The sequence below is a fragment of the Rhopalosiphum padi genome, chromosome 3 (genome assembly GCF_020882245.1).
Source record: "Rhopalosiphum padi isolate XX-2018 chromosome 3, ASM2088224v1, whole genome shotgun sequence".
NCBI lineage: Eukaryota > Metazoa > Arthropoda > Insecta > Hemiptera > Aphididae > Rhopalosiphum > Rhopalosiphum padi.
In genome coordinates, this window is record NC_083599.1 from 78960678 (window position 1) to 79032766 (window position 72089).

General features: G+C 28.1%; 8 protein-coding genes and 2 pseudogenes across 8 annotated transcripts in view; 5 read left to right on the forward strand and 5 right to left on the reverse strand.

Moving 5' to 3' along the window:
• Positions 1–229: 229 nt before the first annotated feature.
• LOC132925932 (piggyBac transposable element-derived protein 4-like) lies at positions 230–2144 on the reverse strand. The gene is made up of 3 exons (XM_060990288.1): positions 1595–2144; positions 1359–1458; positions 230–1250 (listed from the first exon to the last, which is right to left on the reverse strand). Exons 1-3 carry the CDS (start codon positions 2142–2144, stop codon positions 230–232), a joined length of 1671 nt encoding a protein of 556 aa, XP_060846271.1.
• A 1136-nt stretch (positions 2145–3280) lies between these two features.
• On the forward strand, positions 3281–6895 carry LOC132925933 (uncharacterized). The gene is made up of 5 exons (XM_060990289.1): positions 3281–3432; positions 3520–3673; positions 3863–3995; positions 4157–4329; positions 5192–6895. Exons 1-5 carry the CDS (start codon positions 3281–3283, stop codon positions 6893–6895), a joined length of 2316 nt encoding a protein of 771 aa, XP_060846272.1.
• Positions 6896–8483: 1588 nt separating this feature from the next.
• LOC132925934 (uncharacterized) lies at positions 8484–11929 on the forward strand. Its single transcript, XM_060990290.1, has 11 exons — positions 8484–8936; positions 9022–9150; positions 9458–9514; positions 9867–9995; positions 10073–10225; positions 10298–10414; positions 10542–10631; positions 10863–10937; positions 11193–11431; positions 11507–11669; positions 11748–11929. The coding sequence occupies exons 1-11, from the start codon at positions 8741–8743 to the stop codon at positions 11879–11881; spliced, it is 1482 nt and encodes a 493-aa protein (XP_060846273.1). The 5' UTR covers positions 8484–8740; the 3' UTR covers positions 11882–11929.
• An 887-nt stretch (positions 11930–12816) lies between these two features.
• LOC132925936 (uncharacterized) lies at positions 12817–14184 on the reverse strand. Its single transcript, XM_060990291.1, has one exon. It carries the CDS (start codon positions 14182–14184, stop codon positions 12817–12819), a length of 1368 nt encoding a protein of 455 aa, XP_060846274.1.
• A 409-nt stretch (positions 14185–14593) lies between these two features.
• Positions 14594–16071, reverse strand: LOC132925937 (uncharacterized). Its single transcript, XM_060990292.1, has 3 exons — positions 15575–16071; positions 15228–15423; positions 14594–15064 (listed from the first exon to the last, which is right to left on the reverse strand). The coding sequence occupies exons 1-3, from the start codon at positions 16069–16071 to the stop codon at positions 14594–14596; spliced, it is 1164 nt and encodes a 387-aa protein (XP_060846275.1).
• Positions 16072–16404: 333 nt separating this feature from the next.
• Positions 16405–18336, forward strand: LOC132925938 (uncharacterized). The gene is made up of 6 exons (XM_060990293.1): positions 16405–16420; positions 17153–17209; positions 17562–17690; positions 17767–17919; positions 17992–18108; positions 18236–18336. The coding sequence occupies exons 1-6, from the start codon at positions 16405–16407 to the stop codon at positions 18334–18336; spliced, it is 573 nt and encodes a 190-aa protein (XP_060846276.1).
• Positions 18337–23788: 5452 nt separating this feature from the next.
• Positions 23789–26996, reverse strand: LOC132925939 (uncharacterized). Its single transcript, XM_060990295.1, has 2 exons — positions 26595–26996; positions 23789–24199 (listed from the first exon to the last, which is right to left on the reverse strand). The coding sequence occupies exons 1-2, from the start codon at positions 26994–26996 to the stop codon at positions 23789–23791; spliced, it is 813 nt and encodes a 270-aa protein (XP_060846278.1).
• A 430-nt stretch (positions 26997–27426) lies between these two features.
• On the reverse strand, positions 27427–28208 carry LOC132927777 (zinc finger MYM-type protein 1-like; annotated as a pseudogene).
• A 16677-nt stretch (positions 28209–44885) lies between these two features.
• On the forward strand, positions 44886–48083 carry LOC132928047 (uncharacterized; annotated as a pseudogene).
• Positions 48084–71861: 23778 nt separating this feature from the next.
• Positions 71862–72089, forward strand: part of LOC132925940 (zinc finger MYM-type protein 1-like) — a 2475-nt gene continuing 2247 nt past the window's right edge. The window contains exon 1 of the mRNA XM_060990296.1: positions 71862–71994. Coding sequence (XP_060846279.1) covers positions 71862–71994 — 133 coding nt within the window. The remainder of the gene's footprint in view (positions 71995–72089) is intronic.

A 72089-nucleotide genomic window follows, 5' to 3' on the forward strand; every position in this document is an offset into this window, starting at 1 on the left:
AACAACGCAGATCACCTTTTAACCTTCTATCGGTCGCGCGGTTTTTTTTTTCATATTTGGTCGCGCGGGGTAAAAATTTTCCAAAATGTATGTATTTTGATGAACAACCGTATTTATTTATTTAAAATTATACATTAAGTACATTTTAATATTTAAATCCAAAATTGTGTTTTTTTTTTTCAAATTAAATTAAATTATAATATTAATTTTATATATATTCTTGTTTTATTTACATTTCTTCACAGCAGCTTGGACACATTTCTATGAGATGATCACGGCAAATAAGTCTTGCACAATTTGTGCATACTTTTGTTGTCTTTCGATCCTTATTTCTGTCACAAAAAGAACATCTCCCTGATTGTCGAATTCGTTGAATTTCCTCTGTAGCATTTACATGAAATCCATATTTTACAATTTTATTTTTTATTTCCTTTGGTAATGATATGATAGTGCAGCGATATTCCATATGCTCCTTCATCAATTCTCGAGATAAACATTTCAAAAAATCAAGACGTGTCTTTTTGTTATTTGGGCAGTTTTCTTGATATATTATTTGAGCATTGACACCTCCGATGTTTAGCATAGAATAAAATACTGTCAATGGCCATCGGAAACTTTTCCTAGCTACTGTATAATTTTCCGTCATGCGATCCATGTTATCGACGGCGCCTTTGGTGGCATTATATAAAGTAATTATTTCCGGCTTTCTTGCTTCATTCGTATTTGTATCAATTGCTTTATCAAAATGCATTGTTGAAAGAACTAAAACAATTTTATTTTTTTTCGGCATGTATGAAACCAACGTTTGATTTTTACTAAATGCAAAGTACGAAGATGTTATAATTCGGTGTTTTGTTTGAGTAAACTCGGGGGGGATCTGTCTTTTATTTTTCCGTAAAGTACCTAGTAGTGAAAGTTTATGTGTTTTTTGTAAATCGTTAGCTAACTCAACACTGGTAAACCAGTTGTCAGTAGTTACATTTCTACCAGTTTTTGAAATCGGTTGAATTAACCGTTTGACAACACTAGCGGCACCATTATCAACTTTGAACGGCCCATCAGGTTGTGTACCAGCATAAATTTCAAGATTTCCTGTGTAAAAATTTAAATTGTCGCAGAGGGCAAATATTTTTATTCCATATTTTGCTGGCTTACTCGGTATGTATTGACGAAATGAACATTTTCCACGGAACGCTTGTAATTTTTCGTCGATGCAGGTATATTCAGACATGGAGTAGGCCGTTTTACAACTGCTCACAAACATTTCAAATATTGTCCGTATATGTGTTATTTTATCAATTTTATGTCGTTCACTTCGACCTCGAACGTCATCAAATCTAATGCAACGGAGTATAAACCGGAATCTTCGTTCTGACATTACGCACGAAAATAGTTCTGCCCCTGTTCCATCCTTTTTCCATAAATCTTCCGAACTTCGGTGTCCACATTTTATAGCACCTAAGTATACATACACAAAAAAATTGAAATAAAAATAATATGGCAAATATAATATGATATAATTATAATATTTTATAATAATATATATAATATAAATATATTATAATTATATATTATATATATTTATTATATTTACCTATCATATAAAGAATTCCAATGACAGCTTTTATTTCTGCAATATTTGTGTCAGAAGCATCTCGTTCCCTCGTAAAATTTGGTCGTACCTTTTGGATGTATACGTTCGTATATTTGACTATAATTTCCAACATAGATTTTGGAAAAAAAATATACCACGAATCTACTATAGTTTTCGCTTGTCTCGAAGTTTCTTTTACACCTGATTTCTCGGTAAGAACATTCTGTGCATAGGCTCGTCTTATCTGAAGTGGTTTTTCACGGTTCCATTTAGTACCATCTTTACCATAATACGAATCGACCAACCGCATAGCCAAAGGTAAGTCGTCATCAGATTCATGATAACTTTTTTCATCACAAACATCAATAGTATCGCGTGTAATACCATTATCTTCATCCGAGTATCCCGACTGTTCCGTGTCTGTATCGTGATTCGAAACTTGTGATTGTTCAGCATCTTCATTTTCATCACTAGAAATATCACCCCAGATTTCCTCATCACTAGCATCATCTAACATTTGTTGAATACGTCGCCGTTGGAATTCGTCCATGTTGTATAAAAAAAATAATAATTGGTCGCACGGGGTAAATAATTTCCAAAAACGACACAATCAACGGTTAAAACTAACTGATTCACTAAAATAAGCTTTGGTCGAATCATAAATTCAGATAAACATGTTATCAACAGCTATACAAGATATAACGTAGGCACGTTATCGTGGGAAAGTTTTACTGATGTTTATATTTAGACTGGGAGATTATTTACCCCCGCGCGACCGATAGAAGGTTAATAATTGATAGAAGGAAAAATACACATATCTATTTAGGTATATCAAGTCTACTAACTACAAACAAATTATAATAATACACTTTTGTTTAATTTTTAGAAAAAAGCTAGGTATCAAGTATATTATTTTGTTAGGATACTACATTAAAATAAAGTAACCTACAATTTAATTGGATTCAAATGTTTATGCTTTATAAAATTAAATAGATAATTTATACTTAAACTTTGTGTAATACCTATATTAAAATAGTTAAGTAAAATATATAAAAATAGGTAGGTACCTATTATTATAAAGAGTAATAGTAGGTATAATATATAATATTATATATATATACATATTATTTAAATATTCTTACTTAAGATTTATTAAAACCAGTAAAATATGAAAGATAAATAAACAGTTATGATAACTACACATATTAATCCTAAGTAGTAAGTATAGAACTGTTATGGGTATGAACAAATAGAGCTGAAATATGGAGTAAATTTATAAAAATAAAAATAATAAAGGAAAACAAAATAGTGATTGTCAGGCAAAAATTAAAATGTTATATCTATAATATTTATAGGAAAGTACACTGTTTATTCAAGTAATATTGTAAAATAGATAGTTATTACTTTTTACAATTACTACCTATTGTTGACAATGTAATTAAACATTTAATCTAAAATCTAACTACTAATTGTTAATTGTAATTAATCAGTATAATACTATAATAGTATTAATGTTATCATGGTGCATACTGTGTATTGTTTTATAATATATTTAAATACAATAATTACAATATAAATATTATTATCATAGAACTTTTGAATCTCTTATCATTTTTAACTATTGAAAAAGTTCTATATTATAATTAAAAGTTGTATTATAATTCTAGATTTCTGTAAATTACAAATATGTTTGATTTGATAGAAATTAAACCAGGTACATTTCGTGGCAATTTAGTAAATGAATTTGATATAAATGAATATATTAAATCATTCAGTTTGAAAACAAATACTAGTTGGTGTGTAGTAAGTAGTAAAGTGTCAACTAGATTTGTTTGTCGGTAAGTAACTATTTATTAAATTATAGCAATGTGATAATGATAATGATGTCTACATTAATATTATATAATATTTTTATATGAACGTAGGAAAATATTTAAATGTCATCATAGTTCCTTTCATAAAAAAACACCAAAAGAAAATAATAAAGGAAAATCAAAAAATAGTGATTGCCAGGCAAAAATTGAAATTTTAATTAAACTTTCTACTAAGGATACAAAAAAAAAAGATGTGTATGTTAAGGTAAATATTATTACATATAAATATATAATGCATTGTTAATTTGTAACTTGTGTAATATTTTAAAATAGATACATAATATTTGGTACAATATAATATAATATAATATATATAATATATTATTATACCTAGTTAAATTTCATCCAAAATCCAAACTCATTTATCTTAGATTGTTAAAATACAACATTTTAGGATGGACTACCAGCGGTTATTTCAATTCAAAATGATCATAACCATACAGTTGTTTCTGGAGAGGCATTATCTTATTTAAGACCAACAAAAGATGTAAATATCAAATTTGAAGAGTACTTTAACAGTGGTCTTGGTTAGTTATTGTTTTTTAAAATTATTATTGGTACTATTAATAACTTTAGAATTGTATTTCATATAGTTAATTATTTTAATTTAGGATTTAGAATTTAATTATTACTTTAGGATTCTACCTATTAAAAAATAATAATACCTTGTTAATTACATTATTATTAGGCATAAGTGAATCCATTAGGATTCATGAAGAAAATATTGAACTGAAACATGGAATAAATTCAACTGAACTCGCAAATGCTCATATTAATCCTAAGTATAGAACTGTTAGATATTGGTATGATGAGTGGAAAAAATTAAATCTAGGTCCACATAGTGGAATCGGAGTTAATAAGGTATATTAATTTTCATAGCAATTTTTAGTAAAAGAAATATAATATAAAATTATTTATTTTGAATTGAAAAAAATTCAAACTCTCTTCATTTTATTTTAATATGTTAAATTTTAATTGTGTGATTGTTATTTTTAATTTAAAATTCTAATTCTAATGCAGAATGATTTTTCCTTAGATATTTTATGTTTGGTCATTGATTTTAATCAATTGTTTATAAGTCATAATACTGTGTGTCTGCATTATAATATGTTTAAAACAATAATGATCACATTATAACAATTGATAGAACTGATAGAAGGAGAAATACTTATATTCATTCAAGCAATATTTTTAATCTACTTTACTAAACTGTAAAATGTTATTAATCAAATCAAGTAATTTACTAATTACATCTAATAAAGGGTTGGTCACTATTTGATTAGTTTTTGTTAGTTTGTAAAGTACAGTTATACAAATTATTATAATAGGTTTTTATTTAAAAATAAAATTAACCCATGTCCCAAAATATCAATGGTATAAAAAGTGTTATGTTTAAAAAATATATATACACCTAATTTATATTAATTAATATAATTCAAATATACTTTAAATATAATTAGGTACCTAACTATTATTATGATGAGTAATAGTAGGTATGATATATAATCTTATTTTGGATTTTATTGTTCTTGATTTAGTTTAGGTTTATTAGCTCATTACTTTTGATATTTGTAAATTGTAATACTTATAATAATAACATAGGTATATATTATTAATTCCAAAATTGTTTGTATTATATAAATGAATAGATCAATCGCAAATTAAATATATTATTTCAGTTAAATTAAAGCATTATTAAGTTATCATATGATTTGGTTTACAGAAATTGGAGGAAAAAATGCATGAATATGAAAAAAATAATATTATAGTAAAATTTCAAGAGGATCCCTTTGCGATAACAATAATAACTCCCATTATGCAACGTGCACATAATTTAAATTTTGCTAAAGATATTGCATTTGTCGATAGCACAGCATCATGTGATTCACAAGGTCATTCGGTTACATTTATGCTTACTGCCTGTGGTATAGGTGCAGTACCTTTAGCAGTTATGATCACTAAAGGCCAATCTTTAGATGATTATATTGCCGTGTTTAAATTACTAAAAGAGGCAGTACCATTAGCGTTTTGTTCACAAGGATATCCATTACAATTTATAACAGACGATAGTGAGGCTGAAAGGCAGGCCCTTCAATACGTATGGCCAAATTCTAAGTCACTATTATGTAGATTTCATATATGTCAATCAGTTTGGCGTTGGTTATTTGAAAAAAAACACAATATTGATACTGAAGATAGAAAAATATTATATGGAAAATTTCAAGCCTGTTTACAGGCTCCAACCATAGAAGAAGCCAAAATGGCATTCAAAATTGTGACAGGAATTCTGAGTGGTAATGATACTAATAATATAGTCACTAAATATCCTCAGTGGATAAACTATATGAATAATTATTGGAAAAGAAAGGAACTTTGGTGTATTGCATTTAGAGATGAGTCAATGCATGGACATCATACAAATAATTTTAGTGAGGTAAATGTAAGAATTTTTAAAGATATTGTTCTTTCACGGAATAAAGCCTACAATGCAGTGGCTCTGGTTGACTTTATATGCACAAGCATGGAAGAGTACTACACTAGGCGTCTTAGAAATTTTGTCAATGGTCGGTATGATGCTACTAGATTACTATTTGAAGACCAACTGAGTCGATCAGCTAATATTACAAAAGATCATATTGAGTCAATTGGAGATAATTTATATAAAGTAATAAAAGAACATGGATTGTCAGATTTTTATGAAGTGAATACTACAGTTGGATATTGTTCATGTATTAAAGGAAAATATGGGTCATTCTGTAAGCATCAAGCAGCAGTTTTTAATTTTTATAAAGATAAAATGCCAAATTTACCTGCTATAAGTGCTGAATCTAGGTATTTATTAGCAAAGTTAGCATTTGGTGATGTGGTACAAGAAAAAGAATTTTATTTACCATTAGTACCTGATATTACACACAATTTTAGTGCAACTTCAGAGATTACATTTAATTGTTTGCCATCTACATCTAATACAATAGAATTCCCTGATGATACTAATAATTTCATAAACAATAATACTAACACCAGTTCAGAAATTATTCAAAATAAAGATTTAGCCAAGAAGTATAAAGAAAAGATTTGTAGCTTAATTTCTAATAATTTTTCAAAATATCAATCTACATCATTACCTATTCTTTCTAAATGTATTCAAAGGTTGGAAAATGTTAAAACTGCAACTGGTTGGGATAGTTTTTTGGCAACTGCTGGAAGTTCTATTTCTTTAAGACACAGAAGTCGTGCTTCAATTAGAGTTCAACCTACAACATTAAGTAGAAGAAAACCTGGTATCACTAGAGGAAGTCAAAGATTACCAGTTGGAAGACCAGTAAACAGTATAAAAAAGAAAAAGATAGTAAAAAGAAAAAGAAATCTTCAAGAGAATGTCAACTTAAATATACCTAACGCTAAATCACATGGGACTAATCATTAAAGATATAATTGGTTAAATTTTAATTAACAACTAGTAATTACCTAAGTTTATAGTTACACTTGTCAATAATATGTTTAAAATTCTTATTACTTATATTAAAAATTTTCATAACTGTTTATTTATCTTTCATTTACTGGTTTTACAGTATGCACCATGATAACATTAATACTATTATAGTATTATACTGATTAATTACAATTAACAATTAGTAGTTAGATTTTAGATTAAATGTTTAATTACATTGTCAACAATAGGTAGTAATTGTAAAAAGTAATAACTATCTATTTTACAATATTACTTGAATAAACAGTGTACTTTCCTATAAATATTATAGATATAACATTTTAATTTTTGCCTGACAATCACTATTTTGTTTTCCTTTATTATTTTTATTTTTATAAATTTACTCCATATTTCAGCTCTATTTGTTCATACCCATAACAGTTCTATACTTACTACTTAGGATTAATATGTGTAGTTATCATAACTGTTTATTTATCTTTCATATTTTACTGGTTTTAATAAATCTTAAGTAAGAATATTTAAATAATATGTATATATATATAATATTATATATTATACCTACTATTACTCTTTATAATAATAGGTACCTACCTATTTTTATATATTTTACTTAACTATTTTAATATAGGTATTACACAAAGTTTAAGTATAAATTATCTATTTAATTTTATAAAGCATAAACATTTGAATCCAATTAAATTGTAGGTTACTTTATTTTAATGTAGTATCCTAACAAAATAATATACTTGATACCTAGCTTTTTTCTAAAAATTAAACAAAAGTGTATTATTATAATTTGTTTGTAGTTAGTAGACTTGATATACCTAAATAGATATGTGTATTTTTCCTTCTATCAATTATTAAAAGGTGATCTGCGTTGTTTTAAACAAAATTATTATAATTTATAATGCAGTATTGTGATTTTTAAACTATTGATTAGTATTAGATTTGCATTACTTCCATGTTCACTTATGCCTAATAATAATGTTAATTTAATAATTTATATAACCAAGTTAAAATTTAAATAATTATTAGGTGACTAGGACCTATTTTAAAATATATATAGAGTATGAAATAATTAATTAATAATTATACTTATCAATTCACTGGTTTCTAATATATTTTAATTAAGATGAATGTAAAACAAACATAAAAAATGGCAAATATTATTGGTGGTAATAGGTAAACACTCGTATACCATATGGCATATTTATACTATTTCTAGGATTAAAACCTACATAATTAATATCTACTATTACTCTTTATAATATATAGGTAACTCTTAGTAAGATTAAAAATCTGTGATGCATATTTATGTTTAAAAATAAATAAATGAGTTTAAATTGATTATATTGTTAGGTATTATATATATATATATATATAAAGTCAATCTATTAGAATATGATTAGAGTAGGTATGATAATAATATTATTGACTATTTGGCGGTATTTTAAAATAAACCAATCGTAGAGCATGATTTTAATACAGGTGCTGAGCTCATGTACGGAATGCTTATATGCTAACGGGCTGCGGCCAGGCCAGCCGGTTGCGGCGTCGCGGCGACGATATTTATATTATTCACTTCATTGGAGACTGCAGTCTTTGCACTAAGCAGTTTCTTATTTCACATTTTCACCGTTTATTCCCGTAATCTCGTGTCGCCCGTCAAATTTCGATCGTTATTATTACTTATTATTCGACAGCAGCCGATACTGGCGTCTGCCGTCTGGTGAAACGCGGTCGTCAACGACAGTAGTCTTTTATATGCGTGTTTATATAACGAGAATTTGTTTCCTACTATATTTATAAAAAAAAAACACGATGTGGTCAGTGGTACACTTTAAATTGGATGATACGGTTGAGGTTGTACCCGAAAATTGGTGTATTAAAAAAGGTTGTTGTGCATGGCCGAATACAAAAAAAATAAGTGAATTGAAAAATGCAGTTATTAACAGAATAAAGCCGAAAAAAAACACGTTTAATTTCTTTGAAGCACGGACTTTGGCTTCTAATATTGGTAAGTTCAAAATATTAAAACCGAATTGCTTACTATATTATAAAATGTTTGTTATATAATTTATATTAATTTAATATGATTCTAGATGATTTTCAAGTGGCTCAAAAGAAATGCTCTGTGGCAAAAACTAAATCTGATCTTTCGTCATCTGAAGACACATTAAAACATCGAAAAGTCCGAAAACAAAAAGTTGTGAACAATTCTGATTCTGCAGGTATTTATTTATTATGTTATACGGTATTTTACAATATTGGTGTTTGCTTGAACTTAACTTATCTGACATTTCCTTTGACTTATTGTGTGACAAATTTGAAATTACCCGGTTGTGGTCTCATGGTTAACAACTAAAAAATGTGCAATGTACATGCACTCTATTTGTACAAAAAAAAACATTCTTTAGTTTCTTTCAATTTCAAACTATTGTGTACTATAACTTATAAATATTTTTAATACCTAATTGATAATAAATTAAATAAATAAATCTTAAATTTTATCTTAAAATTATAATATTTTTATTTCAGATGGAGAGTTTTCTGACAATGAGTCATCTGATAGTATGCCATCATTATCTTCAACAGGTAATTCATTTTAACTAATTCTTTGTTAGTTATAATATGTTAAATTACATGTTCATATAAAAATATATAAATAGAATAAATTAGTAAAACATTATTAGACTGTTAAATACTGCTGTTTGGTTTTATAAATAATACTGATTATATTAACTGATTTATAGAAATATGTATTTAGGTACATCTACTGTATTTTACAATTAGAGGATAATAGTTATATTTATTATTAGTCAAGTTCTGTAATATAATTATGTTTACCACTATAGTTAGGAGGTACATACTGCAGAAAAGTGAAAACTATTATATTTTTCATACTATGGTTAATGCAATTTACATAATTTAATATGATTTATTTCAGATGATGAACTTCAAGTTAAAAAGTCTAATGAATTATCATTAAAATCTAGTATGCAACAGCAAAAATTAACAATTTCTAAAGACCCTGGATGGTCTCCTTTAAAATGTTCGGTGATTGAATCTTCAGATGGTAAATATTTCATTGATTAAAAAAAAAAAAATGTAAATATACCTATTTGTACCTATCCATTATTCATATGTTTTTAGCACAAATTACATCAACTCCAGTTCCTCAAAAAACTGACCCATTTATCACAGATATTAAAAGTTTGAAATCTAAATCCAAATACTACCATAATGATATTGGTAATAGTAGTGTTCCTTCAGAGGATGATGTAAATGCACAGACAAATCATTCTAGTAATTATATTATATCTAAACAATATATTTCTTGTGCATAAATTAATAACATTAAATAATTTTTTTAAACAGACAAAACTTCTTTGACCACCAAGATAGCTATTTTATCTCCTCAAAAGTTTGTAGACAATAGTAGTGGTTTAAACAGTACTATCATTGCTAAAGGAGATCACCCACATTCATCATTAGGTAATCTATATAAATTTTTTTTTAATTTAAAACTTTAAAATCTATATCTAAATCTTTAATTCTTTTGTTATTCAATTATTTTATTAAAGTGTTATTATTTATGTATAAATATATATTTTTTTTGTAGCTAAAAGAAGTTTATTTTCTGACTTGGATGAATCTCCAAGCCTCGTTGTAATTGACAGTCCGATAAACATTTCTTCAAGAACATTATCTGGTGTGTTTTGATTATAGTTTATATTTTAATTTATTACATAATTTGTTGTTAATTGTATTTTATTTTATTCAATATTTTAACTTAAGTTACTTAACAAAATTAGGTCTTATATTATACTCTATATAGTTGTGCGAACTGTAAACTGTTTATAATACAAGTTATTATCTTACACTTCATCTCCAAGAAAATTAAGTTTAAAAAATAGTAACTATATTATATTTGTGCTTTTAGCTGACCATTGTGTAATCATCAAATCTACTGAAAGTAAATCGTCTAATTCAAAACAACAAAAAACTTTACATAAAGGTAATTACTATAGTAATATAATAATAAATATACAGTTCAAACTAAAATGTATATAACCTAAAATATTGGGTTAGACCTAAATATTTCATAATTGATTTAATTATAATATATATATTATTAATCATTCTACATTCACTCACCCACCACAAAAATAAAATACTAGGGATACCACTTTAGGAAAGTAACTATTAGGCATAACCAATGAATAAGCATATGAAGAATATTAGTGTCTTAATTGATTTTTTTTTTAAATAGATGAACAGTATGCAAAATTGTTAAATTTTATGGTAACAACGAAATACGAATTAAGGTCAATACAGGAAAAATTGGACATCATTATTCAGCGAGATGAAGAAAAAAACTTAACAAAAACTAATGATTTTAGTATATATGACACTGCTGATATAGATACTAAACTACCAATCAAAACTCAAGAAAAATTGGAAGAATTAGAAAATGAATTGTCTAACAATAAACATTATCGGTGTCTGATGGTTAGCATTTTTTTTTTTATAATTTCATATGTGTGTGAACTATATTATTAAATAAGTTACATTTTATTAACATAGGTGAAACGTTTATCATCTGTGGGTGGAAGGTCGATAAAAATCATGGTTAAACGAATAATGGCTTTAACTTTTTTTCCGGAATTATTATGTGAATTTTCTTATAATGGCCGCGGTAACAAGAAACGAACATTTCAGAAACTCCTAGTTAATAAAGTTATTTTTGGTAAGATAAACTTAAATAACAATATAGTAATTTTGCTTGGTCACTAATTTATTCATTTTTTTAATTTTAATATTTTAGATTCTGTCCTTACTATCAAAAAATTTGCAATGACTGATAACGCAACCAATGAAATTGAACAAATTATAAAGTATGTTCTTATTCAAACGCCGTTCAAAATCAAAGATCGTACTGCAAGAAAAGATTTTGTTTAAAATGTAAAATGCCTATGCAAAACAAATGCATATAATACTTCCATAAAAAAAAAAAAATAATGTATTACTACTCATTAAAATAAAAAAAGAACTTTATCATTATGTTATATAATAGTTAATCATTCAAATAAAATGTAGCATGTAACATTAAGATTCTTATAAAAAAAAAATACAATTTTTGTAAGAAGAATTTGTTAGACTTTAATATTTATTTTTTAATACTATTTAAAATCATAAGATTTGTATCACAATATACAATTTGTTAAATATATTTACTTTGCTTACTTTCACGTTAATTTGTTATAATATGAGAAATATACTATTATAATTCATAATTATTTATCCTTAGTGAAGTCTACTCTGCATGTATACCTATAACCTCTTATAAAAAAAAATTGTTATAATAATTATCATTGATTTATTATATATACAACTAATGGTGAAACCAACATTAAAATTGTATGTATACAAAATGTACAGCTAATATATCTATATAATCTATAGATAATGGATGAATCAAGCTAGAATATAACAAAAATTAAGGTTTAATTAACATCATTTTTAAACAATTATACAATGTTCAGTTAATATCAAATACCAATTAAGAAATGGTTATATTAAAGTCAAATAAATCTTGAATAAATATAGTTTTAACAGGTTAAATAGATATTTATTTTTTGACGTTCAGGTAACATTGTAGATCAAGTGTTTATTCGATCTATTTTTTTGGTCCAAATAACATTTATGCAAGCTTTATTTCATCTTAAAACGATCACTATTCAATCCAAACTAAACATTCATTTAACTATGAACATTTAAATTACGATATTCATTTAAAGTTAATTAAAAGTTGGTATGTTATGTGGGAGGTAATGAAGCTTAATACTATTTTAATAATATTTACATAAAAAAATATATTTCCGAATTTAAATAATCTAGTCATCATTGTCGTCTTCATCTTCACTTGAACTGCTTTCGTCAGGGTAAATGGTCAATATTATTGGTTCTAATATCTCATCTCTTAGTCCCGCCTTGGCAAAGTCCTCCTCCTGAATCTTGACGCAATGTTCTCCACATTTGGCCCAATCTTCCGGAGTTACTGCATCGATCTCTTCATGCACAATTGTCTCGACATCTGCAATTTTGAATGTTGAATTTTTTTCAGCCACTCTGCCTTTAACTTGGGCCCAAATTAGTTCTATTGGATTGTACTGACAGTGGTAAGGGGGAAGCCTTACCACTTCATGACCCATTTGGTATGTAAGTTCATCGAGTTTATATTTTTTTTCGCGTGGCATCGAAAGCTTCACTTTTTCTCGTAACTCGTCAAGTGTTTCTACGGCAGAAAAATCTATATTTTTATCACGTAACCACTGTTGAACATCTGCCTTTCTACTGTTGGACTTCGGATAGTTCTCGATTAACGAAGAGTGATACGACGCGTTGTTCATAACAATAATACTCGGCTGTTCTAAGTTAAGTAACATTTGTGAAAACCAATTTTCAAAAATTGTGGCGTTCATTTGAGAATGATAGTTTTTATTGTTACCAGAATTGCATCTGAAAATAAGTTTTGATTCTTTAATGAATCCGAAGGAAGGAGATCCGGCGTGGCATATGATGAGGCGACTGCCTTTGCCCGTAGGTACTTTTAAACCTTCCGTATTTTCTTCATTTCGTCCACGGGTATGGTTTTGATTAACCCAGGTTTCATCTAAGTAGACTACTGGCCGAGTATCACCGTTCCTACGAAACTCGTTCATTTTTCTTAGAAATTTAACGCGTGCAGCTACAATATCCGACCGTTCCATTAAGAATTTGCGACCGTCGTTACATTTCTTGTACTTAAAATTAAGTTGTTTTAAAATTATTTTCACCGACGATTTCGATCCACGGTAATTTAATTTCTCACGCAATTCTACTAATATTTTAGCGGTCGTTGGAAATTCACCCTTGTCGTAAAAGCTATGAACAACTCTTCTGACTACTTCATTGTCAAAATCATCAAGTTCAGTGACAGATTTCTCGCGACTGTATCTTTTTCGTGGTGATTGAAATTTAAGGTCATTAGAACTTCCAACACATAATGTTTCCTCTTGATTTCCAGTCATTTTACTTTCTTTACATATCCGTTGTACAGTTCTCAGACTCACCGCACAAGCCTCGGCCGTCCTCTCCTGGGACTGTAGAAAATAATCTGCCAATTCAGGCTTGTCTTTGCACTTGGCTAAGGTTTTAAAAAATGTATACACGTTGTATATTGTTTTTTTCGTTTGGGAATGTATATCGGGTCGAATTGACATTTTGAAAAAATAATTCATCACAAATAGTAAAAAAAAAACACCAAAAAAATTATAAAATATTGTACAAATTAGCCGTATAAAAATATCACATTTAACTCAAACGATAGCAATCAACACATATACGAAGGGCAGAGGATCGAAGACTAACACGTTTTGAAAAAACACTGTTCCTGTACACAATTTGGTTTCAATAGAATGACAATACAATAAGGCCAATGGAATGCGGTCGCCAGCGCCAGACGGTCAGTTTGAATAAAAACGCCGCGCTCGATGGTTACCCTCACCCGCAGCTGTTTGTAGTACGCATATTTACATTATACATATTGTATATACGATATACCTTATACGATAATAAAATATTTGTAATGTGAGGGTTCACAATTATATTATTTATTATTGATTATATATTTTAGAACGATTTTTTTCTTGACTTTTCGTTTGCAAAATCATTTATAAGTGTGTCATAATTGATAGTTTTAGCTATATCTTTTTCAATGGATATTGTTGAAAGTCCAGTTAGTCTTATTTGTGACATAGTGCTTCTTAGATAGTTCTTAATTAATTTCAATTTCGAAAATGATCTTTCAGCAGAAGCCGATGTAATAGGTATAGTTAACATTATTCGTAGAGCTACAGTTATGTTTGGAAACGAGCCATTTAATTTTTTTAGTATGGAAAGCGATTGAAGTGCAGTAGTGCTTATTTCCACGAGAGATTTAAATATTGGAAGTTCATGATATAACTCATTACCGTCAATATCTTTGACCTCGCCATCCATGAGATATATATGAAGATCTTTGCAATTTTTAATTAATTCGTCGTCTTCCATTTCTTTAAGCTTCCCAATGCGAAATAGGAATCCAAATTTTTCATTGTAAATCTTAAATTGATTAAAACGTAAATTTAGAGAACTTGATGCTTGATCTATAACAGTTATAAAAAACGTAGTACGAAATATAGTTTCACCATCAACAGCAGAATTGTCTTCGCTTTCATAGTTAAACAAACGCGCCTTTTTTTCGTAATCGGCTTAATTTAAATACCTGTGGAACTTCTGCAGATTTTGCTAAAATATTAGCTTCTAATTTAGCTTTTTCAAAACCATTTTCCCGGTATTCTTCAATAAAATCCATAAGCCCTTTTAATACATTTTCTGATAAAGATATATCCGTTTTTATACCTTGTAAACTCTTACTTACAATATTGGTCTTGAGCAAGATATCGTACCAAATTACTGTACTTAGAATAAATTCATAACAACTTATAGATTTTAATAATGACTGAGACTCACTCTTAAACATTCCATCAGTAGTAGTGTTAAATAATTCTTTTAATGCATCGGTAAGTTGTTTGAATTATAATCGAATGGCCTTTACGCTTTCTAATCTACTTGCTATCCCATCTTGTTTCTGCCCACTTTTTAACTGTTAACATGTTACAGTGTTTCTTAAGTATATCCCAGCGTTGAGTTGAAGATGAAAATATTGAATAAATCCTTTCAATTGTTCCAAAAAATAATAAAGCTATGGTTGAACTATTTGCTGCATCTTTGATTAATAAATTAAGGTTATGTGCTGCACAAGGCGTAAAAAAAGCTCTTGGATTTTGATTTAGTATACGACTTTGAACTCCTTTATATTGACCAATCATATTTCTACCATTGTTGTAAGCTTGTCCTCTACAATTTTGTAAATCAATATCATAATGTTGTAATTGTTCAATTAAAACATTGGCTAAACTAAAACCTGTTGTTGACTCAATGTTGATAAAATCCATAAAAAACTCATTTATTTGCGGATCGCATATTTCGTTTTCAAACTCCATATTAACTATACGAATAACAATTGAAAGCGGTTCTTGCCTACTTATATCTGGCGTAGTATCCATGATTATGGTATAATATTTAGCTGATTTTATAAGATGAATTATTTTAGTTTTTATTGCAACGGCCATCAATTTAATTAAATTTTTCTGTATATCATTACCAAGATAATGCACATGTGTGTCGTGATTTTTAATTTTATTTAAATGTTCTCCCATAACTGGGTCAAATTTTCCAATCATTTCGATAAGGCCCAAGAACTTTCCATTATTTTTTGTAAATATTACATCTGACGCACCTCGAAAAGCATCATTGTGTTTAGCTAAGTAGTGAATAGCTGCTATAATCCTTTTTAAAACATTTCTCCAATGTGTTTTTTCTTTTTCAATAATTTCTAAATGAGATTTATCAATGGTAGACATTTGTTGTATTCTAATTTTTAAATCAAACCACTTTTCTGTGCACCTAAAATGTGTTAAGGATCGTTCATGTTCTATCAGTTTGGTTCCTAAATGACTCCAATCATTTGTGCCATTTCCACTTAAGCTACCATAGACAGAAAGACCAAATAACTTGCAACAAAAATAAAATACGCGATCTTTAGATATCGAATATACCAGCCAATTTCTATCAACTATTTCACCATTAGGTAACTTTTTATAGTAAAAATTGGTTGAAAATCGTCTATTAACTTCTCTTTCACTCGAAGATGAAATAGTTACACGAGAAGGAAAATTAAAATTAATTATTCTCTTAGGACCTAATTTTACTAGATTTGTTCTTAAATTTTGGCTAATAGAAATTGGCCAATTTGCAGGGTCATCGTACATATTGAAATCATTCATAGCAGTGTTTGTTAATATTATTTTTGATTCGTTTGAAGTTGATTTACAGGATAATATTTCTTGAAATTCAACGGAATTTGATTCTTTAAAATTACTTATTATAGTTTGTGGTATTATTAAATAATAATTTTAATATAATAATTAATAAATTACTATTAATTATTAAATTAACTATAAATATTTCAATATAAAATGTATTCAACTAAAAAAAAAAAGTATTTATTTCAAGTATTTTGAATATTTTTAAAATTAAGTATTTGAATACGTATTTTAATTACAAATTATAATATTTTTATTTCAGATGGAGAGTTTTCTGACAATGAGTCATCTGATAGTATGCCATCATTATCTTCAACAGGTAATTCATTTTAACTAATTCTTTGTTAGTTATAATATGTTAAATTACATGTTCATATAAAAATATATAAATAGAATAAATTAGTAAAACATTATTAGACTGTTAAATACTGCTGTTTGGTTTTATAAATAATACTGATTATATTAACTGATTTATAGAAATATGTATTTAGGTACATCTACTGTATTTTACAATTAGAGGATAATAGTTATATTTATTATTAGTCAAGTTCTGTAATATAATTATGTTTACCACTATAGTTAGGAGGTACATACTGCAGAAAAGTGAAAACTATTATATTTTTCATACTATGGTTAATGCAATTTACATAATTTAATATGATTTATTTCAGATGATGAACTTCAAGTTAAAAAGTCTAATGAATTATCATTAAAATCTAGTATGCAACAGCAAAAATTAACAATTTCTAAAGACCCTGGATGGTCTCCTTTAAAATGTTCGGTGATTGAATCTTCAGATGGTAAATATTTCATTGATTAAAAAAAAAAAATGTAAATATACCTATTTGTACCTATCCATTATTCATATGTTTTTAGCACAAATTACATCAACTCCAGTTCCTCAAAAAACTGACCCATTTATCACAGATATTAAAAGTTTGAAATCTAAATCCAAATACTACCATAATGATATTGGTAATAGTAGTGTTCCTTCAGAGGATGATGTAAATGCACAGACAAATCATTCTAGTAATTATATTATATCTAAACAATATATTTCTTGTGCATAAATTAATAACATTAAATAATTTTTTTAAACAGACAAAACTTCTTTGACCACCAAGATAGCTATTTTATCTCCTCAAAAGTTTGTAGACAATAGTAGTGGTTTAAACAGTACTATCATTGCTAAAGGAGATCACCCACATTCATCATTAGGTAATCTATATAAATTTTTTTTTAATTTAAAACTTTAAAATCTATATCTAAATCTTTAATTCTTTTGTTATTCAATTATTTTATTAAAGTGTTATTATTTATGTATAAATATATATTTTTTTTGTAGCTAAAAGAAGTTTATTTTCTGACTTGGATGAATCTCCAAGCCTCGTTGTAATTGACAGTCCGATAAACATTTCTTCAAGAACATTATCTGGTGTGTTTTGATTATAGTTTATATTTTAATTTATTACATAATTTGTTGTTAATTGTATTTTATTTTATTCAATATTTTAACTTAAGTTACTTAACAAAATTAGGTCTTATATTATACTCTATATAGTTGTGCGAACTGTAAACTGTTTATAATACAAGTTATTATCTTACACTTCATCTCCAAGAAAATTAAGTTTAAAAAATAGTAACTATATTATATTTGTGCTTTTAGCTGACCATTGTGTAATCATCAAATCTACTGAAAGTAAATCGTCTAATTCAAAACAACAAAAAACTTTACATAAAGGTAATTACTATAGTAATATAATAATAAATATACAGTTCAAACTAAAATGTATATAACCTAAAATATTGGGTTAGACCTAAATATTTCATAATTGATTTAATTATAATATATATATTATTAATCATTCTACATTCACTCACCCACCACAAAAATAATGGCCTTTACGCTTTCTAATCTACTTGCTATCCCATCTTGTTTCTGCCCACTTTTTAACTGTTAACATGTTACAGTGTTTCTTAAGTATATCCCAGCGTTGAGTTGAAGATGAAAATATTGAATAAATCCTTTCAATTGTTCCAAAAAATAATAAAGCTATGGTTGAACTATTTGCTGCATCTTTGATTAATAAATTAAGGTTATGTGCTGCACAAGGCGTAAAAAAAGCTCTTGGATTTTGATTTAGTATACGACTTTGAACTCCTTTATATTGACCAATCATATTTCTACCATTGTTGTAAGCTTGTCCTCTACAATTTTGTAAATCAATATCATAATGTTGTAATTGTTCAATTAAAACATTGGCTAAACTAAAACCTGTTGTTGACTCAATGTTGATAAAATCCATAAAAAACTCATTTATTTGCGGATCGCATATTTCGTTTTCAAACTCCATATTAACTATACGAATAACAATTGAAAGCGGTTCTTGCCTACTTATATCTGGCGTAGTATCCATGATTATGGTATAATATTTAGCTGATTTTATAAGATGAATTATTTTAGTTTTTATTGCAACGGCCATCAATTTAATTAAATTTTTCTGTATATCATTACCAAGATAATGCACATGTGTGTCGTGATTTTTAATTTTATTTAAATGTTCTCCCATAACTGGGTCAAATTTTCCAATCATTTCGATAAGGCCCAAGAACTTTCCATTATTTTTTGTAAATATTACATCTGACGCACCTCGAAAAGCATCATTGTGTTTAGCTAAGTAGTGAATAGCTGCTATAATCCTTTTTAAAACATTTCTCCAATGTGTTTTTTCTTTTTCAATAATTTCTAAATGAGATTTATCAATGGTAGACATTTGTTGTATTCTAATTTTTAAATCAAACCACTTTTCTGTGCACCTAAAATGTGTTAAGGATCGTTCATGTTCTATCAGTTTGGTTCCTAAATGACTCCAATCATTTGTGCCATTTCCACTTAAGCTACCATAGACAGAAAGACCAAATAACTTGCAACAAAAATAAAATACGCGATCTTTAGATATCGAATATACCAGCCAATTTCTATCAACTATTTCACCATTAGGTAACTTTTTATAGTAAAAATTGGTTGAAAATCGTCTATTAACTTCTCTTTCACTCGAAGATGAAATAGTTACACGAGAAGGAAAATTAAAATTAATTATTCTCTTAGGACCTAATTTTACTAGATTTGTTCTTAAATTTTGGCTAATAGAAATTGGCCAATTTGCAGGGTCATCGTACATATTGAAATCATTCATAGCAGTGTTTGTTAATATTATTTTTGATTCGTTTGAAGTTGATTTACAGGATAATATTTCTTGAAATTCAACGGAATTTGATTCTTTAAAATTACTTATTATAGTTTGTGGTATTATTAAATAATAATTTTAATATAATAATTAATAAATTACTATTAATTATTAAATTAACTATAAATATTTCAATATAAAATGTATTCAACTAAAAAAAAAAGTATTTATTTCAAGTATTTTGAATATTTTTAAAATTAAGTATTTGAATACGTATTTTAATTACAAATTACACTAAGTATTTAAATATGTATTCTTACCATTTACCAAGACTGTTATTAACTATAAATAGATACACTGGAAATATAATACGTATAAACCTGTCTTCGTGAACTGTTTCTGAAATAGGCATTACAACAACTGGAATGGTCACTTCGTCCTTTTGTGTTAATGTCAATTAATAAAAATATCATTGTTATGACTCTATTTTAATAAAATGGATAGTTTAGTATTCGAATCTACAAGACTATAAATAGCACATTATATAATATAATATACGCATTATTTATAAATTATATTACAAATTTACTTGTTTACTAACATATTTCAAAAACAATTTATAATATATTTTTATTATTTTATGTAAGGAACGGATGAAATTTATAAAAGTTTATGGTTTGCCTTTAAAAGTTTGGCCTTTATTATGGATAAGGACAATCCACGACCTACGTTAAACACGGTAAGTAAAAACTAAAAATGTTATAACATTATTTTAGATTTTGAACGGAGTGATCATCCATTTTTTTATTTAACTCACAATTTTTGAAAACTCCACCATCTGAAATTCTACCCTGACATCCGGCATTTACGTATATAAAGTTATAGTTGGAATCGACGAGTGCGAATAATACAATGCTAAAATGTCCTTTGTAATTATAATACTCGGTTCCACTATGAAAAGGAGCTTGTATGACTACATGTTTTCCATCCATTGCGCCTAAGCAATGAGGAAAATTCCAACGATCTTCATACCCCTTTGCAATAGCTAACCAGCCTTCAGGTGTCGTAGGAATCTAAAATGTTTTAAATAATAATATAAATATACAAAATATCGCATCATTATAGAAAATATTAACTACCTACTTAAATTTTATTTTTTAAATTGTTTTTGTTTAAATATTATTTATTATATCAATAGCGTTTGAAGTTCAAATATTAACAAAATTCGTCATAATCAAGAATATTTGCTAATTATTTTGTAGTTTAAAATGTATAAAATTGTTTGTCAATAGGGCGCGGATTTTTATGTAATAAAAAAATAAAAATTTATGTTCTTATATTTGGCAAAATATATATTAAAAAACCTGAAATATTTTTAAAAAAAAATTACAAATTTACAAAAAAATTGGTTTTTTTAATTTACGTTTTTTATTAGATTTAATTCATCTAATCATCTTCATTTTTTTTTTCTGAAAAAATTGGATACAACATACATTTGGAGATTATGATTACATTGAAAATTGTAATCTCCCGCTAATAACTTAATCATTTATCTATTTATCTCTTATTTATAATTACCCCCGTAAATCAATACAAGCTGATAGATCAAAATTTCCAAATTCCGATATAATCATTTTATTAGGTATAAATGAAAATTGTATACCTGGAAATGAAAAAGCGAAATATTTACGAAATATGTAAATATTAGTGAAATATTTAAAAATATGTATTTACGAGTACATCAAAATATATGAAAAAATATAAAATAAAAAAGCCTCATTTTATTCAGGGTGTAATGAAACGTACTTATTTTAAATCAGAATTGATAAATTTGTATTCAATAAAATTTTGTATTTACATAAAAATCCGCACCCTATTCATCTATAATATTATATGTTTTACGTTATCAACAATTTTTAGAAATATTTTAAATATAGCATTTAACATACAACATTTTTCGTATATAAAATATGTAATATCAATATTTATTTATAATTAGGTAAAACATAGCCATGTTATAAGATACCTACCTATTTATTTAACTTTTACTATGTTTATTTATAAAAAAATCACTAAATTGTATGTATTGACATTAAACAAATAATAAACATATAACTTAAATGCATATTTTAGGTGAACTATTTCTAAAATGTTTAATTTACAATATTGTTATTAAAAAGTTGTGTTAAGATTCTTAGAATATAAATTAGTTATATATATAGGTTTATAAAATCAATACTTAAACGTATTTAATTTTACGTACATTTCAGTTCGTCGAAGAACAAGTGGACACTAAAAGTCAGAATAAGGAAACCGAAGATATTTTAGAATCCACTACAAGCCAAGATGATTCGGTCATTTTTAATATTCCATCAACACGTCCAAAAAAAAAAAACCTCATGATGACTATATGCTTGACCAAGCATTTTCAATTTTAACTTCTGCGGCAAAACCAGTTGAAGAAACTGAATGTAGTGCATATGGAAAATATATCGAAAACAAATTAAAAATGTTTTCTCCCCAAACCAGAAATGCGGTTCAACATGAATTTGGTAATATCATATTTAAAGCTAGCCAAGGATTCTATGAATATAACTATCCTAATAATATAAATCAAATCCAGCCTCTTCACATACATCATCACACAATTCCAACACATCGCTTTCTAAAGCCGGGTTTACACGTAACAATAAATCGTTACAATGTAATTGACAATTTATCGTCGTTTTTATTGTACCAATTTATCGAAATAGTGAATATTGTTTACACGCTACGATTTCTTGTCCAATATTCTTTGTCGACCACGGTTCATCACAACTCAGTTGGCCATTAGCTTTCACCATGGAGGAAGTACTGTTGTGGTCGTTATATCTAGTTTGTTTAGCGAAAAAAGCAAAACCAAGGTCACGAAGACCAAGAAGAAAGTGGAGCCGCAAATGGTTGCTGAAGAAAAGGGAATTTTCTCATATAAACTTATTGCGAGAATTACAAAATGAACCCAATGACTAGCGAAATTATTTGAGAATGGATGAAGAGACTTATGTTGAGTTGTTAAAGTTAGTTTCTCCGTTTATCGTAAAAAAAGACACTGTTATGAGAAAAGCCATATCTCCACACGAGAGACTCTCAGCTACCTTACGATTCCTTGCTACCGGAAGAAGCTTTAAGGACACGGAATTTTCAACTGCCATTTCTAAACCAGCTCTCTGCAAAATAATTCCGGAAACCTGTGAGGCTATCTACAAAGTATTAAAAAAATACATACAGGTATGTTCACTAAATTTTTTTTTATTTACTTTTAAACCATAGACAATACAAATATTATAATGTATAATCAAATGTAATAGGTACAATATAAAGTGAATAATTATAGAATATGTTTTACACGTGAAAATGCCCTTTTACTAAATGAATTTTGAAAAGAAACTAGAAACATTGTTTTCCATTGATTGGTTGAGATCTGTGTTAATCGTTTTACTTGAGCTTGGCATGTAGTTTGAGTAAATGAGTGGCTGAATTTCGGGCTGTTGAGATTCTGGTTGCTGAATATTTGGTTGTTTAGAATTGGCTTGTTCTGGTTCGTTTGTATGAGAGATTGGCGGTGTCGTATTAGAGAGATGTTGAGCATTTGGAATTGTCATGTTTGAGAGATGTTGAGAGTTTGGCAGTTGATGCTCAAATATTCGAGGTATATATGTAGGATGATAAAGTTAAGGATTAAATTGTAGCAAGTCATTATTTTCGAATGTATGGTGTGGTTGACTGTTCATTACTTTAAAATCTTTAGTGAGTGCCTCAAGCTCTCCCTCAAAAATCACGTCATTTATGAGTTTTCGAGCGTATACGGCCTGGTTTCCTTTAAGAGAACGTAGCTTGTGGGCTATATACTTTCCGTAGGCTTCAAATTCATCATCGGGACGAATAGCTTTTAGTTGTTGTCCCGCTAGCTGCATCACCTCATTTGTCGGAGTTAGTTTCTTTTTCCGCTTTGGCTGCGGTCCGATAGGTGATGGTGTCACACTTCGTGATGTAGTTGATCTATCATCACCTGATGTTGGCACAACTGATGTGGTGACCTCTCGTTGGTAGGAATGATCTAAATCCGTAGATTTAGAATCTTCCTGAAATATAATAGATCATATATTTTTAGTTGCCTTAAAAAGTATAAGAATATACTATGGTAAACACAACAATTTTTGTTAATTTTGTAGACATTTAAACTTCAAAATTTTAATTTTAAATAATTAAAAAAATTATGCATAGTATTTTTGATATTTTTCAACTGCATAACTAAAGCCTTGTATTAACTTTTCAAGTTTTTTGAACGAATCAAATTTTATTGACATTCATAGAAAAAAAAACTAAAACTACTTAAAACTGAAAATGTCCATAAACAGCTTAAGACAAGTCAAAATACTTTAAAAATTGTATGATGTATAGAAAATGCTAATATAAAATTATAAACATTCAGTAAAAATGTCATGTATCTACGTCCTACGAACATTTGTTTTAGAGTTATACCAAAAACTAAAATCGATTTTGCGTAAAAATTCCTGTTTTCCTTAATTTTTTGTTTTGTTTTTACCGGTGAATATTATGGAAACTACTGGAAGTTTTAATTTTTGACCCCCCCAAAGTACCAACTAGTACTAGATTCACTTTCCTATCAGAAAAGATACTGTTGAAAACACACACACACACACATCGCTCTGCTCAGAATCTAAAGAAACTTTTTTTATTCCAGTTTCTTAAAACAGCAAATGAGTGGATGAAAATCGCTTCAGATTTTGAAGAGAAGTGGCAATTTCCTCATTGTTTGGGTGCGATCGATGGCAAACATGTCCAGATCGTTCCACCAAAGGATAGTGGTTCCCAATACTATAACTACAAAAAGACACATAGTATAGTCTTAATGGCTATTGCAAACGCTCACTGCGAATTTATATATTGTAACGTAGGAACAAACGGTAGAATATCTGACGGAGGTGTGATAAATAACACTATTTTCTACGAACGACTTGTAAATAACCAATTGGATATTCCTGAACCGAACCAGTAAGCTTCGATCTTGACCTGGAATATGTTTTTGTGGGGGATAATGCTTTTGCGATGCGACCTGATCTTATTAAGCCTTACAGTCGAGATTCACTTAATAATGAGAGAAGAATATGTAACTATCGGATATCGAGAGCACGGCGAGTGGTTGAGAACAGTTTTGGAATTTTAACATCAAGATTTCGTATTTTTAACACTGCAATTAATTTACAAGTGGAAACTATTGAATCAGTAGTTCTCGCATGCTGTGCCTTGCACAATTTATTACGCAAAAAATCAGTTTCCTACACATCTCTTGAATGTTTTGATCACGAAAATACTATGGATGGTACTATTCAACTATGTGCAAGGTGTAATCCCGATATATTACACAACCTCGAACGACGTTCAGGAGGTCAAGTTTTACAAAGAGCAAAAATTATTCGAGAAAAGTTTTGTACATATTTCAACGGTGAGGGGTCTGTTCCTTGGCAAGAAAAAAGTGCATTGAACGTTTGAAATTTGAAAATATTAAAAATTTATTTAAATATTAAATATTAAATAAAATATAAAAAAAAAAAATAATTTGAAATACAGTTCTTGAAAAAAGATCATCATATTAACTGCTTGTAAGAATTTAGTTTTATTTAGTTTTATAGCGATTTTTTCACTTAACCTACTAGATCAGCGGTTCTTAACCTGTGGTCCGCGGCCCCCTGGGGGTCCGCGGCAACTTTACCACCTAACATAAGTCAATTTGTGACATGAGTGTATTATTACAATATTTTTCGATTATTATTTTTGTTTCATATAAAATTATAAAATATATCTTATATTGTAAGAGATAGGTAAACCTATCTTATCTTTATTACACCGATTACAATGTGGAATTCGATACAATTAAGTATCTAAACCTAATAATTTTATTATTAATATTTATTTATCAGTTTCTTGTTCATACGAATTTATAATAAAAATAATATAAAATAATATAAAATAATTTTATATTACAATTTTTTTTTTTTTAAATTTAAGTGTTTAATGATGTTCAAGTGTAATAATTATAAATGTGTACATTTTGTTATGTCTACTTCTATAATTTGTAGTATAAAATAGTTATTATAATTTTGGTTATGATAACTTGATATGTTTTGTAAAAAAAAGGTATTTGAAAAAAAATTGGTAGGGGGTCCGCGATCTCTAAAAATCTTTCATCGGGGTCCGTGTTCTACAAAAGGTTAAGAACCGCTGTACTAGATTACAGACAATTCATTTGAACACTATTTATCATTAATTCATTAATACATAGTAAAGTATAATATTATACTATATAATATTTATATATAATTATTAATAATTATTGTTCATTATTATTATTAATTATTATTTAATTATTATTATAAATTATTATTATTATTATTATTATAATTTATTATTAATTATTAAGCTAATTTTACTATAAATAAAAATAATTTGACTTACAATATATTGTTGTGTTTCTTCATCCTCGTCATCCATTGTGTTCCTAGTAGGTCTAGAGTCCTGGTCGTTCAAAAAATGCAGAAGGTCGAAATACCACAAACTAGGTTTATAGATTTCATCCGCTCTAGCCCCAGATTTTGACGAATTATTAACTTTTGATAGTTCTTTCTTATAAACCGTACGCAATGCATTAATTTTTTTAACAACAGTGTTTCTGTCTGCCGAGGGATCAAACTCTTTGTACTTTTTAACCATCTTTTCATAAGCAAGGCTTTTTTTATTTCTGTCTGAGTATTCTTTGCTTTTAACAAGCCACAAGCAGGGAAAACTTTTATATAGCTCAATAAATTCTCTCAAGAAGTCTCGATGTGTTTGCTTGTCACGAGGTATTTGTTCTGCCATGATAATTTCAGTAAAAATAAAAAAAATTATCAACGAAAAAACGAACTATCCTCCGTGAACGGTCAATGCAAACTAAATCAAATTGTAGCGATAAATTGTTGCTACATGTTTACATGTTCCAACTTGTCGTTACGATTTGCAGAAATTGATGCCGCTCGGCTTCAATCATCCGATCCAATTCCAATTCCAATAAATCGCTACAATGTCATATTTATACACAGGGGCGAACGCAGGAAAAAATTTCGGGGGGGGGTTTTGAAGTAGGTACTTATTCATAAATATCATATTATTCATACTGTGTTACACTTTTCTATATTTTATTTTAGTCACTAAATTACATAATAAAAATACATAATACATATTAAATAATATTATAGATAATAACTAATAATTATAATAATAACTAATTATTAAAATTTGTCAATTTAAATTATAAAACGAGATCTATGCGTCTTGGTTTTTTGGACATTATGTCAATGACTTCATCACAAGTTACTTCCACGTCTCTGTATAAGTTTAATAGCATCAATCCATTTAATCGCTCATCACCAGTCCTGTTGCGCAGATATGTTTTTAATCTTCAAAGACAAGAAAAAGACCGTTCACTTGTTGCCACAGAAACGGGTAGAGTTGCACCAATCTGCAAAAATGTGTGTATTGATGGATACAATGCAGAATTACAATTGATGAGAGTCTCAATAAATGTTCTAGGCCGTTTATCCTTTGACATATTTAAACAATGTCTGAAACAACAATGCATTTTAATCATTTTATGTTTTAATATAGATCACAAAAAATATTTTTATGTATAAGAAATTTAATATTTTGTTACCTGTGCCACATGGTCATCTCAGCTATAAAATCATCAGTAGATCCCTTGATGTCATTTGGCCATTCTTTTGCAAAAGTATTTACTGTTTCACTGATTTCTTTTGTATTCAGCTCAGAACACTTAGTTGGAAGAATATTTTGAATTTTGGACAATAGTTCCCGGTGTTCAAGAAATCTTATTTTTAACTCCATTAATAAGTGGTCCAAAAAAGGATGAAAAATGGACCGACGAAAATATTCCTCTGGACCGCCTTCATAATTGTCTCTGTTCTTTTGTATTCCAATATTCCGCGGGGGTGCTAAATTAATATCCATTTTGTCCACCATTTCTTTTGCTGCTGCATACAAACTTTTGAATTTCAACTCCGAATCACAACGCATCTCATTGATTTCATCATACACGTTATTTGCATAATCAATGCATAAGCTAAGATCACAATCTTCCTTTTGTAAAAACAAACACACTGAGATTTTTCATTATGCTGAAAATCGGCTTTACTACTGTTAAAGCCATAATAAATTGAGGGGTTTTTATCGATGCAAGCAGGGCATGAGGTTTGACTCCGATGGTTTTCAAATTATTTTCATCCAGATACTCTAATGATAAGCAGATATGTTCATATACATCGTTGAACAAACTGAGTGAGTTCAAATGCTCAACCCATCTCGTTTCGCAGAATTTAAGAAGACGTGTTTGCTTCGCACTTGGGCAAGACTCTTGAATTTTTTGTTTTAAAACTAGACCTGCCTTATTGGATAGACGAAAGAAATTTACAACCTCTTTAATTGTGCCTATGCAATTTCGGATGGACGATATTTTGCACGCATGTGTAATAGCCAAATTCAAATTATGATTAGCACAGTGGACGTAAATAGCTTCCGGATATAGTTCTCGAACTTTGGCAGCACATCCGTTGAATTTTCCGCTCATTGCACGCGCCCCAACATAGCCTAAACAGTTTTATAAAGAAAATATAACATAAACTATTATATATATAAAGTTAGAATCTAATAAATATTAACACATACCTTGCCCTCTCATATTGGCCAGGTTTATGCCAATGTTCTCCATCGTGGTCAGCAACGTATTTGCAAGCCCCTTTCCGGTAACGACCTCAACAGGGATAAAGCACAAAAAGTCTTCTCGAATTTTGTATTCATCCATTTTATCGACAAATCGAGCGCATATTGAAAACTGTTCAATGCCACTCACATCCGTACTTTCGTCAGCAATGACAGAAAAATATCTAGATTTGTTTACACGTTGCACAATATTCGTCGTTATTTGTTTCCCTGCTGCATCAATTATTTCATTTTGAATACGAAAGCTTAAATACGTTGAATTTACAGCCGCAGTATTTAAATGATTGGCCAAAGCTTGATCGCCGTTGTCTAAGGCATAACGAAGTAACGCTCTGAAATTCCCGTCGTTTTCTACCGGCATTTTCAATGATAAAGAGCCCTGATCTCGATGACCTCTTAATGCTAATCCTTGCCTGCCACACAGCAAAACGGCTCGGACGATCGGAATTAACTTATGTCTGTTTTCGAGTTGTTGTATTTTTCGCCCTTTGTCAATTTCGCTGATCACGTCACTCTTCCGTTTTTCGTAAATCAACTTAAAATTTTGTCCATCCTCCATGGCGTCAAGGTGATATATTTTTTTTTGGTGTTCTCTAAATTTTTCAAGTGCTTTCTTCCAATCTTGAAACGCAGTCTGAACCAATAAATTTGTGTTCTGATGAGCCCCTTTACCAACAGAATTTGATCCAAATGAGACACAATAACGGCAATAAGCTCCGTCTTCTGCAGCAGAATACACCAACCACACAAATGAGCGTAACCAAGAATGTTGAAATTTCAAATTTCGTTTGCCAGAAGTAGGAAACTTGAAGTCTACATCAGGTATCCAATTATGCACAAGAACTTCATATTTTTCAATGTCATTCAATTGCTTACGACAAAAATTTGCAATATCATTCGGAAAAATCTATAAATAAAATATATAACAAATAACAATAATATAATATTATTATTGCAAAAAGTCAAAAACTCACATTACGATCTGCGTCAAATTGCGACATCAATCTTTTTATTGGTGGACTGCCTACGGACGATTCATCTGAATCTACATCAATCGAAACATTCGAAACTGAGGTAGTATTTTTATTGTCTGATTTAAAATACTTTAAAATTGAACTCATTTTTAATTTTTAATATACTTTTAATATTTGCGTTTAATATTACGTCTTTAATATAGCAATACAGGCTATAATACGAAACACGAGTATACAACTACAGTCGACAATCAATACTTTAGTGAATAGCGGTACAGCGAGAATGCGAGATAATATGTCGTGTTCGACGTCCGTTGACGGTGTGGTATATTATTGAATATTATATTGATTATTGAACAATGATACAATTTCTAGAATTATCTAGAATCTAGATAAGACGGGTCATTGCGAATTTCCGGTAGACGGCAATTACACTCGTCGTCTGTCAACATTACGTACATCATCGGATTGGCGGCCTTCGATGTCGATCAGTTATTAATAAGTTATAACATACTGTCATACTCACTTCGAAACTGCATTATCATACATTTTATTGCTGATTTTTCTGTATCCATTAATTTACAAACCACGGGAGAAGGGAAACTTTTTAATAACTAATAAGTTATTTGAATTTTTTTGAGATGTTATTAGTAAAACATTTGTAGGTCAGATAATTTATTTTTTGTACCTACTATTTCGGGGGGTGTTTAAACCCCTAAAACCCCCCCCCTGCGTTCGCCCCTGTTTATACATAACGATGAATCGAAACAATTCGATCGTTACGATAAATTGCTAGAATTTATTGTTACGTGTAAACCCGGCTTAACTACAACCCTATACCTTCTACTTACATTCCTAGTCCTTCGCCTTCTACATATAATCCAAGCCCTTCGCCTCCTACGTACAACACTAACCCTTCCCCCAATCCTACTGCCTATGATCTTAGATCATATAATTCATCTTTTAATTAATATTAAAATTAAACCAAATTTTAAGAAGTTATATTTATAAAGATTATTATTTCTTTTTTTATTATTATAATAAGTGTGTACTGTATGATACATTTATTAATATTTGTTATTATTATTATTATAATATTTTATTATTATGCTATTATTATTATTATTATTATTATTATTTTTATTATTATTAACAAAAAAGAGACTTGTATTATCAGTATTATTTTTATTTTTATTATTAATACTAGTAAAAATTGAAGAGGAAAAAATTATGTTTTATTTTATTGATTTGTTTTTAAATTATGTTAAAAATTGTTAAATATAATTCAAAATATTCATATAACAAGTTTACCTGTATATTTTCTTTTAATGCTTCCACAATTGCTTGGCATACCTCGGGAACAATCTGTCCAATAACTTGTTTTGACATTTTAAAAAGGTACTGCAAACTTTGATAAGATTCACCGGTTGTCAAAAATCGTAAGGTAACAGCTAACCTTTCTTGCACAGGGATGGCTTTTCGGAAATTTGTATCTTGTTTTGAAATTGTTGGACCAATCAAATTTATTAAAAATTCAAAATCAATAGACGACATTCTAACGAAATTTCTATATTGTCCGCTTTTTTCCTGTTGCTGAAGACAATTTAATAAATTTGATCCACTACATATGTCCCTAGACTTCATTACATTTGTTTGCCACCATCTTCTTTCGCTTTTTTTTTTATTTTTTATTTTTTTTATAATAGAATGAACTAAAATAAATGATCGCGCTAGCGACTTGTAAATTAATAGGAGACATTGCATACGATGTGAACTCAAGAACAAACTGTAAATAACTGATGGATAAACCAGCGAACAACTGATACACAGTAGTGTTCGGCTCTAAACGTACATACTGGTCGTTGTAACATCGTAACATCATAAATTTAAGCGAGCACGAACTTTGTTACATTACGGCGTTACGTTACACCTAAATGCTCCGGTGTGTACCCGCCTTTATATTATTTTGTGTTATCGCCGTGGTCTACACGACGCACGGCGACTTTTTATATAATTCGATCTATTTTTATTATATTATTTTGTGTACGTTGTCGGAGTGCGTCGGCCGACGATTCGGACCGACTACGATAACTAATGATAATAGAGATCGATTATAATAATTATGTTTTTTAGTATGTCTTATGTCTATCAGTGGTCTAGTACAGCGGTTCTCAAACTTTTTTGTTCACGGAGCCCTTATATTTCTAAAAAAAATTACGGAACCCCAAAAATCAGAAATGTCTATATGAGACAACAAAAATTCATAAAAAAATGATGTCAATTGTAAATGATTTGCTTTTTATTTTTATTTTCTGTAAAATACGAATATATACAAATTATTCAATTAATATTAATTTAATAAGAAAAAAGAACATAATATTTTAGAAATTTATTTATTTATTAATGTGATCCATGATGTTGGCTTTTTTTATTGACCAGTATTTTTATATTTGGCTTGATAGGCGAGAGTTGAATGCGCATATCTGCTTCAGCATCCAATTTATTACGATATTTGGTTTTCGTTGATGCATATGATGAAAATCCGGTTTCACATAGATATGTTGTTGCGAAAAGAAGAAGTGCTAAGATAGCTTTTTTAGACAAAGATTGATATTCGTTAGTAATACTGCTACTGCACCAAAAATCTGTTAATGATATTTTATCAAATAAAGTTTTTAAAGATCAATCGGTGGTCATTTCAATAAATTCTTCATACTCCGTTATAGACAAATCTTCGGGCTTATCGTTGATTAAAAACGGATTTTTAACCCAATTATATCGTTGGATAAATTCTATATCTTTACTTTCTGGAAAATATTTTTCTAATGACGATAGTATTTCATTTAAATGTTGTTCAATTTCGCCATATATTTCATCAAAATCTTCAATATTACCATCAATCGATTCTAAATATTCCTTTAACAAAGGAAAACTATCAATTTTATATTGAGAAAAACACACAGCCCAAAATTTAATTTTTTTTTTTTAAAGCTCGAATTTCGTCATTTGTCGTGAAAACGGTGGTCATTTTACCTTGTATTGATAAGTTCACTTCATTTAATTTTGTGAAAATATCAGCCAAGTAACTAAATCGAAATAACCAAATTTTATCAGTAGGTCTGAGCTGTAAATTAAATGGGTGATCGGTGAAAAAAATGTACAATTCATTGCGCAATTCGAGTAAGCGTACAAGTGTTTTTCCCCGAGAAAGCCATCTTACTTCGGTATGGTAAAGTAGTGATTTGTGCACACTTCCCATATCTTCACACAAAATGTCTTGTGCTCAATGGTCGAGATTATATAAATATATATATTTATAAATATTTTAAAGTTTTAAACGTTTAAAATAATACATATTAGTACGGTCCAAATAATATTGATTATAAAAATAAAAATGTAACTAAGAAATGTAATAATAATTTAATAATTTAAATTTAATTAATACAGATATCCTCAGGGAGCCACGGAGCCCCTAGATTACTCTCGCGGAGACCTAGGGCTCCGCGGAGCACAGTTTGAGAACCGCTGGTCTAGTAGTCTGTCTGCACCCTTTTGCCGAGTTGGGCCGGGCGTGCAGAATGATTATAAATATACTATTATTGATTTAATTTAATTTAATTGTTTTATTCTTTTAAAACATTCTGGCATAAAATGAAGGTGACCACTCTCCCATCAATATTATAATATAATATTGATATTAATAAGTGTCATAAACACATAAATACACTCCAGATTACATACAAAAATATAATAAGAATTTTTACTTTTTAAATAATTTAACCTCTTCGTGCATGTAGGTATCATATGATACCGCAACTAATTTAAACCGCTTATAAAGCAGCTGTTAAATATTTTTGATCCATTTGTGCATAAAGATATCATATGATACACTTGATAACAACCGTCTCATAATATTCGTTCCTATGTTCATACTATATGAGAATTTTTAGTCACATGTGTGATAACCTCCTGTATTGATAATACGCAAAATATACCGACAAAACTGTTGTTATATCTCATCGTTAAAATATTTTAGCTACATCAAAAAATATTTTTTAGGTTTGTTTTTGTATAAGGTACACGTAAAAGTACATGTAAGAGTCAATTTTGATCGTTAACATCTATTATTGTTAGGTAATATACTCGGTATCATTTGATACAACTGTGCATAATTGGTACCTACAACTATACTAACAAAAACTATTACCTAGGTAATATTACATTTGTTTTTATTTTAGTAATAATAAATGGAGAAGTTGAAAGACGATGAAATTGAGTTATTCTTGGACTTTGAAATACCAAGTGACTCAGAAGTCAGCTTTTGTGATAGTGAAGACGATGATAGTGATGCTGAGAATAATAAAAACATAAATGATGACCAGGAAGATAATATTGAAAAATTAAATTTATTGCCTCAATATATTAACTTCTTAGGGGATATGGACAATGATATAAGGTTTGAAAATAATAATCCATCTAATGAGCCTGATGGCTTTGTAATAATCGACGAAAATGATGTACATGATTTTGATAGTTTTTTTAATAACATAATACTCCAAACACAAACAGATAGTAATGTTAGCAAACAAACTATACCAAAATCTGATGTTGCTACTCAAAACAATTTAGTCTCACCCACACAAACATCTAACCAAATTCTAAATCCTATAGCCACTCAGTCACTAACAAATAAAAAAATAAAAACTCCATCAACCGATTCTAAAAGTAAAACTAAGTTTAAAAAATCTACTTTACTAAAAATTAACAATAATAAACATAATTGTTTACCTGTCAAGAAAAAAAATACAAAACAGACAAAATGGTTTCCTGGTAGGGATAATAATCATACAAACTCCATACCTACTTTTACTGGCAATAAATTAATTAATATAAATGTAAAAGAAACTACTCCTTATTCTGTTTTTATACAATTATTCACTGAATCTCTTTTTGAAAAAATAAGAACTGAAACAATAAAATATGCTGTTCAAAATGGAAAAGAAAATTTCAACTTATCTATAAAAGAATTGAAAGTGTTTTTTGCAATCAACATAGCAATGACATATATAAAATACCCAAATGTAAGAATGTATTGGTCTTCTCAAGAGGGGTTGAGAATGAACCTTATTGCTGATGCTATGACTTGTAACCGGTTTGCCGAAATTAAAAGGTTTATTCATTTTGTAGACAATTATGAAAAACCTCAAGTAGTAACTGATAAATTTTGGAAAATTAGACCTGTTTTAGACATTTTACACAATTCTTTTCATTCAGCTATATCAACTAGTCAAAATATAGCCATTGATGAAATGATGGTTCCTTTTAAGGGTAGGAGTTCATTAAAACAATACTTAAAATCAAAGCCTAAAAAATGGGGATTTAAAATTTGGGTTCAAGCCGGAACCAATGGATATGTACATTGTTTTGAGCTATATCAAGGTGCCTCGAAAGACAAAAAATCACTTTTTGGTCCAATAGGTGATACAGTTTTGAAATTGTGTCATTCAATACATGGTGAAAACCATAAACTTTTTATGGATAACTTGTTTACTACTGTTCCACTATTAAGAAAATTAAAGTCTCTAAACATACATGTCCTTGGTACTTTAAGATTGAATAGAGTAACTGGAATTGAAAATTACCTAGTCAAAGATAAATTGTTAGAAAGAGGTAACTGTTCAATAGCCACATCTGATGACAATCTGACTGTTGTACGATGGAAAGATACTAAACTAGTACATACTATATCGACATATGCTGGGGCTAGTCCTGAAGATATAACTTCACGTTATGATAGGAAGGAAAAGAAAAAAATTGAAGTCACTCGTCCATTTGCTATACAGGAGTACAATAAATTCATGGGGGGTGTGGACCTCATGGATAGAATGATTGCTCATTACCCTCATGGATTCAAGAACAAAAAATGGTACTTGAGGATTTTTTTTCATTTTTTGAATATTAGTATAATTAACTCATGGATAATATACAAAGAAAATTGTCAAAATATACCACTTCTTCAGTTTAAAGCATCAATTGTTTGGACCATGCTCCAAATAGGAAAATGTGATACACCAAAAAGAGGCAGGCCTTCCTTACAATCTGATCCACCAAAAAAAAAAAAAAAAAAATGTTTCCATTGTAGTTTCAGAAATAAGATATGATGGTAAGGAACATTATCCTGGTAAAACGACAAAAGCTCAAGCTTCTAAGTGTCATAATTTATATTGCAAATCAAGAACTAGATATATTTGTAAAAAATGTGATACTCCAGTTTGTCCAGAGTGCATGGAAGACTTCCATAGAAAATAAAGAATGACCTATAATATTTTTTTTTTTACTTTGTTTTGATATTTGTTGGGTAACATTTAGTATTGTTATGTTTATTTTGTGCAATTTAGTTATTGTTTACTATTTTTATTATTATATTATCTTCATAAGAAATATTACAAGTTATTATTTTAATTTTATACAGAGTATGAAAGAAGTTTTTCATTTATTTTTATTTTGTTAGTAACATATTTTTTATTTTATGCATATATTAATTGTATTACTATTATTCTTAATCTATTTATAATCACAAGCTGTGAAAGATTTAATTTTTATTTTATACAGGGTATGTTCAAAAGCTGTGAAAATATTGTTTTTATTTCATACAAATTGTTATTATTTTATGTTTGGATTACATTAAATATACAAACATCTTTATAGTTATTCAAGTTGTAGATATCCTAGATATTCTAGGGGGAATGTCCCCCTCCTACCCAATATATTTAACTTAAGTATATAGTTAATGTGTACTTAATAATTTTAATTTGTCAAAATTTAAAATGTATTAATTATAAAAATGCATTTAAAAAAAAAGTTGTTCCAAATATGCACAGAGGTATCATATGATAACGGGGTTGTAATCTATCTTCACGACATAAGGGTTGGTCCTAGATTTTTTTAACTATTTTTCTCATTATTTATGGCCCAAATTCTATATAGGAGATTTTTTTTTTGAAAATCTAAAAAGTCGTGCATGAAGAGGTTAAAATGCAATACATTTATTTACTGTTGTATAAACTAAATAAATGAAATCATAATATTAATAATGAAAAAGTTATTTACCTATAGTGACTGCCAATATGAATATTAAAAATATTAATATATTATGATATTATTCGCGTGTCTCTACACTTGTAATGCGTGTGCGCAAATGACAGATAAATCATAAATTTATAAATGAAACAATAATATCAGTAGACACAAGTAAGTAATGAGATCAAAATAATATTATCAACATGACAACATTCAACATAATCTATTTATACTCTTCAATTATTCAAAGCATGTGCAGCCGACACCACGAAAATACCCATAATTATATTTTATCAACAATAATAGCTATAACTATAAATACAATAATAATAGAGGGGCTATATTTTAGCCGAAAATATTAAAGCCGACAGTATTTTAGCCGACAATATTATAGCCGACAAATATTACAGCCGAACGTATTTTAGCCGACAACTAAAATTTGGCTTGAAATTTGACAGTTGGTAACATTGTTTATAAATAATGGTTGGTAAAACCTTCGATCATTTGAAATTTTACGTTGATTATTGATTCGTATATTATATTGAATATTGTTGTAAAATAAATAACAATAACAATAACAATAACAATTAATAATATAATTTATGTATGATATAAAACAAAATCGATGTATAGACAATTTTTTATTTTTATTTAATTATTATAATTATAATAACCTAATAATTAGTATACAAATAATAATAAGTATAAAATAATCTATATAAAATCAACCAAACGAAATTCCTAATACATAATATTACATAATATCAACAGTAGGTATAACAATTAAAACAATAACTCTTTTTATAATCAGATGGCAATATTATTAAAATAAAATGTAAAAATAATTTATAAATAATTCTATACTAATGTATTGACATTTGACAAAAACCTCGATATGCAATTATATATTTATATGCAACATTTTATTCCAGGCCTAAATCTGCTGGTATTAAAATGTAGGGACGCAAGCCGCAAGGGGACTATGTCTAGACTCTTAGTCTGTCTATGCTTGTTAAAATGCAACTCCCTTTATAACTGAATCTTAAAAAAATAAGCTAGTAGGTACGAATCATTGAAATAGAGTATTTATTATAGTATAAATTATTTAGTTTGATAAACAAATCGATAAAAGAAAGTATAGGCAATTTAAGTTTTTGATTATATTTGTATCATTGATATTAAAGAAAGCAACTTATTTTTCTAGCAAATCGAAAAAAAAATGCTGGTTTCTCAAACTAAATTCAACAACCTTTTCCTTGATTGTTTATTGTACGAATGTGACAAACGCTAAAATAAAAAAATGGGTACACCGACAGTAGGTACCCTTTTCCATTTTGAGCAACTTTAAACCTTGGTAATAGACAATTTTTTATGTTTATGCTCGTTCATCAATAAACTGATAATAATGAAATAATAAAAAATAAAAAATGGGGGAAATAACATAATTTAACATTGAATTCAAATTTAACACATCCATTACAATGACATAAGGTACACTCGACCTCTTGGGTCTTAGACTGCCATAGAAGAACGTGTACCCCGAATTTTAAATAGTTCGACATTAATATTATGTATACCACCAACTATTAATACGTATCATATTTAAAGGGGTAAGTTTCTGCATGAGTAGTGGGTAAAAATGTACATATTTAATTCCAACAAATGATATATGCAATAAAAAATTATTATTGTAACTTTCTACACAGGAAAAATGACAATGACATATGTTAATTTCCACACATTAGCATCCGTTTAACTACATTTTATGGGAACTCCAGACGCTTATGTAATGCTATACAATTTATAATAATACATATTATAAAATATCATTTTTACATCCTATTATTTTTCAAGACCCATCCTCTACAAAAAAAATAAATTTTGAAAATTCACCGCTGTTTATATAAAATATTATAATATTATCTAATATCTATAGGTACTTTATTAAAAAAATAATACTTATAAATACCTATACTATAGACTATACACAGGGGCGGATAGGGCCACCGGGACACCGGGATTTTCCCGGTGGGCCGTTGCTTATATTGAAGAAAATGGGCCAATGAAAAATATTACTATTAACACTATCATTTATTATACATGTACATTGTACATACAGACATACATACAAATAAAAGTAAATAAATACTATAGTACTGATATTTTTATTTATACATATTATCTAGCTAACCACCGTCAAATGGTGTTTATCTTGGAATTCGGTTTTCTGGTATTATTGTTGTGCGTAATGACTCGCAACTGCAGCTGTCATCAACTAATACAATATTATCGATATTATCGTATAAATAAGGATTATTATTATTATTGAACACAGCACGTTACGGTAAAATGTTTCCAACTAGGCAATTGAGTATAGACACTATAGATTCTACGAATCTATGTCATTCAGTTATTGGCTTTCTGTTGTCACTGACCAGTGTGTCTATCAGTGTACCAATCTATTTTGATTCTGCCGATTCTGGAGTGTAGACAAGTAGGTACATTTTTTAGACTAATAAGCTGGCGAAAAATGAACTTACTTCTATTAGTCCAATTTTAATTTTTAAAGACAGTTTGAACTCGTCAGCTTATTTTCTATGTTTTGTAGGAAAACTCTTTTCATTTTTTTTGTCTTATTAGCACTTTAAAGTGCATGTGAATGTTGAGAAATTAAGTAAAGTGATTGGGAATCGTATTTCCAGTGGCGGCGCGTCAAGGTAGACAATGTTCATTGTCTACCCAAAAATATAAAATAATTTAATTTTAAAAATTAGTTGTTTATTACATAATATATCATATATGCTAATATACTACATAACTCAACATAGTATTTTATTTCTTCATAATTTTATAAATAAAATATTATTTCCACTGATTCGTCTTTACAGTGTCTGTGTGAGTAACGAGTGTGAAAAATATGTATAATTTTATTTATATCTTATCTAGACTGTAATCGCTGTTTCGTCGTCGCCGTCGAATCGGTCGAGACATATTGATTCGTGTCTTACTATTAATGACGGGCGTATAACATGGTAAACGGGGAACGTAGTGGTTTATTACCAAAATTATATGTATGAAGAGATGTCTCAACGTAATATTTTAATAAATTAATTGCATTCCGACTGTGGTTTATGGAAAATGACATGTATAATGTTTATTATTTTCCTTCAATCCACAAAAAGCTTATTACTCAGCAAATAATAAACGTATATGGTTATCTTATTCTACAGAATTAAAAAAATTATTTTGCACGATTTGTATTGTTTATGGGAAAAAAGGAGAGCAAAATACTTTTGTTGAAGGTTCTTCTGATTGGCAACATATTTATTTGAGAATCGGAGAGCACGAAAACTCCGCTCACCATAGAAATTGTGTCAATAGTCATTTTATGACAAAAGAAGATAAAGATATTAAGAAAATGATTATTCACGGTTGCACAGATGTCAGAGGGCAACAAATAGAGAGACGTAGAAATATTGTTGAAAGAATTGTTGATGTTGTAAAACTCATTGGAAAATGTGGTTTGGCATATAGAGGAAAAAGAAACGAGGCTGCATACACATTAAATAATCCAAACATCGATCATGGTAACTTTTTAGAGATAATTTTATTTTTAAGTAAGTATGACTCCCTTTTAAAATCATACCTTCATGAAATAATCGTTAAGAGTGAAAAGATCAAAGACAAAGGCAGTAAACAAGGTGGTGGATTAATAACATTTTTATCCAAAAATACTTTTAACAACATCTTAGAAGTATGTTCCGATCTTATAACTGAAACAATTGTGTCAGAAATAAAAAAAGCAAGAATATATTCTATACAAATAGACACGACACAGGATGTCAGTGTGTCAGACCAGTGTTCTATAATCATAAGATACGTAAGTGATAAAGTTTATGAACGTATTATAGGGTTTAAAAAATGTACAACAACAACTGGTCAAGCATTTGCTGATTTAGTTGTTCAAACATTGCAATCAAAAGGTATTTCACTAAATAACTGTATTGGGAATTCAACCGATGGGGCCAGCAATATGCAGGGACAATACTCAGGGTTCGCTAAAAAGATGGAAGATTTAGCTCCTAATCAAGTACACGTATGGTGTGTGGGACACATTCTAAATTTAGTATTGCAAGATGTGACTAGTAGCGGAATTCATGCTGCAAACTTATTTGAACTACTCAATAGTACAGCTAGTTTCATCCGACGATCACATGTACGTATGGATCGTTGGAATGATATAGTTACTAAAATGAAACTCAATTTAATTGGAGAAACGAGATGGTGGGCGAAAGAAGTAGCACTCAAAAAAATTTTTGGACTATTTGACACTAACAATTTTAATGGAATATTGTTTAAAAACTTAATCCAAGTAATGAAAACAATTAAAGATTCGGTACAAAATGACTCAGAATCTAGAGCTAAAGCGTCAGGATTTATAGAAAACTTCATCAAATATGAGACAATTTTAACAGCAATGGTGTTCCTTAAAATATTTAGTATTACAGGACCTTTATCTAAATATCTCCAGGGTAAGAACTGTGACATATTACAAGCATTTAATATGATTAAAAAATCTGAAGTTCAATTACAACAAGTAAAATTTTCTGAAATTCATGAAAAAACCAATATATTTATAGAACATATGAATAACGAACTTGATGAAATTGATATTGTTCTTGAAAGTGAATTTCCAAATAAAAGACGTCGAGTTCCCAAAAAAATGTTTAACTATGAGGCTGATGATTCTTTCAAAAACATTTCAGCAATTGATGAGTATAGAATAGGAACTTTTCAAACTATTATGGACACAATTAACAATAAAATAAAAGAAAGGTATGGAAGTTTATCTCGAGAAATTTGTGCAGATATTTCTTGTTTAGATCCAAAAAACTTTGAAGATATAAAAAATGAGGGACTTCCAGAAAATGCAATGAAAAAAATTAGTGAAAAATTGAATTTTATAAATCCAAATGTAACACAAGCTTCACTAAAAGAGGAGTTGATTGATTTTATAAACAAATTTGACTCTTTAAAGCAAAATATAAGTATTAGTTATGTAAACGAGAATGAAGATATAGATGACTTAGATGACTTTAATCTAGACGAAAAAGAATATCCAATAAGTGAAAATGCCTGTAACAAGTGTTCAAATTGTATTCATTGCTGTTATATTATTTTGTTGAGATATTCTTTGTATTGTTCAGCTTATTCTTCATTATTCTTAGCTTATAAGTATATACTAACTTTGTCTATATCACAAGTTTCTTGCGAACGATCATTTTCTAAGCTCAAATACATCAAAAACAGGTTGCGTATTACACTATCGTCTTCACACCTGGAACAACTTATGATTATATGCACAGAAAACGATATATTAAACCAACTCGAAAATAACACAATTATTGATAAATTTGCATCTCAAAATAAACTACTCAAGACATTATTAATCTTATAATATATTATGTTTATCTTATAATAACAAAATAAATATTAATATTATTCTACATACTTGTATATTTATATTATTCATTAAAAGTTTATAAAATATTATACATGCCTACTTGTGTTTATTGATAAATGTATATATGTTTAAAGAGTTGGTTACTTTTTATTTCACCAGCACAACCAGAATAATATGAGTGAATTAGTCAAGTTACCTTGTACAGCTATACATTTATAATTAGTGCAGTAAGTTCTACTATAAAATAATCTAGTATAATAGAGTATAAAAGTGGTACTTATGGTAAAAAAATATGATATTACCATTTTAATACAGTGATGAAGTAAAATAACAAAAAACGTAATTGTAACTTTTAATAGAGTAACATTAAATTCAAGTTATTCATACCAAAAACTGGGGGGGGATGCTGAGTTGGTTCCCTCGAAGTTAAGTAAATTATTTTGTTAGATCTTGGATATGATCATGTGGGCCGCTAAATTCCATTTTTCCCGGGCCGGTCAGACCATGCCTATCCGCCCCTGACTATACATTCCAATAACCACAGATCAACGTATTTATGAGTTAACATGATACACCAGTTTTAACCGTATAAAACTTACATAGGAACTTAAATTCGCCCACTGTACCTAGTGTACCTAAATGAATTCCAAATCAACCAATACATTGCTGGATTACCACCAGCACAGGGACGATGGTGTTATTGAGACACAGCATTGCGAATTAAAGAAATCGTTGAAGACTATGGGAATCGCGACCTCCGATTATTTGCAGGGAATTGCTCATAATTTTCAATTCCAATCTTGCTAAATGGCCAAGTTTAGAGGGCACTCGTCGTTTTAAAAAATGTCCTTTTTAGGGCATAAAAAGGCTCTTTTCAGAGCCAAAAAATATTTATTATTAAAAAAAACTAGGCAACAACGAGTTAGGTATTTTATTTTTAATTATTTAATAACATAATTAATTTTCCATAATTTTCAGTCTCATATTAGTTAATTTTTATTCTTATATTAGTCCCATAGAAATACATTCGTTTTGTAAAAAAACATACCATCGGCGTATTTACTATCGGCGTTAATACCGTCGGCGTAAAGACATGATACCACCTCATTAATATCTAGGTTAACATATTATAATAATACGATGGCACGAAAATAAGCTAAACCTTCAAGTTGTAAAAACTAATGGTAATTATTTTTAAACCGAAATTTTAGATACATTCCACAGTAAATTCAAGAATATGAATTAACAATTTTTAAAAGAGCTGAAAATCGTTTAGAATTTAGTATTAAAAACTTTATATTAGGCATACATATTAATTATATGATTTTTATTAGCTTTTGTCTCTTAGTAGTTAGTATGTAAATATTAAAATTTTCAAAAACAATTCTTTCTAAATTATTGACGTGTCACTGTGTCAGTGACACGGTTTAATATAATATATAGGTAGATATTCTATATTGGTATTGAATTTGTAATAATTTAAATGTATTAATCCCCATTAACTAATGTATTTGTTAATAGCCAATGGGTCCCCAAAATTATGAGTGTTAAATTAGTATTTTAGCAGTAGAAAATCTGCCTAATTATTACAGAAATAGCATTCGTAAAGCATATTAGCATAATGTTTATAATGGCTAATCAAAGAAATATTAATATTTATTATCAACAATAGGTACATTACATATTTACACTAATCAGTAATGATTAATGAGGTTTACCTATAGGCTATACTCATAGTATATGGCTATATGCCTATATTTATAACTTTGTTGAACTTGCATTTAATTAAAAGATAGGTCAAAGGTACCTATTGGCTATTTGATTATAAGCACATAAGTAAAATTAAATAATTTGAAATAAACTAATTAATAATTTGTTGTTGTATGGATAAGTCCAGATAATAAAATTCATTATTAGGTCCGGGAATATAATATAAGACTGAGTGAGCTTCTTCCGACCTTCAAAATTAGCCATTTTCCTCACTTCTATAAAATGTTTTTAATTTCTATACATTTTTTACGACTATATATTATTTTATATCAGCTAAAAATATGTTAATAGAACAATGTATTTATCAAAATAAGTAGGTACCTAGAGGTAGGCATGATGTAGGTAATGCATGTAAGATATAACTATTATGTATATTTAATATTTATGTATAAATGTGAAAATCAGAACCACTTATTCGATAGTCATCCGGGTTTTTTAATTGAAATAATATAATATATCGAGTTCAAAGATTTTGTTAACTACAACTTTTCGACTTCATTTTGATACCAATATGGTCCATTATTTAACATGCAACAACTAGTAAAACGTTTTAGGACAACTTTAATTGAAAGGGCAAAAACAGAGACTACAGCTCTTAAAATTATATATGATGAGGAATCCGTAAGGTAAGGGTAACTTATAATGCACTTAAAAATTGTTAAATATAAACAATATTTTTATAAAATGCAAATTTGATAGAAATCAGGAAGCCGCTTTAAATTATAGTTGGCCTACAGCAGAATCTTCAATGCGGCAGTCACGACGTAGTGTTTGTCCAGCATTACCATCCACATTACGGGAGTTGGGTGAATATTTAGATTTAAATGCTAACAAGTAAGATTATATACCCAATTAATAAAATTTAAAACTATTGATTGTTGTAATTGGAATATCTTATTTATAGGTATCAATGTAATAATTCTACATTCTACCAAGAATGGATAGTTGATAATGATGGGAAGTATAGTGTAATGTTTGCGTGCCAAGAAATTATTAGTTCTGTAGTTCATCAGGGTGCCACAGAACTACACGCTGATGCTACTTTCAAAGTAGTTCCGTCAATGCCCCATTGTAGACAATTATTTATGTTGCATTTGATCCTGCAAAATCACGTAAAATATAACTATTAACCAATCATTTCAATTAATTATACAAATATAACTATATACATGCATTTGTTTAGTCTATACCTGTATGCTTCGTTTTAATGGAAGTGAAGACAGAAGCTTCATACAGGAAAGTGTTGGAAAGATTCCGCACAAAATTTCCCGAAGACCATTGTCAATTATGATTGACTTCGAAACTGCACTCCACAATGTCTTTACTGATATATATCCTGAAGCAATGATATATTCTTGTTGGTTCCATTTTGTACAGGTTTGAAATTATTTTTGTATAATTTATTATACTTAAGCCTTTACATTTTAAATATTATTAAAGTAATTTATTTTAGAGTTTGCAGAAAAATATTAAAAAGATGGGCTACTCAAATTATGTACAGCAAGAGAGAGAGGCTAAAATGTGCTTGAGGATGTGCGCAGTATTAGCTCTATTGCCTCATCATCAAATTGAGCAGGGATTCCAAGAAATCAAAATTCATGCCCAAAATAATGGTGTTTTGATGCCAAGATTTTTCACATACTTTACCAGGTAAATTTTTAATAAGTTTATTATTGTTGATGGAAAAAAAAATTCTCAAAACAATAATTTCTACAGTTTTTGGCTCACCCGAAAAGGTCCAGATTGCTTTTCAGTGTATAATCAACCACGGCGCACCAATAACAACATTGAAAGTTTTCATTCCAGTCTTAAACAGACTTTTCAAGTGACGCACCCAAATTTGTGGAGAATGTTGGGTAAGTTTTTTTTTTACTAATTTTTCAAATGAAAAAAATAGTGTTTAATGTGGATATGAATAGTATCTTCTTCTGTTAAAAGCTGAAAATAAATAAAATAATTTTAATAATAAACAATAATTAGCTTTTGTTAATAATAATTAATTCTTAGAATTATTTGTATTTCAATAAAGTGACAAATAATAATATGTAATTAGGTATTAGATATTTTAGTTATAAATCTGAAGAAAGAACTACCAAAATCATAGAATTAGATTTATTTTTTACTCTTTTAAATTTCTTTGTATACATACTATTTCTGTCTTTTTTTATTTTAAATTGAGATAGTGTAATATATAAATCTTTAATGCATATTGATATTTAGCATACGTATGTTATTTTTTATTTAAACTAAGATTTTTTTAATACACGTATGAAGAATTTGTAATTAATCAAATTTACAATATAACACTTAATTTATAACTAATTAAATTAACATTGATAAAAAATAATTATTTTTCATTATATCAATAGTAGGTAGTCACTTATTGTATAGAATTTGTATTAAAATAAATGTTGCTTTAATTAATAATTTAGTTATTATATTTTTGCGCATAATATTTAGAAGGATTACCTATAGAGCATATAAATCCAACACCTTATAAATAGTAATTGATAGTTATAAGCCAATGCCTAAAATTCTAAATAATGTATGTAAATTAGATTTATGAATATTATGAAATTAAAATTAATGTCTCATGGAAATAAATAATTGAAATTAAACGTTTATTATACCTACCTAGAACATCTGAAAAACTTATCAATTAGCAGCAGGAATGGTTACAACACGCAACACCAAAGTTAAATTCATTTTAAATAGCCTGCGTATTAAACACTCAACAGCTCTACTTAGCACAGGAGCAATAACCATTAAAGAGTTTTTGATACAGTGTTCACACTGTGTGGATGGTTACCTCACAAGAGAGTTGAATTGGCAAGATGGAAGTGAAGGTACCTTATAATATAATAAATAATATAATGTAAATATAATATAGAGCAAAATCAATTATCCAAGTAGCTATATTTAAATATTATATAGTATGTAAACTTTACATGATCTATTAATATAGATAATATAGATATATAATGGTCCTAACAAAATTATACACAATTATTGCTTTAAAAAATAATTATTTAGGTTTCAAATTTAAATTATTATTCTAGTTGACATAAAAACTTAAAAAAAAAACTAAAACTTAGGCACCTATTTTATCCATAAATAACTAATATTAATAATATTATATACATTATAATAACTTAAAGTAACTTACCTGCATATAAATAGTTTTGATCTTTAACTTATCAATAGATTCTGAAGAAGAGGCTGACATTAATGTGATCAAAGCACCTGATATGTTATTGAATAACGGGTTTGTTGATAATCCAGAAAGTAAGTTATAATGTAATATTTCTAATTTTCCATTTATACTACATACCTAAAATTTAAAAATTTAAACTTAACTTCTGTAATTAATAATGACCTAGGTATTTATCTTACCATAATTTATATATATAACATATTACTTGATATTCCAGTAATTAATCCTGAACAAGAAAATCCAGCAGAGATTGAAAATCAAGCTGTCAATAATATACAGGGTAATTAACTTCCTAGTTCCTACATATTATTATTATTTTCAAATTTAATTTAATATAACGTCTCATCATTACATGGTTATTAGATCCAGAAGAATATAACGAGGCAGACTTTTTTGTACCTGAAGATTTGGCCTTAGAAATTTGGCAGGAGCAATATGGTGATGATGAAGAACAAGAAATACCATATGCTCCTGTTCCTCAAAATATTGCAACCATGTTTCCTCAAAGAAATGAAGAGAATTTATGTGTTGTATGTAGAGATGGTGTAAGAACACACGCACTAATACCATGTGGGCATAGAGTTCTGTGTGCCGATTGTGTGCCAAGGTTAGAAAGAGAGAATTGTCCACTATGCAATTCAAACTTTACAGGTGCCATAAGAATATGGTAAAATTTAAATAAGTCCTATAATTTTATAAAGTTTATTTAAATATAATTTATTTAAGAAAATAAATTGTTATAAATTATTTATTGGTTTTGTTTAATTAGATACATAAATAATAGTTAATTTATTGTTATTAACTGTTTCTTACCTCAACTTAAATGTCTTCAAGTAAATTTAACTTTTCTTCATCAAAAAAAAAAAAATGTTTTGACCAATAACCAAAACACCAAAACGGACTAAATAAATCATACTAATTACGGTTATAATATAATTAAGTAAAGTAAATAGTAATATTGGTAATTACCAATTTGTTATTATATAATAATATTATTATTAATCTAATAATATCTTCTTGAATAATAAAAACGATTGTTTACCTAACCTGTTAAAGGGGTTTGCTTTAATTTTTGGATGTTGGCAATGCCTATTTTCACTGTTTATTTTATTATCGACTGTTATCAGCACGATTAAAGATATATCTTTAATCGCGGTTAAAACTTATCATTTATCAATATATATTTTTTCCTGTTTTCGAGTGTTTTGACCACCATTAAACAAATAAACAATTTTATTCAACTTTTGACACTTTAGATTTTTTACTGTATACACCTAGTAATTAGTATACCTTCAATCGTGCTTTTGAGTAAATAGTTAATAGTAAATACCTAGAACCTAGATGGCTTGGTAAAAGGTGATATTAAATAAGTAAAATGTAAATAAATAATAATAAAATATTTATATAATATAAAAAATATTATAGTATAATTTTTTGTACGAAATACCTATATGAATATATGATTAACTGAGCTACTAAGTATTACATGTCCATGAAAGTCATGCATTGAGACTTATTGATTGTGGGTAGTAAAACTTTTTTTGCTATCGACAATACATGCAACTTTGTCTACTGTTTTATGATTATAAATATGTATTATTTCTTTGTACATAACTTGGTATTTCGTATTTCAAGCAAAGGACAAAAGTAAAAAAAATAATAATATAAAATAACAAGTTACAAGAGTTAATTTTTACAGTAATAATACCGCGGAATTTACTAAAATTTAAAATATAAAAATACAAATATAATATTTGTTAAATGGTAATATCTAATAAGCTTTTACAATAACGACTAAATGTCTTAATGGTTTTTATTATAAGTATTGTAATTTTTAAACATGATGATCCCATTTTTGTAAATTATAATATATTATTAATTATTTATTATTATTACAGTGCAGTAAAATGTTCATTTGAGTATCTGACCAGGCTGATTGAATAATGCATACCATAAAATTCATTACTATTTACAATATTTACATATTTATACTTTATCACTTTATAATACACCTATTTGGCTATTTATAATTTATATATATTTTTAAATAGCACCATACGCCACCAATGAACTCAATGAAAAAACAGTGACCAAATATTACCTACTATGTATACCTACACAAAAGAGTACATTATAAATTATAATATAAATTTATATTATATTATAGATTGTTAGAAATAATGATTAAATAAGATGGATTTGTATTATAATTTAGGATATTATATTTTCTGATATAATACAAATAATGCAATGCATGTTTCATATTTTTAATTAAGGATAATGGTAAGTACTAAGTTGTATAACTATTTAAGCTATTAATTTTAAAATTGTTGTACTGAGTACAAGGTGTACCTATATTATTAATTTAATACTTCTTTATAGATTTTGGTATTAATTAATCATTCATAATGTAATATGTAATACATATGTATGTATTAATATCAGACTAATATATATGTTAAATATTCAAAATTATATTTATGTTACCTATACATGCAAAACTCAAATCAAAATTAGTAATACCCTACCTACTTTTGTACCTTTATTGGAGTATAGTCAAATAAGTTTACTCTGTCCTTCAAAACATGTGATTTAAGGTTTTCTTATAAATTAATAAACAGGTTAACAAAAGTACTTAGGTATTAATTATATTTTGTGGTAAATATTTCCATGGTTTTATGTCATGCTTTGAGTAAGTAGCTACACTTATTTTTATTTAAATTATTGAAAATAATAATTTTGGGTGGCATTTTTTATTCAATTGCAGTTCCATTTAAAATTCAAATTAAAAGATGTTAAGGACATCCATTTGCATATAAATGCTCACGTTGACAAGAAACAAAAATTAAATTGCTGTTTCTTATCACCTTATATTTGTTTTTTTTTTATTTAACATCAATAAAAATTAACATAATACCTACATTATTTAATATTTATACAATTGTTATGAATATCTCTATTTTAATCAAGCCTGTGATAGAGATAGAGAATAATACAATAATGATTATTTTAAATCAAATGAATAAGAAAAACTACAGATAGGTACATTCAAATAAAATACAAGCACAAATATTATTGATTAAAAATTGAAAACAATATTTTTCTGGGAAGAACATCTTCTAAGACCGTGGTTTTCTGTGTGGTCATTGTAACTGTTATATTCATCAGGTATTGATTAACCAATGGTATTAATTGCACCACTACGGCATTTTTATTTTCAATAAGGTTGAAGTGTTGAACATTATATGTAATTTTATGCAATAAAATATTAATAATATTATATACCTACTAATTAATATGTATATAAAATTATATTGTGTATTTGTGTACTATCACTAGGTATGTAATAAATTTAAAAACTTGATTATGATAACTAGGGCGCGGATTTTAATGCCCTAAAAAAAACCTAAAAATGCCTTAGAAAAAATGCAATCATGACCTAAAAAATTCAATTAATGATGTAAAAAAATGTACTAAAAATGTGAAAAATGACATAAAAAAATGCACAAAATATTTTTAATTTTATTAAAATTTAATTAATGACATAAAAAAATGTACTAAAAATATTAACTTAAAATATGAAAAATAATTATAAAAAATGCTCTAAAATTGTTTTACTTTATTTGATCAATGCTTACAGCTGTTTCTTGTATTTTAATGGTCACGTTAAACTGAAAATTATTTTTAAACCAGTAAATTAAAAATAGTATTAGGTATAAACAGTCAAAATTTAAAAAAAAAAATCTGTTTTTTATAATATTTAAGTATTTTACATTGAGGTAGTATGTAATGGTTGCACTGCACAACAATATACTGTTTAATGTGTTCAAATGTCAATGCTCTCCGATTATCAGCTAATATTTGTTTATAAATTGAAAAACTTCTTTCGACATCTACAGAGGTGATTGGTGCAAATTTCATGTAGGTCATATCATCACACGTGAAGTCTTCAGGAACGGTATCCTCATCTCGTGAAACAGTTTTTCCCTCCAAAATGTTCTTAATGTTTTTAATAGCTTTAAATCCGTTATTCTTTTTCAATACAGCTTCAAGTTTTTTTTTGTATTTCTTTACCTTGACCACTGTTGTTTCGATTAATAAAAACTTCAACTTCATCAACTATACTTATTGCGTCAATTAAAGAAAGTCCAGATTTTTCAAGACGTGTAATGCAAGTGGGTAAACTACCGTAGTTGGTTTTTACGAATGCCAAACTTGCCTCCAGTTCTTGCTTAGCCAATAGCTCTTGTGACTTTTTAATAGCTGTAGAGTCGTTTTTGTTGAGTTCGTTTACAACTGTAAATCACATGGAAATGTTCACAATAGTAATTTGCTGCTGACAGCCAAGTACCCCAGCGAGTTAAAATAGGTTCTGGCGGCATCGAAATTTCAGGTGCGATACTCTTAAATAGAAGTACACGAGACGGAGTTTTAAGAAAAATTTTTTTAACATTTGATATGAGAGCATCAATTTCGGGAAAATTATTTCGAATTTCCTCAGCAATTCTATGCAATCCGTGAGCTATGCAAGTGACGTGGATCATTTTCGAATATAATGCACTGATACTTTTTGCAGCCTTAACCATGTATGGCGCTGCATCACTTAAAAATAATAAAACACTATCATGTTTAATACCAGTAGGCCACAAAATACTCATAGAATTGTCAAATAGTTTTGATATTGTACTAAAGTTTGCTTTTTCCAAAACTGCAGAGTCTAATAAAAATGTTTTACCAGGTCAATTATTTTCCAATGTTCCAACAATAACGTTAGCGACATATCGGCCTTCGACGTCTGTCGTTTCATCTATGCTCACCCAAATCTTTTTGTTTTCTACGTATGCTCTAATAGAAGCAAGAGTTTCATCATAGCAAGTACTTACGTAGTTTTTTCGGATAGTAGACTCTTCAGGAATTTGCCGATTCATATATTTTTCAAAAAAATTCCGAAAATGTGATTGTTTTAGTTTAGCTAGTGGAATATTTGATGACAACATGGCAAAACATAAATCTTTATTGAACGAATTAGTTAACGTGTCTGTAACAAACGCTTGAGTTTTATATTTTGTATTTTTCGTTTTATTCATTTCCAAAGCTTTAACATGTTGATCTCTTGATAAATGTTGGGTAATCGTAAATTTTTTTTCTGACGCAACTTTTTCACTACATATTTTGCAAAACAAAATTTTTCCGTCAGTTGAAAAATATCCTCACCAAATTCGTTTATATACGCACGTAAACGAAGTGATGATGATGGCTTAACTTTAGGCATAATGTTAAAAAGATGAAAAAGACTTAATTGTATCTACCAAAATAAATAAAACTGCTATTTACAAACGTCAAACGCACGGAGTACCCGAGTACAACACACGACAGTAGTCAGTAACTCGGTAAAACACGACTGTTTTCGTTTGAATACTAGAAATAGCAATAATAGAAATAGCTGATTAGAACGATATATATAAAACTATATTTCGTTGAAAAACGGAAATTCTGTCCACTGACGGGACTATTAATAGTGTGGCTAGTCCCACTATGTACACTATACACACGTAGTCCGTTTTATTATTATCGTCATCGACTATTGTCATTTACCATAATTCAAATATGACACAGACGATAAAGTGTAATTTTCAATAATTTAGTAAAAAAAAAATATTGAATACTTGAAATTTTTTTATTTCTCTCCAAAAATGCTACATTTTTCAAAAATATGAAAATAATAACCTTAAAAGTAGAGAAAATGACCAAAAATGCATTAAAGAAGTTAAAACGACAAAAAATGCAAAAAAATGCAAAATAAAAATTGAATTACATGAATCTACACCACTTGAAACGCATTTTTGAAAAACTGAGCATCGCGTAAGGATTTAGGAAAAAAAATGCATTTTGCATTGAAATCCGCGCCCTAATGATAACACTTATCGGTGTAAATTCTGCTTTAATACGTTTCGGATAAAATACTGTCGGAGCAAATATTTGTCGGCTAAAATATTGTCGGTTGAAATGTTTGTCGGCTAAAATACTGTCGGTTGTAATATTTGTCGGCTAAAATACTGTCGGTTGTAATACTTGTCGGCTAAAATACGGTTCTGCTAATATACTTGTCCAATCAATTATTTTTCGGCTGAAATATTTTTCGGTTAGAATACGGATCGGCTGATATATTTTCGGCTATTATACGCGCTCCCTAATAATAATATTATTACAAGTATATTAATAAGTTATTATGTCAATCACCAGTACAGTATTAATAAAAATATAGCACACAAGTACTGTTCTCTAAGATATCACCAAACTATTATTTCAACTGTAGTTTAAAATATAATATTTTCATTAATAATGTAATATTTTCTAAATTATAATATTTATTCAGTAATGATTTGTTTTCTGCGGGGCCCCAAATTTGTGCGGGGCCTGTGTAGGTGCACCGGTTGCACTGCCCTTGCGCCGGCCCTGTATTAAATTATACAACATTTAATGGTACATGTGAAAATTTAAAACCTGAAACTAATGATAATGGTATAAATGATATTTTAGATCATGATTATTTATATACAAATAACCACTTAAATTTCAATCAATTTGTTAATAAGTGTTATTTATATTTCTGGTTTTGTAGTAAAAAAGTTACTTGTACAAATAAAGTGTGAAATGTGTGCCACTGTATTGGTAGGATCTAAACAGTGTCATTTAAACTCATTTATATCTCTCAAAGATCGAGGAGAAAAATTATATTACCCTTCTGATGATGTTATTATTATATGTTTAAAAACAGAAAATATAATGAAACAATATCCAAATCATAATAAGCTTCAAATTATTAACAAAACTTTATCTTTTTTTACAACTAATACCCCTTTTAAAACTTTATTAAATCATCAGAATGACAACGAGCCTTTATCTAGTCATCTTATTCTTTTAATTAAATCAGTAATTTCTGTTTATTGTGATATAAAAATAAAATATAATTGTAAAAAAATAAGTGAAAATTTATCTTTAAGGCACTGGTACAATAAAATGATTTTGTTTAAAAGGCAATAATATTGTTGTTATTATTATTATTATTATTATTTAATATTATTATTCTTCAGTATTATGAATTACTTATTAATTATTATTACTATATTATAATTATTTGTACTATAGGTACCTATCATATTCATTATACATATGTATATATTATTTTAATTATTTGTATATAAATACTATATAATAATATATATAATAATATTTATAACTTAATAAACATTTTTGTGTATTAATATTGAATACTAAATATTATTTAAAATTCTCACCTTTCCAATTAGTTCTGTTGTGTTATTGACTAGTATTTTACACTTATAAACACTAAAACTAATACACAGGTAATATTATTTTTTTATACTATATACTTTGTGAATAATATCAAACATCAATATCATAATATACTTTTACGTCTGAATACAGTATAAACTATATAGACATATAAGTAATTAATTGATAATTATATAAATTTAATAATATTAATTAATATGTTGTAACAGAAAGGTAGTCACTAATTAAAATACAATAAATATTGTACTATACTTCACATACAATAAAATATTTTTTACAGTTTGGCTACACTGTTTTGTTTCCATTTCCGCTTCATATTATTTCAATTACGGCGCCTCTACATACTCTATGGTTCTTAGATTGTTGTCGACCAAAAAAAATTCTGCACCTTGCATATGAGTTGGCAGCATATTAACTAATTGTTCACTAACAATTATTTCGTCTTCAAGATCTTTGTTATCTAAATCTACAGGCAGATTTTCCAAAATAAAACCTGATTTTTTAAAACATTTAACCCTTTCATGCCCACTAATTCAAATAATTTGAATTTCAAAAATTTTTTTTTTAATTTTCTTGAAAACTGATTTTCCCAGCTATGACTCCATATGGCATCATTGGGGGTATAAGGATTTAATTTTTTACATTTTCAAAAACCATTAGAAATGACCACTTAATTGTTTAATACTTTATTTTATTATGTAGATGAACAACATATTAATTGTTCATTATAAAGGAACATGAGTTAAGTAAAACATAGTGTTGTATATGGCATGTGCCAACAAATAATAATGGGAACAATATTGCTTATTTTAGTTAAATGTTTAATTGCGTAATATTAGGCTAATGAAGCAAATGAGCTGAGGCAGCACCTTGTAAAATAATATTTAAGGACGTAAGTACCACAGTAGGGGGACAGTGCGGGTTTCGAGTGAGAGACGCATATATCTTGTGAGCGATTCATAGAGACCCGTATTTTTGTGTGTTTGTTTTATGTAAAATAAAGTATTTCGTGATAGTGTTAATTGTTTATAGATCTTTTTGTGTACCTTCGAGAGATAGGTATACTACAGTGGCGCCCAACGTCATTCGTAATCCACTACCCGAATTACTTTTGAACATTTGTGTTTTTGTTTGTTTTTGTGTTGATTAAATACAAGTCATTTTTGTGTGTTTTACTTTTACACATATCGCGTTTTAAACTTTATCAGATTGAACTCTCACGGCAGGAAGACTACGACCAATTGGATCCACAATTTTTGTGTTTTACACACTCGAGGTGAATATTTGTGTTTGGTTATAACTGATATATTCATGATCTATATTTACAAATACTTCATTTATCAATATTTTTTTTAAGATTATTATTAGCGTTAATTAATTATATTTTAATTTTAGTGAGGGTAGTAATTATTTAATTAGTTTTATAGTTTAATATAATTAATCTAGTAGTATAAATTGGCTGTGTGAACACTCTAAATAAATTTTTCTTGCAATATATCTAATAAAACTTTTACTAATTACCTTTTTCGGGATTTCAAAAATGTTATAAATTAAGTATATAATTTTAGTTGTAATTAATTAATTACAGTTAACACATTTTATATGACCAAGTATATATTTAGGATTATTTAAAATAATTTTTTTAAATTTATAGTTTAATGAGTCAACTTAAAGACCCTAGATCGGATCTTTCTATTACGATAAATACTGCAACAGATATCTATACTCTCAAAAAACCATTCCTTATACAATATTGCGTAAATAAAAATCTAAAATCTACTGGAACTACTACCGAATTAAGATCTAGACTACGCAGATATTTAAGAGGAGCTATAACTTTGGAAGACGTGGATGATTCTTTAGACGTTGAAAAACGTAATATAATTCTTAATAATTCGATCACTAATAAAATTGATTTAAACACTTTACTGAAAGACGCTGAGCTATCCGACTCCAGTCCCGATCAAAAAGACAGTAATAAAAACCCATCAACTACTTACTCAACATCATTAGCATTATACGACAACTTAAACAATAGTTTAAATTCATTTTCAAATAGAGTTGAAAAAATCTTAGAAAATTCAAACACATCTGGTAGTAACTCTCAAGATCAAAGCACACAATTATATAAAAATACCTTAATACATTTTGAGGATTCTATTACTTCTCCCGAAAATTCAAAACACATATATCAGGAAATAGTGCTCAACAAAGATAACTCAACAAATAATCAAGCTAATCCTAATTTAAGCATCAACTCTATTCTACCCCCACCAATTGCACCGAGCAAAAGGAGAATGAATGAAAAAACTCTTATGATTAAACCTGATAATTTTACTGGGACTGAGGACGTTAGAAAATTTTTTAAACAATAAAATAAGATTAGCGACATTAATGAATGGAATGAAAACGACAAACTAAAATACTTTTCAATTTTTGTAAAAGGCACAGCCAGTACCTTTTTAGAAAATCTTGAAGACCAAAAAGGAAATTGGTCATGGAAAGAATTAGAAGAAATTTTTTTAAATGAATTTCAACCCATAGGACATGACACTATATTGCAAATCAAACTAGAAAAACGTAGGCAAGGGGAAAATGAATCTACCACAAGTTTCTTAGCTGAAATAGAAAGTTTATGTAGGCAGGTAAATAAGCACATGAGTGAAAAAGATATTTGTGGATATATTTTAAAAGGTTTAAAGGATAACATTTTACAATCAATTTCGATGCAAGACAATAATAGCTTAAAAAACTTAAAAGAAAATTTAAAAAAATTTGAACTGATGCAGTTTAGGATAAAAAATAAAAAAGATGATATGAGTGAATACACAGAAATTCTAAATGAACAAGTATTACAATTAAACCAAAAAACAAAAGATATAGAAATAGAGAACAATGAATTGAGAAGGCAAATAAAGGACAGTTTCTCTAGAGATCGAGAGAATAAAATAAATATAAACAAATTAAGTGACGAAATACAAAAAATAAACCTTTTAAGAAATAGATCGGTACATTTTGATGGCAACAATAAACATAAAAATAATAGTCGTGATTATAATGAAAACAGAGGACGAAGTTACAATAGGAAAAGAGACTTCGACGATGATAAACGCGAGTACCGAAATAACAGTCCATACCCATATAGGAGAAATGATAGCGAAGAGAGGAATTACAATAAAAGAGATAATAGTCCTTACCCCTCTAGGTCGTATAATCGATATTCTAGAGATAATAGCAAAGACAACAATTACAATAGAGACAGATCATACTCAAGAGAAAGAAAGAACAACTATGATAGTTCTAGGGAAAGTAGTAGAGATAGAAGTTATGACAGAGATTTTATAACGTATAAACATAGAGACGATAAAGACAGGGAAACAAGAGGAAATTATAAACAGTGTAGTAAAAACATAGACGAAGAAAAACGATTCACAAGAAACCGGCAATACAGCAGAGAGAACAGTCGAGAAAGAGTACCAGGAAAATATAGAGAAGACCGCTATGCGAAAGAATCCGAGAGAGTTACTTGCTATAGGTGTAACGAGCGAGGACACTACGCGGATAATTGTAAAATGCCAAAAAACGATTAAGGTCCGAGTTAGAAAAAAAATCGGATCAGCTAACTCGGATAAACACTTATGAACTAAATAATATAACTTATAAGGAAATCAAGGGAATAGAGAAAAATAATTATATACATTTTATTAAAAAATGGTACGATCATAAATTAAATAAAACTATTGTTAATCAAAACCTAGATATAAGCGAAACAGAAATTGAAAACATGTATTTAAAAAATAACCCAGTACCAGAGTCAGAATTTCAAAACTTCTTACTCAGCAATAACACGAATGCTACTCGAGCGTGTGACTATTTAGAAGTAACCGGAGATATTTTTTTACTAGACAAAACTTGGGCAATAGGCCACTGCGTCAGCAAATGTTTCACGATGTCCCCAGAAATAGCGTTAAAATTTAAAAACAAATTTAATAATATAAAACAGTTAATTAATCAAAATAAAAATACTAACGAAATAGCTCACCTAAAAACAGACGATCAATGGTTATTATATCTGATTACAAAAGACAATTATAATGACAAACCTAAGTATTCTAATATTTTTAAAACTCTAGAAAACACAAAACAATTTTGCATAGAAAATAAAATAAAAAAATTAGCGTTGCCAAAAATATGTTCAGGCTTAGACAACAAAAAATGGGATATCACTTCTAATATGATCAAATTTATATTTCAAAATACCCCTATAAAAATTAAAATACTATCACTACCCGAAGAAAAAGATGACAACCTTTTACAAAACGATGAAAATATATATCCTATCAATGACAACAAAAATGACGGTTCTGCAATTGAAACAAATAAAATTAAAGACATATATCTAAATAACTCTAATAACTCTATTAACAATGAATCAAAAAATATTAATAAATATGTCTGCACCTATGTAGACAAACATTACAATACAAGAGTATTATCAATAATAGTAGAACATGAAGGTATTGAAAAATATGCAATAATTGACACAGGATCTAATATTTCGTGCATAGATATGTCTTTAGTTAACGATATGGAACTCGCAAAAAAAGAGGAAGATATTGTGATAACAGGAGCAGATAATACCAAATTAGAACAATTAGGCAAAATAAAATTAGTGGTAAAAATAAATGGGAACACGTACTCTATTGATGCGTACGTAATCAAAGGATTGAACTGCAAAATACTACTGGGAAATGATTTCAACATAAAAAATAACTTAATCATCAATTTTAAAGATAGAAATTTAGAATTAAATAACGATGTCTTAATACCTATGGATAAACTATGGTATAATTATAACACACAAAGCAAAAACAATAATATAGGAACAAAATATAATATAACAAGCATAAACTTTGACAAACAAAAATATATAGGAAAAATTGTATCAAATTACAATATAAATATTCCACCGAAAAATAAAATAAATATTAAAAACTTCGACATAAACACAAATATAATAGGCACAAGTTACGTAATAGAACCAATTGATCGATTAACCAAAAATAAACTTCTAACATTAGAATCATCCTTTGTTAATAATGAAGACGGTATAACTCTTTACAATTTTTCAAATCTTCACAGTAACATTCCCACAGGAATGACAATAGCAAATATCGTAAAAACAAATACGCAAAATATAAAAAAAATTACAGAATTTGCAGAAAAAAATATAAAAACAATATATACAACTAAGCAAGAAAAATATAATAACGAAAATATTAATGAAGTCACCGATAAACAAGGAAACGTAATTAAAATTTCTCAAGAATTAAATAACAAACAACGTAAAGAAGCCCTAAAATTAATTAATAACTATAAACACTTATTCACTTCAGACCCACTAGATATAAATTGTGCTAACATAGAACCATACGAAATCAAATTAAAATCAGATAAACCTATATTTCAACCACCATTTAGAGTTTCTCCGATGCAAAGAGAAAAATTAAAAATATTAATTGACCAAATGATAGACGCAGACATTATTGAACCCAGTAGAAGTAGTTACGCTGCACCTGTTTTCTTAATTCCAAAGAAGGAAAAGGGGGAATACCGATTCTTGGTAGACTACAGAAAATTGAACAACGAGACTATAGCTGACAAACACCCAATACCACGATCACAGGACCTTTTTAGAAGTTTAGAAGGAGCCAAATACTACTCTTCTATCGACATGGCCCAAGGTTATTTTCAAATACCAATAAAACAAGAGGACCAAGATAAGACAGGATTTATTACAGATTTTGGACTATTTAATTTTAAAAGGATACCGCAAGGGTTTAAAAACTCAGCTCCAATCTTTCAAAGAATCATTAACAACGTGTTTAGCGACTATTTGTATAAAACCATGATAGCGTATCTTGATGATATATGTTGTTTTGGAAACAGTTTTGAAGAAGCATTAATTAGATTAGAACAAATTTTTATTAGACTAGAAGAAACCGGCTTAAAATTAAAAACAAATAAATGCACCTTTTTAAAATCAGAAATTGAATTACTTGGCCACACAGTCTCTAACGTTGAACTAAAACCTCTCGGAAAGAATACAGAAGCAATTGTAAAATTTCCAATACCAAAAAAAATTAAAGATGTACGAGCTTTTGTTGGACTCACTAGTTACTACAGAAAATACATTAAAGATTTCGCAAAAATTGCAAGTCCTTTAACTAATTTGACAAAAAAAGAAAATAAATTTATGTGGGGAAACGAACAAGAAATATCTTTTGAGACTTTAAAAAAGGCGATAACAACCGCACCGGTTATGGCACATTTCAAAGACGGTTACCCTGTTTTTGTTACCACCGACGCCTCATTAGAAGGACTATCTGGAATACTCGAACAGGAAGATGAAAACGGAAAAAGACACCCGATTAGTTACGCGTCTAGGAAATTGAAAGGGGGTGAAAAAAATTTCACCACTACAGAATTAGAAATGTCGGCTGTAGTATTTGCAACTAATTACTTTAGAGAATACCTTATAGGAAGGAAAATAACAGTCTTCAGTGACCACTCAAGTCTACAATTTTATAAAACAATGAAGAATCCATCTTCTAGGAAAACTAAATTCATTTTTAAATTATTAGAATTTGACCTAGAAATAAAACATCGCCCTGGCTCATGGAACACGGCGGCAGATTGTCTCTCACGTTACCCCGTTCATACAACAAAAATAACAGATATATTATATGAGAACGATAAAGACGAAATTAATGCTAACTCTACAAATTTCGAAATTAGATCCGACAATATAAAACCGGAGACATTAAAAACACTACAGACAGAAGACGAATTTTGCAACGGTATAATTTTATCATTACTGGGAGATAAAAAAAATAAATATTTTAAAAAATCAAGAAAATATTTAATAAAGCAGGAACTACTATATTTTAAAAATTGGTCACCTCACGGAATTAATAACCTATTAGTAATACCAAAAAAAATGACTAACACTATTATTAAATCTTACCATGAATCAGTTTTTAGCGGACACTTCGGGATAACAAAAACCTTAGCTAAATTAAAACAAAAATATTATTGGCCCACAATAATAAAAGACACCACAAATTTTATAAAAACATGCATTTCTTGTCAAATGATTAAAAATCCAATAGGCAAAGGCCACGGTTTACTACAACCAATACCATTACTTTCAGGGAAGCCAATGCAAAGACTAACATTCGATTATTTAGGACCGTTGCCCACCTCTAGGGGGAAAAAATACCTCATTGTTGCTACCTGTAATGCCACAAAAATGGCTTTCGCAAAGGCAGTTACAAATGCAAACGGAGCCGCAACAATAAGTTTTCTAATGGACTTAATAACATCTTACGGGGTACCTAAATATTTTTGTAGCGATAGGGGCACCCATTTCAAAAATAAAGAGGTAGACTATGCCTGTAAAAAATTAGGTATTTCACAAATTTTCTCTAGTGCGTATCATCCACAGACACAAGGTATGACCGAACTTATGAACAAAATCATCTGCAATAGTTTATCACATTATGTAAATGAAAATCAAAAAGACTGGTCATTATATTATAAAATGATCATTTTTGCTTATAATACTAGCCCAAGTTCGAGATTAAAAGTAAGCCCATTTTATTTACTCCACAGTATAGAAGCAAACCAACCTATAGATAATAAATTAACTACAGAAGACGAGTTGTTTGACTTTACTAAAGCACTAAAGCAACTTCAAAAAATTAGAGACACTATTCCCAAAATTGTCGAAAAAGAACAAGCTGTTCAGAAAAAACAATATGACATAAGTCACAAAAATATTAATTTCAAACCGGGACAAAAAGTATTAATAAAATTTGATTTCTACGAAAAAGATAAATCAAAGAAATTAGCTAATAAATATAGGGGCCCTTTTACTATTATTGAAAAAATATCTGACGTAAATTACAAAGTAGATTTAATCTTAAAAGGAAAAAAAACCATAGATATCATACATGTACAAAGAATAAAACCTTTTTATGAAGCAGCAGTATCAAACACAGGGGAAAATAATATACCATAATCAAACTTAACACTAGGCAAGTTAATATAAAAAAAAAGGTTAATTTTTACACAACACTAGCTAACATTTATTTTGGTTTTTTTTTTAACAAACCAAAAACTAAATTGTAGACAATAGTGTTCATAAAATTAAAAGCTTATACTGCATTTTATAAAGTAAGTATTTCATTGAAGTAAACTTTAGTTATAAGTACTGTAAGTAACTAGTTTAAGTTATAAAAAATAATTAATACCTAAAAATAATACATATTATATTATAACAATATTTGCTGATGTACTCGGGTATATGTATAATGTATATGGGTGATAATTTAACGTACAGAGCGATAGGAAATTATTTTATAATTATGTTTAATTCAGTCTTTGGTTCTAGATGTTTTTTAAAATCCTCACAGTAGTTACAGTACTCATCAACGCTAACGCAGAAGAAGATATAGCTGTAATTTTATCTCCCGGAGCCTTTTTTGACGAGGTACCAGAGGCCATTCTATATGACAAAAGCATTCCTCTAATCTATACACAGGAATTGCAAGACGATTACCCAGATGACAATTTGGAAAATATAAAAAATAACTGGGGGGTTGAAAAATACTGTGAAAATAAAAACACAAACTACTGCAACATTGTTAACCAAACAATAGATATATTAAGCACCATAAATAAAAACATAAGAGAAAGCGATACAAACACATTAGATTTAAATAAAGGCCTATTAAACAGTAGATCAAAAAGGGGAATTCAATTTTTCGGGAATTTATATCACTTCTGTTGAGAATAAAAAAGAAAGTATATCCTTTTCAAATTTGACGGAAATTTTAAATCAAAATTGGATCGATGAAATTCCTAACTTTCACGTAACAAAACAAATACGAGACCCCGAAAAATACTTTAATGATATAATGTTAAAAAAAATACCACAACCACTTATTGATGATTTCTTAGGTGACATAATTTATATAACATGGTTAACCATGCTTACCATAATAATAGGGTTCATAGGATATAAAATATACCCAGCTATTATCAAAATAAACATGTTAACCATGCCCCCTCCTATTCCACAAAGATAATTATATGAAGTTAAATAAACAAATAATTAATAGACTGGTTACACATTAACAAAACGAAATTGGTTATATATAAAAATCACAATGTAAGACCAACTACAAAATACGTTCGAACATCATAATATTACAATAAATGAATAAAATATAAACAATACAATCTCCAATACATACTCAAAAAAAATAATCCATTTCGCACAATTAAAATCATTATAAATTAATCCAAGAAGCTACTGATGTTGTTACACTTATAAAATCAATTTCACAAAAATGTAAACAGTGAGATGAAAAAAAAAAAAATAATGTATCATAATAATATAATACCTAACTAATATTATTTTGTTAAAAAAAAAAAAAAAAAAAAAAAAATAATAAAAAAAATGTAAAAACAATTTAACATAAAATCGGTATCAAAACAAAGGTATAAACGACGACGGTCAACCAACACATCACCAAGACTACTAAATATTAATATTAGCAGCCACAAGAGGATTCAATCTACACAATATACAACGAAGGAGATGAATAAAATAGTAAACTCAGCAATAACCTCCACACTTATGTAATTTTTTTTTACTCCGTCTAGCGATCTTTTTAATTTTTCCCCATCACACTGCATCCTTTTATAAAAAAAATAATAATAATAACAATATATATATTATGTATAATATACACCTACTCTATAATTTCGAAAACCGCTCAATAGACAAAACAAAATAATCATTGTGTAAACACCTCAAACAAGAAGATGAAAAACAGAGATACTACAATTAAGCATTTAAATAATAAATATTAAAAATAACTAAATATTTCTGATGACAATCAGCATGAAGCAATCACATAATATATGAATGGACAAAAAAAACGAATTCTGGTCACAACAGTTATAGAAAGTTTTGAAATATTATAAATTTTACCCTATCCCAAAAGTTTTCCTCTCAGAAAATATAATATATGCTATTCCTATTTACCTTTCCACACTCCAAACACTAAAAATACGTAATACAACTAGTTTTTTAAATTTAATATTATAATTGTATACAATTGCATAGTTTTAAATGTAAAATATGAGGACATATTTTTTTTAATAACATTAGGGAGTGTTGTATATGGCATGTGCCAACAAATAATAATGGGAACAATATTGCTTATTTTAGTTAAATGTTTAATTGCGTAATATTAGGCTAATGAAGCAAATGAGCTGAGGCAGCACCTTGTAAAATAATATTTAAGGACGTAAGCACCACAGTAGGGGGACAGTGCGGGTTTCGAGTGAGAGACGCATATATCTTGTGAGCGATTCATAGAGACCCGTATTTTTGTGTGTTTGTTTTATGTAAAATAAAGTATTTCGTGATAGTGTTAATTGTTTATAGATCTTTTTGTGTACCTTCGAGAGATAGGTATACTACAATAGTTAACAAATTAATATAATAATTAAAAACAAAACAAAATACATTTTTTCTATATAACATATTGTATAACCTTATACATCATTTTTAATATAATAATTAAAAACAAAACAAAACATAATTTTTTTTCTATCACATTTATAGTTGGTTGAAAAGGAACACATGTTGGTAAAACTTATTTTTATAGTAACATTTAACATAATAATTAAAACATAAAATAAAACATAACTTTTTTCTGTATCACAATAGTTAATTGTAATAAAACATAATAATAATAAAACTAAGTGAAAAATAAACTATTTTTCATGATAATGTCTAAAACAATTCCGGTTACTGTTGTAACATAAAGCTACTTCACATTTGGCACATTGAGTCCTGGAATATGGATTTGATGGACAGTACTTGCATCTTTTTTTGTTTTGTATATATTCCGGCCAGTGTTCATATTTATCAAACCTTACATCTGGAACTGGTGTATTAGTATATTTTCTTCGAGATGGTGGGGTCTGAAGATTAAGCTTAGCTCTTTTTAATTTGCCTTTTCGTGAGCTAAGTAATCCTTGTGCAATTTCAGTTTTAAAAATTAATACAGAATTATATTTTGGGATATTTAATTGCTTGCAGTGGCGCCTATACATCAACCAACTATTTACAATACACATATCCATTATGTGAAAAACAATTCTCTTATAATATCTTTTACATTTTATGTCTGTACGGTAAATCTCTACAAGCATATCGTGTAAATCTATTCCCCCCATAAATGAGTTATACTCTCTTACCATTGCTGGCCTTGTTACAGGAATTTGTGCCTTTTCTGATGCTGACCAACGTAATACAGGATAGGTTAGGTTCTGTACCAATGTAATTTGATATCAAGTATACACTTTTATTATCATACCACTTACAGCCTATAATACCATGAGATGTATCAATTCTTGTATCATATGTCCCTCTTCCTGCTTTTTTGAGATCTTTGTCATTTTCAAATTGGCATCCTGCTATTCTATTCTATTCTATTAGATAAAATGCCTAAACTTTTTAAATGTAATATTAAATTATAAGATGTAAACCAATTATCAAAACTTAGTTTATAATTTTTATGTTTTGGTAAAATATCAGACAATCGAATTACAATGTCACCACTCAGACCCATTTTAGTAGAAGATTTTATTGCTGATTTTCCCACATAAATCTCAAAGTCATGAATGATACTTGACTTAGAAGCCAATGCAAACATCTTAATTCCCCATTTATGGGGTTTTGATTTGTTGTATTGTTTCATTACACTTCTGCCTTTGAATGGTATTATTATTTCATCTATTGCAGTGAATTCTTCAGGTGCAATCATTTTAAAATTGTTTTGTATAGCATCAATGTATGGTCTTATTTTAAACAATTTGTCATGGTTAGGGTGGTTATTGGGTAAACAGTAAGTATTATCATTGAAATGAATATTAGCACGTAAATTTTCAAATCGATTGCGTGCCATGGCATCAGAAATAGCTGGATATTTTGAGTTATTTGCCCAATACATTCTCATAGTTGGCATTTTCACAATAGACATAACCATATGAATTCCCAAAAATATTTCAATTTCATTGGTATTTGTGTTTATAATAGTACCATTTTTTTGCACTGAATACAAATTGTTTTGGTACACTATGTTTTGAATTATATTTGTATCAAAAATTTGTTTAAAATATTGTGATGGTGTGTAAGGTGAAATTGAAGGATCTGATAAAATAACATTACATGGGTACGGTTGGTTTTCCCAAGAACCTCTTACCCAATTAGGTGGCAAATTAAGATCTGAGTTCTTTTCAGGGTAGTCTTCAAAATTATCTTCTATTACATCAGCATTATCATAAGAATTATTATTTTCCAAATCTTTGGTCAGTGATATATCACCTCTTATAATACAGTTTTCTTTCCTAATAATTGTAGTATATTATTAGTAAAGTAAACTTCTTTGAATAAAAATGTATTTATTGCATACCAAATCATCTAGTGAGCATTGTTATCATCAACAAATTCATTCATACCAGCTATGCATTGTTCTAAATTATATTCTTCTGGTTCTTCATCAAAAACATTAAATTCTTCAATATCAGATAAATTTCCTTGCAACAGTTCTTCAATTTGAATTTCATTTAAATTCATAGTGCGAATAAATGTCCTAAACAACAATATAATTTATTATAGTTAATTCAAGTCACACATAGTCCTAATGATGCCATATGGAATCACGCATTGTCATAGCAATTGTATAAAAACTAATACTTACACAATTTCAATATCTATCTTATTGTAATTAACACTAAATTTTAAAATATAAAAAGTAAGTTTAATAAATAATATGCGTTTTACTTACCAGAAAAATTTAAAACAAAACCAGAGAGTACATGTGTTGAAAAATAATAATTTTTTTTTTGGAAATTTGATAATACTGGTAATCACAAATATGATAACCACAAGGCAGTGTCACCATATGAAAGACAAGAAAATATTCAATGATAAATGATGTCTTATGGAATCATTGGTCAATTAGAAAAAAATAAAAAAAATTATAAACATCGTGATGCCATATGGCATCACCTGGCACGAAAGGGTTAATAACACAACTACCAGTTATTTGTTATACAGATTGTTTAATCCACATCAAAGTGTCTAATACAGTAATGCTTTTTGCAAGTTTATCAGCATCGTTTACTACGTATATCTGTGATAATATTCTTCTAAGTATTATTTGTCGGTAAATAACTTTAAAATTTTGGATTATACCTTAATCTAGAGACTGACAGTGTGACGTCGTATTTGGTGGTAAAAATACTAAATTTATGTTTTGTAGTTTTAAATCAGGATGTGATGTTGCATTATCTAAAAACAAAATAATTTTACGCTTTTATTTTTTCATTTTTTCATCAAACCACATTAACCACTCAGTCATTATACATCCATGTCATCCATGCTTTTTTATTTGCCTCCCAGTGTAGGTCTAAACGTTTTATGTCCACATTCTTAAAGCAATGAAGTTTTTTAGATTTACCTATGATTTTTGCTTTTCAAATTCACCTATTAAATTAACGCATAACATAACCGGTAATCTTTCTTTAGACTTTTTCCCAGAAGTACAAATTTCATTTTTAAAACTTAATGTTTTATTAGGAAGAATTTTATAAAATAATCCTGTTTCATCAACATTGTAAATATTTCGTGGCTCATAAGAAGAAATTAATTGTTTGACTTTTATACGCCATTCGTCCACTGTTTCCGTATCAACCGATTTACTCTCGCCGAAAATCACTTTAAAAGAAATACTATTTCCAGGCGATGTCGCGACCAATACCAAATGAAACATAACTATAGATAGCGCTATACGGCATATCTTATTCCGAAACTACTGTGGCCGTAGACCCATGACATAAAAATATTAATTATGCAAATAAATGCAAAATTAATATTAAGAGGCCGTCCCAGTAGAAAAAAATCGACCGAAAAACATGCTTTCGTACTTCCAATAGTACTCGGGCCTCGTTGATCGTAGAAACATGATTTTGGTATCAAAATAATCACGAGAAGTTGTACTAAATATTCTTGGAACAGAATTTTAAAATTTTTTTTCGTTCCAATTTTATATGTGTTTGAAATTTGTAAAATTTTTCTTTTTTTTAAAAAATCATATAAAATCGGCAAATTTAGATATCGAAAATCTGTTCCAAGAATATTTAGTACAACTTCTCGTGATTATTTTGATATCAAAATCATGTTTCTACGATCAACGAGGCCTGAGTACTATTGGAAGTACGAAAGCATGTTTTTAGCAAAAAAATTACGAATTTGCCGTCGTCATGTGCTGCTAAAGCGATTACAGCGGCAGCGTTCTGAAATAGTACTTCTTCCACCACCCCGCTTGCATATGCAGCCGTACCGCACCATAGGTCAAAACTGGTTATTTATCGCAGCCGCGCACTGGTTATAAATAGCCAAGTACGTCAATACGAAAATAATAATTTTGTCAATAAATAATATTATTTTATTTTTCGATGTTATAATTCGTAATTTTATTTACTATCGTATTTTACGCAAAATGGAACTACGACATAATACTATATCGTAAAATTTTCACAAATCAGCTAGAAAACGTACGATTTAAACAATTTTTTTTTTCAATTATAGACAATTGTTCTATAAAATTAGCGTATTGACATTCAAGACGAAATTTTTTAAATTTAAATTAGTATAACTGTATAAGCAAAAAAAGGTAGGCAAGTGGGTGTCGATCTGCTTTACAGTAGGTTACAAGTGAGTCACTATATACTTACTGGATTATTGTGTTAAATTTGAATTCAATGATATAATATCACTGTATAAGAAAAACGAATCTTATCGAAGACGGAGAGTCAACCAATTACAACAAAATAAGAAAATCGCTAGGTACATGATAAATCGAGTGAATATCAATTTTGTAAAAATTTGAACTTTTCAAACACTCATAAAAATTCTAATTTAGTTTCTGGTAGAGATAATTTTTTTTTTAAATTAGACAAACTTACGAGGAATCTTGTATTAAATTTTTAAATTTTAGATTTAAAAAGAAAAATTTTTATGAATTTTTAACAAAATAATTTGCACATTTTCTTCATTTGTTTGTATTTTATATTTTGTCAAAATTCGAACTTTAAATGCTTATAAAAAAAAATGTGATTACTGACTATGTATAAAATGTATTATTAATATTTTTCAATTATTATAATTTATATAAGGCGCCTCGTCCTTAATTTTTAAGTTTTTATTACCCAACAAATAACATTTGATTGACATTCATAGAAAAAAAACTAAAAAAATTGGAAACTTAAAAAGTGAATAGTTAAAAAATAATTTAAGTATTTTAAAAATGTTATCGTGCTTAGAAAATTCTATAATACAAAACAAACAGTTAAAATTCCTTGTATCTACGGTCATTTGTTTTAGAGTTACACCAAAAACCAAAATTGATTTTGTGATTTTGTCAAAAACCGATTTTGCGTGAAAATGTCTGTTTTTCCCTGCTCTTTAGAAAATTACTAGGAATTTTTAATTTTGACCTTCCCAATGCACCAACTTGTTTTCGTGTATGTCATCACGTTTTGAAGGAGTAGAAATAATGCTTTAATTTTTAACTTCAGCCCCTCTTTGAAATGGAAAATGAATCTAAATGATACTTTGGTGAGTTAAAATTTCTAGTAGTTTCAAAAACGTCAAATAAAAACCTAAAAAAGGAACGGAAAAACGGGAATTTTTAAGCATAATCAATTTTCGAAAATATAGAATTTTTTATTTTGCTGTAACACAAAAAATCATTTTAAATACTTGAAATTTTCATCAAGTCTAAATATTTTGACTTTTTTAAGCTATTTATTGACAATTGAAATTTTCGATGTACCTATATCTAAGTTTTTTTGTTTAAAAAATTTTTAAAATAGATATAATACAAGGTTTATAATAAGTTGCACTTAGCGTAGTAAAAAAAAAATTCAAAAATTGTTAGTCACAATTGTTGTTTATAAGCTAAGCATTAAAAGTTAAAATGTTTACTAAATAATATGTCAAAATCGCGAAAATTTGCAAGATATTTTTAAGTTGAAAATTCATAATGTTTTAGTGAATTATATCTAAAACCCAATACAAGGTTCTCTATAACATTTTCTTCAAATCACTGTAAAAAAAAAAAACTCCAGCGACAATGTAGAAAAAAATGTACGAGCGTATGAAATTAAATATTTTACGAAATTGCGTAAAATAATAACGATATGTCACTATATTACAATTTAAATATAACTAATAATATAATATAATCCTAGACTGACAAATTATCTCCATCATCATTCAGAATCGATTTCGTATACAATAATGATACCTGTCATTGCATTCAAATTTAACACATCCATTATAGTGACCTACTCTCCAGTCTCCATCACTACTATACAGCAGAGCGATACTCGCTTTTCCACCTTTTTTAAATTTAAATACGGAAATTGTCTTACAAATTTTAATTATTTAAAATAGTAAATATGTTAACGGCAAATCAACGTTAATATATTTTCAATATTTTTGTTTTGTTGTTGTTTTTGAATTTCAATAACTCAAGTTAAAATTATTTAGCCCCCCCACCATAAAAAACCCCTGGCTACGCCTCTACATTAAAATTTTGATAACTCGAAATATTTGTAGTTAGTCGAATTATTTTTTTCCCCGTGAACTTTGAGTTACCGAGAGTACACTGTAATATTGTATTATCATTTTCTATACACCATAAAATTTTCAAAATATTTTAATTTGTTTTGAACTGTTTACGGATATATAGGTACTCTGCAGTTTCCAACTTTTTAGGTTTTTTTTCTATAAATGTCAATAAGATGTTATTTGTTGATTTGTTGTGTAAAAAAGCTTGAAAATTTAATAGAAGGCTTCTAACAGTAGTTGAAAAATATTAATAATACATAGCCACATTTTTTTTTATAAGCATTTAAATTCTAATTTACAAAATATAAAATACATAAAATTGAAAAAAATGAGCAAATTATTTTATGTTATGCGAAAACAGAGACAACAAAGAGAAGAAATGAAACAAAAGTTGCCGAAAATGGATAAATTTTTAACTAAAACTAAATGTGATATAAGTACTGTTAGTACCGAAATGGAAAATGTTGACTCATCTGATGATAGTAATATCATGACTACAGTATTGAATGAAAAATTGACAACACCCACGACAAAAGAACCTTTGGTTTCCGAATTATTTAAAATATCCAATGACTTA

Bases quoted from the DNA above. Each gene is read 5' to 3' on its own strand.
- LOC132925932 (XM_060990288.1), bottom strand. From the start codon at position 2,144: ATGGACGAATTCCAACGGCGACGTATTCAACAAATGTTAGATGATGCT. The intron at 1,459-1,594 runs GTAAATATAATA...ATGTATACTTAG, and splicing joins TGGAATTCTTTATATGATAG to GTGCTATAAAATGTGGACAC. The intron at 1,251-1,358 runs GTTTATACTCCG...GTTTGTGAGCAG, and splicing joins ATGTCAGAACGAAGATTCCG to TTGTAAAACGGCCTACTCCA.
- LOC132925933 (XM_060990289.1), top strand. From the start codon at position 3,281: ATGTTTGATTTGATAGAAATTAAACCAGGTACATTTCGTGGCAATTTA. The intron at 3,433-3,519 runs GTAAGTAACTAT...ATATGAACGTAG, and splicing joins TCAACTAGATTTGTTTGTCG to GAAAATATTTAAATGTCATC. The intron at 3,674-3,862 runs GTAAATATTATT...ACAACATTTTAG, and splicing joins AAAAAGATGTGTATGTTAAG to GATGGACTACCAGCGGTTAT.
- LOC132925936 (XM_060990291.1), bottom strand. From the start codon at position 14,184: ATGTCAATTCGACCCGATATACATTCCCAAACGAAAAAAACAATATAC.
- LOC132925937 (XM_060990292.1), bottom strand. From the start codon at position 16,071: ATGGATACTACGCCAGATATAAGTAGGCAAGAACCGCTTTCAATTGTT. The intron at 15,424-15,574 runs GTAGATTAGAAA...ATTTATTCTAAG, and splicing joins GAAACAAGATGGGATAGCAA to TACAGTAATTTGGTACGATA. The intron at 15,065-15,227 runs GTATTTAAATTA...AATCAATTTAAG, and splicing joins AATCTGCAGAAGTTCCACAG to ATTTACAATGAAAAATTTGG.
- LOC132925938 (XM_060990293.1), top strand. The intron at 17,691-17,766 runs GTAAATATTTCA...ATATGTTTTTAG, and splicing joins GGTGATTGAATCTTCAGATG to CACAAATTACATCAACTCCA. The intron at 17,920-17,991 runs GTAATTATATTA...TTTTTTAAACAG, and splicing joins TGCACAGACAAATCATTCTA to ACAAAACTTCTTTGACCACC.
- LOC132925934 (XM_060990290.1), top strand. From the start codon at position 8,741: ATGTGGTCAGTGGTACACTTTAAATTGGATGATACGGTTGAGGTTGTA. The intron at 10,226-10,297 runs GTAATTATATTA...TTTTTTAAACAG, and splicing joins TGCACAGACAAATCATTCTA to ACAAAACTTCTTTGACCACC. The intron at 11,670-11,747 runs GTAAGATAAACT...TTAATATTTTAG, and splicing joins AGTTAATAAAGTTATTTTTG to ATTCTGTCCTTACTATCAAA.
- LOC132925939 (XM_060990295.1), bottom strand. From the start codon at position 26,996: ATGGCAGAACAAATACCTCGTGACAAGCAAACACATCGAGACTTCTTG. The intron at 24,200-26,594 runs GTAAGTCAAATT...ATTATATTTCAG, and splicing joins AAGAAACACAACAATATATT to GAAGATTCTAAATCTACGGA.